General features: G+C 25.4%; 3 protein-coding genes across 4 annotated transcripts; 2 read left to right on the top strand and 1 right to left on the bottom strand.

The window, feature by feature from the left end:
* The first annotated feature begins 7,261 nt into the window (after positions 1-7,261).
* LOC145842639 (UDP-glucuronic acid decarboxylase 1-like) lies at positions 7,262-14,055 on the top strand. Its single transcript, XM_082950112.1, has 7 exons — positions 7,262-7,403; positions 7,803-7,941; positions 8,585-8,672; positions 10,396-10,565; positions 12,051-12,276; positions 12,662-12,851; positions 13,095-14,055. Exons 1-7 carry the CDS (start codon positions 7,281-7,283, stop codon positions 13,368-13,370), a joined length of 1,212 nt encoding a protein of 403 aa, XP_082806238.1. The 5' UTR covers positions 7,262-7,280; the 3' UTR covers positions 13,371-14,055.
* Positions 14,056-14,975: 920 nt separating this feature from the next.
* Positions 14,976-18,302, top strand: LOC145842641 (prefoldin subunit 2-like). The gene is made up of 3 exons (XM_082950113.1): positions 14,976-15,130; positions 15,362-15,546; positions 17,958-18,302. Exons 1-3 carry the CDS (start codon positions 14,999-15,001, stop codon positions 18,046-18,048), a joined length of 408 nt encoding a protein of 135 aa, XP_082806239.1. The 5' UTR covers positions 14,976-14,998; the 3' UTR covers positions 18,049-18,302.
* Positions 18,303-30,951: 12,649 nt separating this feature from the next.
* LOC145842105 (inositol monophosphatase 3-like) lies at positions 30,952-44,068 on the bottom strand. Of its 2 annotated transcripts, none has more exons than XM_082949489.1 (7): positions 43,960-44,068; positions 38,868-39,022; positions 37,234-37,383; positions 35,726-35,882; positions 34,472-34,567; positions 33,171-33,326; positions 30,952-31,561 (listed from the first exon to the last, which is right to left on the bottom strand). In XM_082949489.1, exons 1-7 carry the CDS (start codon positions 44,024-44,026, stop codon positions 31,311-31,313), a joined length of 1,032 nt encoding a protein of 343 aa, XP_082805615.1. In that variant the 5' UTR covers positions 44,027-44,068; the 3' UTR covers positions 30,952-31,310. The 2 variants fall into 2 exon arrangements, with proteins under 2 accessions (XP_082805615.1, XP_082805616.1); XM_082949490.1 differs by lacking the exon at positions 43,960-44,068 and adding an exon at positions 40,814-40,858.
* Between the last annotated feature and the right edge of the window lie 28,021 nt (positions 44,069-72,089).

The following is a 72,089-nucleotide window of genomic DNA, read 5'->3' on the forward strand; positions in this document are numbered from 1 at the left end:
ACTTAGACAAATTAAGTTTGATCCATGTTTTCAACTTTGTTAATTCATATAGTTTGTTTTATTAAAATGTGACCAGGCTTGCATTGATTTTAACTAGTGTATTAGTTAGATTCAAATAAGCTTATGTATCTTAATTTAGAAACAGTTTTTATCAATGATTATTAATACAGTTTTTTTATTAATTATGTAAACATGTCTGTCTTTTTTATTTATTAGTTTTTAATTACAATTTAAAAATGTAAACAGGTTTGCCTTTTTTTAGTTATTTTTTTCAATTTTTGATCGTATTTTTGATGAATTTATTAAGTGTCTTAAAAAAAAAGTTACTGTTTAAAGCAGTTTTTTATCAATTGCTTTAAAAGTTTCTTTACATTTTAAGTCAACTTTATATCTACAAAAAATTATTACTGATGTTTATTTTTCTCTTTATATTTACTAAACTATAGCTACTTAAATTTTGTTTATTTTAAAATTCATTGATTTTTAAATGCTCAACTTTGATTGATTTTAATAATTAAGTAAAACAAACCAATTTCCAACTAATTTATAGTTAAAAAAATGCTTTTAAAAGCTTAGTTTTTTTATTTATTATAAAGCCAGGTGGTAGTAAACTATTTGTAAAAGTAACTATTTTTAATAGTGTAAAAGTTAATAGAGTATATTTTTGCTAAATTTTTTTTTTCAAACAAACTAAAAAATTTATAATATTTTACCAGTTTTTTATTATATTTTTACTGTTTCTTATTTTGTTTATTTTCTATAAATTTTGATGAAAACATGTTCGTACTTTTGTTATATTTAAATACTTTTGTGCAAAAAATAAAGTTTTAATTTAATAAATATTTATTTATCTGTACTACAGTATTAATTATGAAATTTAAAAAAAATAATTTTTTAATGTTTGTTTTTTACAACAAATTGTGTGAAAATTATTGAACTAAGTAATATACTTTAAGATAAAATACATCTTTGATTATAGATCATAAATATTTTATTCTATAGAAATGGTAAATGAGCACATTAAAAATGTACAACTGGCTGGCTTTGAACCCAGGTACCCTAGATCATAAAAATTTTGGTCTGACACATTAACCCACCACGTTACGGCATGCTTTCCTGAATCGCGGGTTTTGCATTTATATATCTTACACCTTTTTAAACTTCACAATTTGAGCATTTTTGATCGAGTTACTATGTGTTTTACAAACGCATATAATTAAAAACTTTTACTTAATATATTTTTAATCCTAATATATAATAGTTTTGTACTTAAAATTATTAGATAATTAGACTAAAAAAAACTGTAATTTCAAAAATTTAAAAAAAAACCTGACATTTTGAACAAAATCAATAAAAAAATGAAAAACTGCAGTTTAAAACTTTTACATGTGAAGTACTAAAATTTAAATTTGACACAAAAATCTATTGTATAGATAAAAAAAATTCTTTCATCATAAAACAATAAAAATAATTAAACAAAAACATTTAAAGTAGATTCAACATATCTTTTCAGTTTAATAATACTATTTAACACAAATTTTTACCATAAACTTAAATTTAAACCAAAAATAGACCTTTGAACGTGTAGCTTTTTAAAACCTGGAAGATATTTTGCTACCGACATTGTCTTTTTAAAAAATAGTTTAAAACTGTTAAAAGCTAATTACGATAACAAAATGTAGTCCGGTATATAAGTTACTTTTACAAAAATCATTAACTGAAATTTTTTACAATTGTTACTACTAACTATACTAGAGCTTGTTAACATTATCCAAAAACTAGCTTTTAAAAAGAAAACTATTTATATATCCTTACCAATGTTAATAATTTAAATACAGTTGATCTAGATGTGAAACGTTATTAAAATAACTAGTTAATTCAAAAATCGCGGCTACAAAGAATTCTCTTTAGTTTGATTTATAATTTTATTAACTAATGTACAAAACTTAATAAACAGCTATCATATACCATTTACATATAAACTAATTTTGCCCTTGCAAAGTTGCGCAGTTGCGTTTGCAAACGAAAAATATGCTTTGGTTGAATATATAGTGGATAAAACCATTAAGTCTTAGCATTTCCATGGTTAATGATCTGTTATTGTTACCAAAATCTATTTTACAGCGAGTTAGTCATTGGCTAACCAAGTAGATGACGTATTTGAAATGTTTGCACTAAAAAGTTAGACAAGCTGGTTAATGACCGCAATTTGTTTTTTTTTTTATCAAAATTAAAAAAAAAAGAGAAAAACAATGGTTTCAAAATATTTTACGTTATTAAGAATATTCAAAGTTATACAGTTTTGTTTTCACTATTAAGAATTTAATTTTTGAAATAGAAATAAAATCTTAGTACTAATTATGAATAAAACAAACTTTTGAACAAAACTACTGAATTAATAGTTTAAATTAGTTACAATATCATTGGTAATCAAACAAGGTTGCAAATTTCAAGTTTATTAAAGTTCTAAAATAAAGGTTAAAATTTGTTTTATTAGATTAATTACAATAAATCAAGATTTATCAGATTCCTTTAATTCAATTATTTTTTTTACAGAAGTATTAATATAAGCAAGATAGTATTAATGTATATTATAGAGTTAGACAAGACGTTAAAAGGTATCCAAGTAGTGTGCACTGTGCAACTCGATAAGTAATATTTTGTGCGTATTTTTGTCGTTTAATTGATAATAAACAGTTTATAGGACTCAAAAATAAAGTTTGTTAGTGTACATCGCTAGTTAAACAACTTATTAACAAAATTGTTTTTTTATTTAGTTTTATTTGTTATTTTACTTTAAAATTAATGTTTAAAATTAAACAAAATATTTTACTCCGCTATAGTTTAAAAACACTTAATTATGTCCAAAAAATTTACTAAAATTTCAATAACTAACATCAATTTTGTGTTAGATTTTATTATTATTATGTGTTTTTTATTATATATTAGTTACTGTCACTAAAAAAAGTATTTTAAGACATATCCCTTTTTGTTTTGTATAAATTGTCTTAAGACTAATTGCTTCACTTCAACTTGTATAAACTATTAGTTAAATATTACCACAAAATTAGTTTTGCAATTTTGTCTTGTTCGATTTTTTACATAATAAAGTTTTAAAAATATAGTATTTGTTGTATAATAATTTATTACGTAAAATGTAGTTCTCTATTTTATTTTGTTTTACATGTGTACTGTTTATTTTTCGCTCTGGTTAAAATAAAATTTAATTAGTTTTTGTTACTGTGTACCTGAGGGAATTTTGCTAGTAGTGGAAATCTCAAGCGACCCCTTTTAAACGAAATAAATTGTTTTGATGAGTAGATAGGTTATACTTTTTCAAAATAGAACTATATAGCCTCAAAACATATTTTATTATCATAAATGTCATTTTTAAGTGCGATTTTTTCTTACATGTTTCTAAAAGTAATTGGTTAGAGAATTAGTAATTATAACTGAATTGTTTACATATTAAAAAAAATAAAAAATACTAAATTAATTTTTTAAGCTTAAAAACACATTCATAGATTTTATAAAAATGTTTGGGTTTGCCTTAATTAAAACCTGGAATCTTTAAAAAATCTTAGAAAAACTTGGAATTTGACCTACGAAATTAATTTAAGCTTTGTTAATACTTCAGTAATTCTTACTGGTTGTAAATCTTAAACAAGTTTAATGGTTTGAATAAAATTACTTTAATTTTAATATTACTTATTCTTATATATGTATATATACATATATGTCTATTATTGTAATTATGATTAATTTAATTAATTAATATATTGATGACTGTTAAATAAAACCAAAAGTTGAACATGGTTTGATAGAACTGCATTAAACTATACATTTGTTCTTTTTTATCTGTTTCAAGAACTTATTAGTTTGGTAAATTGAATTGTGACAATTTTTAGCTTTTTTCAAGTTGACATATTTTTTAAGTATTAAATATACTTCAAAACTTAGATTTGACCAAACTACACAAAAGTGCCTAAAACAACTATCAGGGTTGCCACACTTTCAGGGAAACTCAGCTTATATTGTTTTTAGGTTTATTTATGGTTTTTAGTGTAGTTTTACACTACACTAGAACCCTACATGGAGTCTTGGATAATGAATCACTAGTCTTTTAGGTAACAGTTAAATAAAACCAAGACCAAAAAGTTTACCCAAAAAAATTATTTCCACATTACCTTTAATTTTGAAGGCAGTATTTATAACATTTTTATCTCACATTCTTATATTTTTGTCATTTTTATTATATAGTGCATTTTATTTAACAGTAAATTTAGAGATATTGTTCAATAAAGCTTGTATTTAATTTTTAAGAAGCAATACTTTCATTTAAATATCTGCCCATTTAAAAGCCTTTGAGTTTTTACCCATATCCAGAAAGAATCGGGGTTTGAGAAAACTAGTAGGCAATAGGGATCATATCAAACAAAGTATTATAGGGGTTTAGATGTTAAGTTAAAGGGCATTAACAGAATTTTAGGTTTAATAAGTCACAAAAAGTTGGTGACAATGTTGGTAAACAGTATTTTTCACACTTTTATCTCACATTCTTATATTTTTGTCATTTTTATTTAATAGTGCATTTTATTAAACAGTAGATTTAGGGAAATTAGGCAACAAGGGTCATATTGAACAAAGTATTATAAGGAGTTTAGGTAATAAGTAATAAGGGTACTAACAGAATTTAAGTTTTAATAAGTCTCAGAAGATTATTGGCACAATTTAAGGTCCTACTAAGTCACAGAAAGTTGGGAACAATGTTTAAGTTGTTAAAGTAAAAATAAACCACAAAAGGTACAAAGACACAATTAAAATGCTTAAGTCCCAAAAAGTAGGTGACTAAGTTTAAGTCAGACAAGTCACAAAAGGTTTTGTCACAGTTTTAGTCCACAAAGTCACATTACATGTGATAAAATTTAGTCCAAAAAGTCAAAATAAAGCTGACAAAATTAAGTCCAAAAATCAAAATAGAACTTGAAAAATTTAGTCCAAAAATAAAAATAGAACTGAGAAAATTTTGTCCACAAAGTCAAAGTAGGTCTGACAAAATTTAGTTCAAAAAGTCAAAGTAGAACTGACAAAATTTAGTCCACTAAGTAAAGTAGAACAGACAAAATAAAGTCCACTAAGTCACAGTAAAACTGACAAAGTATTAGTATTAATAAGTCATAAAAAGTAGTGACCAATTTTAAGTCACAGTTAGTCATGATAACTTTTATGTAAGGCTCTTAATCGCATGATAGAAAAAGACAATATTTATTAATAACTACTCAGTAAAGACCAGTAAAATGCTGAAAATTTTTAGGAATTTGTATCATAGGAGTTTGTATAGGCATGACATTCAAGTGATTTTTTTTGTGTTTTTAAATGGTGCAATCTTTATTGTAGGTTGTAATGCTTAATATTATTTTTGAGGTTTAAGTGAATTGTTGAAGTTCTGAAAAACTAAATAGAAAATTTTTGATTATTAAAACACAAACTTTTTAAATTAAAACCATTTGATAAAATTTTGTAGTTTTATTTTAAATTTTCCTTATTACTTTTTTCTTAAATGAACAACAATAATAGTTTTGACACCAATTTAAATTTTAATATATGAAACTTTTTTTCTTGTTTATGAAAGGAAGGTAGTGTTTATCTTCCAACAAAAAGACAAAGTAGAAGTATAGTGAAGATCCTCTTTCAAAAGTGGAAGAAGAGGAAGTGTAACAGGATATCAAACTGCTTTGATAAGTGTTTAAATTTCAGATAGTTTTGAGTTAAACTTCTTGTTCATTTAAGGGTTTATGAGAAAGCTCACAAGGCTAAGTGTTATACCAATGCAAGTTTAGATAAGGAGAAAATAAAGAGCAGTTAGAGTTTACTGATGCAAGTTTACAGCATATATATTAACTCTCAACAGTTGGAGCATTCTAGCTAAAGCCTGCTGCAGTAAACACGATATTCCAGAATAGACATTTATGTTGTTTTCTTGTGTTATAAAAAGATGTTTTTTAATAATGTTACAATTTATAAACACTTTTTATTTACATTCTAAGTAGTTATATCTTATTTTGTTTTATACATTCTTAAAGTATATTTGTGTTAGATTAAATCTTATACAAAAATTTTGACCACATTTAAAATATTTTCTAAAGTATGACGCTCTTTATATATTTGTTAGTGTTTGCAATTGTTCTTTACAGGGTTACCACTTTACTTCGAATCCTGGAAAAACCTGGAATTTGACAATTTAGGCAAAAAAACCTGGATTTTGGGAAATTTTGAAAAAAAAAACTGAAAAAACATTTTAACAATTTTTACATGTTCAGTAGTAAAATTATAATTTGACTCAAAAATCTATCATACAATAAAAAAAATTGTCATCATCAAATTTTTTATTATTAAAATACAAATTTAAATAGCTTTACAGTATCTTTTCATTGTTTTTTATACTATTTAACTCATTTTCTTACCTTAAACTTAACTTTAAACTAAAAATAGACCCAAAAATGTGTACTGTTAAAAACTTAGAAGAAATTTGGAAAACCTGGAAATTTTTTTGAAAAAACAAGTGGCAACCATGTCTTTAATACAAAATGTTAATTTATGTCATGCCTAGTTTAACATAGATTTAAAGTATTAATACCTTAAGTATTATTTAATATCAGCATTTAATATAATTTAAGTTTAAATTTAATTATTGTTTTTATTGGGGTTGTAGACTACACTAGAACCCTACACCTTTATTGTTGTTTTCATCCTTATCACGAATTCTTCATATGGCTATTCAACTTTTTTTTTAGAAAACTTTGACGGATACAAAATACTCTAAAGTTTGATATACAATTAATTTTTAAGTCTTGACTTTGACATATTATTTTGGATTAATATTAATCTTTTTTGCAAAGCTATCAAAATATTATTATATGTTTCATAAACTTTCCAATTTACAACTACCAATGTAATAGAAAATTTTATACACACATTAAACATTACTAATTACTTCTTTTATGGTTGCATATCCAAAATTAGTTTTTGTAATTATTTGAAAAATAAAGTTATCTTATTACATTGGTGAATTAAATTAAAGTATTATTTCTATACATAAACAAGATTTAGATTGAAAAAAATATTTTTAATAGACTAATAAACTAGCAAAAAGCTATGCCAAAGAAACTTAAATAGTTTCTCAGTCAAAAATAAGCATTTTTTTTGTTACTTATATGAATAAAAAAAAAATTTCACATAAAGTTAATATTTTTAGCTTTACAATAAAAATATTTAGCATAATGAAAACAAGCTTCACTACTAAATTAAAGATTGGTTTTTCTGGCATTGTCCTGCTAGCAATTTTAACATTTGCTCATAATGAGTTTACTCACTCTAACACTACTGAAGGTGTTTTTTCACAGGTAATAACTTTTAAAATGAAATTCATAAAAGCTTTATGTAAAGTGTTAAAAAAAGAATATTATTCTGATTGTTACTTAAATTAATGTTAATTTTCAATTTAAAAGTATTCATAAACCTTTTTCTTTGGAGGTTTTCTGTTTAATTAGCAGTTGTCTTTTAAATAGTTTTTAGACTGACACTTTTTCTATAGTTGATTTTTACAAATTTATAGCTCTTTTTTTGACTATTTTAAATATAATAAATTGGTTGTTAAGTATTTTCTTGAATGTGTTCTATATAGTTTTTATACATTTAAAAAAAGTTTGTAATTCAAAAACTTGTTTTTTTTTTCTTAAAGTTAGATAGGTTTACAATCTGTGTCAAAAGAAAATAGATTTTATGATTAAAAACTTTCAAAGGTGATGAGTCACATCAGGCAGTTGCGAAGTGAAAATGAAGAACTCAGAGAGGAGCTGAAAATTGTAAAGAAAAACAAAGACTATCCTAAAGTAAAGTTTCTTGCCGAACATGAAAGAAAAAGAATACTTGTTACGGGAGGTAAATTAATGTTGTTGGATAGTTAAAAAATTGTAAAGTTTATGCCTAGATAAATATTCAACTTTTTATATATTCTTAAATTAATCAAAAACAAAATGAGGTACCTGTTTTGTTTATATATGCTTCAAAATATTTAAATATAAGTTTTATAAAAATTACGGAATGTCAAAGTTTAATTTAATTGTTACTAAATTGAAAAAACCAAATGTTGATTTAGATCGTGTTTTGTTGAAATTATTTAGCTTTGAATTATTTAAAAACTCTGCTTGCAGTTAAATTTTATTGTTTGGTTCCTGTTAATTTAACATTTCTTTTTGTAATCTAATTTAATAATATTATGTTTTAGTTATAACTAAGGCTTATTTTTAGTTAGTTTAGCTACAACATTAGTTTAAAAACAAAAGAGTAAACTTTTTTAAGAAATGGAATTTAAATTTTTTGTAAGCACTAGTTTTTATGTAAAATGTCGTTATATTTTCAGTTATGTTGATGTGATACAAATAAAAACTTATGTTTTTATTCTTGAAGATATTTTTTTAATCTTAGTGATTAAACCAAAAGCATACATTTATAGTTATAAAGTAAATTAGTGATAAATTTTAAATTAATATAATTATTTTAAGTTGTAAATTCATTAATTTAGGTGCTGGGTTTGTTGGAAGTCATCTTGTAGACAAACTAATGCAACAAGGTCACGAAGTTACTGTGGTAGACAACTTTTTCACTGGAAGGTTCTATTTATTTGTTTTTTATTTTTGTATTACTTGTAATTTGTGAGCTATAATAACTTTCAGAAAAAATTATTGAAACTTTTTTATGTAAATTTTAAGTTCTTATAAATAAAGTTAAAATTGAAGCAATTTATTTTTTATAATTTAAAGTATTCTTCATTTTTTAATAAATTTTTTCATATAAAATCAGGGCTGCCAAAATTTCTGGAGTCCTGAAAAGACCTAGAGTTTGACAATCTAGGCAAAAAAAAACTGGATGTTGGGAAAGTTTGAAGAAACCTCGAATTTTAGACTATTTTTACATGTAAAGTAACAAAATTTTGATTAGGTAGAAATGTCAATCCTAAAAAAAAATCTAATATAATTTTTTTTCAATTAAGAAAGCTTTTAAAGTAGCTTTATAGTGTATCTTTTAAATGTTGTTAAATTTTTAAAGACAGTTTTTTTTTTACCTTCAGCAAGGTTGCCCAAAAAACCTGGAATTTTAAACAATTTTTACATTTTAAGTAGTAAGATTTTAATTTGGAACGACAATCTACCACATAAATAAATAAAAAATTGTCATTATCAAAACATTTTTTATTAAAAAACACACTTAAAGAAGCTTTACAGTATTTAATGTTGTTATACTACTTAGCACAGTTTTAAACCTTAAACTTAGCTTTAAACTAAAAATAGACCCAAAAATGTGACCTTTTAAAAACCTGGAAGAAATTTAGAAAACGTGGAAAAATTTGCTCAAAAAGTTTGGCAACCCTGCCTTTGTTTTCTTTTATACTAAAAATAAATCGAAAAACTTGTTTTTTAGAATCCTGGATAAATTTTACAAAAAACTTTTGGCAACCCTGTAAAATGTACATTTGCATATAGTACAATAACTTTATAAGAAGTTCCTAATAGTAATTTATTGTAAAACTTTAAATAGTACAGAATAGACTGTTCATTAATTTGTTAAGTTTAAAGTTGAAAAGATACTTTTAAAACTGCTTAACTTTAATGATTACTTATGTTTTTTATTGCATAATAAATATTACATATACAGATTTTCGTAAATTAGGTAATTTCTTTGTATACCCATCCTATGTATCCATTAACTACATAAAACAGCACTATAAGTTTTGGAATTCAATTCAAATTAACTTTATTTGTAGCATATTGTTTAAAAATACTAATAGATGTTGAATAAGTCTTGTAATACCATTTATCGGCATACAAAAGGCTGGTTTTATTACTAAACTTGACTAGTTGATAAGTGGGTACGTTTTATAATCTAATAAGCATTTTTGATCAACATTATAATTTTAAACTAATATCTATCACTCAATAGGGTTTGCTAAAAAATGTTTTAAATAGTTTAAATAATTCAAATTAATTAAACTAGTTGATCATTTAAAAATTTGAATGTATGTAAAAGTTCATTAATCTTAGTAAGTGATAGTTGTAGTGTCAGCGGTGAGCAGCAAAACAAATAATTCCTAGATTACTTTAATTTTATTTTATTAAACTTATAATTACATAATAAGTTAGCTTCTTTAATTTAAGCAGTTTATAATATTTCAATTTAATTTGCTTTACAACTTACGTTACCAATTCATTTTTTACATAATATTAAAAAAGCTGATGTATTACTCTTAAATAAACTAATGGCTAAAATCACTCGTAAATGAAACTTATATAATTTTACGTGTTTATTTTACATAGTTACAAGTTATCATAACTACAGAAAACGCAACGTGGAGCATTGGATTGGTCACGAGAATTTCGAGCTTCTTAATCATGACGTCATACAGCCGCTTTACATTGAAGTGCATCAGATATACCATCTTGCCTGCCCTGCATCCCCGCCCCATTACATGTACAACCCTATAAAGACCATTAAAACTTCATCCATGGGTTAGTTGTTGAAGCGTATGTTTGTTAATTGATTTCGTAGTTGAAATACCTGAAAACTTAAAAGTTTCTTTTGTTTTTATTTGATGAAGTATTGTTATTATAAACATACTACTTTTTTTTTCATTTTTTTTAACTATGTTTGTGTTTTAACTTTCCAAATTTTTTAAAATACTTTGTTAAAAGTTGCTACAAAACCTTGAATCCTGGAAAACCCTGAGTTTGACAATTTAGGCTAAACTTAAATTTTGAACACAAATCACTAAAAAACTGGAAAAACCTAGAATTTTCAACAATTTTTACATGTTAAGTAGTAAAGTTTTTATATGACACAAAAAATCTATCATATAGATAAATTTTTTAGTCATCATTAAAGTGTTTTTATTAAAAAACGCATTTACAGTAGCTTTACAGTATATTTTCAATATTGTAATACAATTTTACACAGTTTTTTACCTTAAATTAATTTTAATAAAAATAGACCCAAAAACGTGCACTTTATAGAAGCTTGAGAAAGTTTGCCCAAAACAATTGGCAACCCTGTTTGTTTTGTAATATACATCCAAATCTGGTTAAAAATTAACACCTTAAGAGCCTTGTGGATTACCCCAGGACTGTTATTAACATTATTGCTAAGGTTTAACCATAGTGAAGGTTGCTTAAAAGGTAACTTGGCTATATCTAGGCTAGTAGAGGGTGGCTGATAATTAGGGTCCAGCATTTTGATCTACTTTTAAATGTAAAATATTGCAAACACCTAAATACAATCAAAACAGGCAAAACTGTTAAATATCAAATTTATTAAAAATGTTAGTTCGTTTAATGACTAACCAAAGAAGTATACCATAAAAAATTGTCACTGTGTATAATTCTGACATTTCCCCATTACAAATGTTTCAAAAAGTTTTTATCATAGCTAAGCCATTCTTTATACTTCTGTGTATCAAATATAAACTAGTTAATTATTTTTTTTGTACATTGTACTTTTTGAAAATGTTTCTTTTGGTTTTATTTTTTATATTTTGCATCAGGTAAACATGTTAAAAAAAAGAAACATTAAGACATTTTTACATTACTTACACTATATATACAAACAAACAGCATTTTAAGGGCAATGTGGTTGTGAAAAACTTTACAACTTGATCTTATTTCGTAGATTTTTAACAAAGCTACAAGTTGCTTTTCACAGATTTTTATTAATTAAACAGTTTTTTGACATATAGCTGGTTAAAGTCGGTCAGTAAAATAGGTTCCTTAAGGTAAAAAAAAATTAAGCACTGAATAAATAGAAATCACTAAAAGTCAGTCTCTTCTTTAAGAAAAATTACTCAAGTTTTTAGGAGGTGTTCATTGCAAAATCTGTAGTAACATTTAAAAAATAAAAGTTTTACAACCAAATGACAAAAAATTAAAAATAAAATCATAAAATTTTCTTACGACCCTAATCCCTTAACTATCTCTTAATTTAAACATCTGATTTGCTAACAGGAACGATCAACATGCTGGGGCTTGCGAAACGCACCTCCGCCACCATGCTGCTGGCGTCCACCTCCGAGGTGTACGGGGATCCGGAAGAGCACCCGCAGAAGGAAACTTACTGGGGTCACGTCAACCCGATTGGGCCCCGCGCTTGCTACGATGAGGGCAAGAGGGTTGCAGAGACGATGTGTTACGCATATAACAAGCAAGGCGGCGTCGACGTCAGAGTTGCCAGGTTAGAACTTGTTTTTAGTTACATGTTTTAACGAGTACATTTTAAAAAGAAGTTGAAGAATGATAAAACTAATTATAGGACCATAAACTAATTTAACCCTGGTATGTTTTAATCATCACTGTCATAGTTCAGTGATAAATAAATGTATAATTTTAATTTTACTTATAATGAATACACTATACAACTTACTAATGTCTGAAATTTATTTTTAAAGAGACACACAGTATTTTCTATGCTACTTATAAGTAGTTGTAAACATAACTAACATCTACTTATACTTAAAAAAGCATTATGTTCCATGATTTTCGAGTACTTATCTGTCAACTCAGAAGTCTCTGTTTTGGTGCTGCTCAGCCAACCAAGTAACAGCGCATATTTTTAACAGAATATTCAACACTTACGGGCCGCGCATGCACATGAAGGACGGTCGTGTGGTCAGCAATTTCATACTGCAAGCGCTGAAGGACGAGAACATTACCATATACGGGGACGGTACGAACACCAGAAGCTTGCAGTACGTCTCCGATCTGGTTAACGGACTCATTGCGCTCATGAATTCTGACGTCATCAGTCCGGTTAGTATTTAAAAACACTTTTTTTCGTAAAATGATCAGTATAAGTTTGAAATTTCAGCTGAAAAGTTTTTAGAGTCTTATAGTAGGTTGAACTTAAAGGACATGTATTTAAATATACTATCTAGCTAAATAGGTTTTTTAATAAAATGGATTCTTCTGTACAATCATAATATAGTACTAAAAAATGCACAAGTTCATTATGCAACTTTATTCAATGCAGATTATTTACACCTTCTCTCGCAGGTGAACCTCGGTAATCCCTCCGAGCTGACCATCAAGGAGTTCGCTGAAACCGTCAAGCGCACGCTGGACAGCAAGTCGCAGATCGTGCACAAGCCGCCGGTGACCGACGACCCGAAGAAGAGGAAGCCGGACATCACGAAGGCCAGGCAGGTGCTCAACTGGGAACCGCTGGTGCCGCTGGAGAAGGGACTGGCCAAGACGATCCAGTACTTCAAGGACGAGCTGGCGCAGGAGGAGGGAAACAAGAGAAACGTTTTCCTGCCCGAAGAGTTGTAATGCGGGCATGAGAGTGCACAAATGACATCAGATTTTTCGGACTTTTTACATTCTATTTGTTAATAAAACTTACTGGTAAAATTTATATGTTGTTGCGAGTGTGCGAATCATAGTAGTATTGTTCTGCAGGGTTAATTTAATTTTCTTTTTTATGTTATTGAACTAGATTATCTAAGTGCTTACTAATTAAAGTTAATAAATGAAACGGTGAAGAATTACAAGTTGATTTCTAATTTTTGATTCATTAGTTTAGTTATTACGAGTAAAAGAAACTTTACTTCACACCCTAAGATTTTAGCATGGTGTTTATTAAGGACTTCCAAAATTGTTTGTGTATAAACTTTTGAATACAAGCTGGTAAATTTGATAAAGTAAAGCAGTCAAACCAAAAAAAAACTTTTTGAGTACATACAGTTCTAAAGCCAAATTTTCGAAGTTCTATAAAGCAAAGGACAAAAACTGAAATTGATTATCTACTTATTTTTAAAGTTTTTTCTATACCTTTAAACTAGTAAGCATTTGATCACTAATATTTTCTTTTACCTATAGTTTTTCATTTGTATACACAAACTTAATTAATTAAGAGAGCTTATGTTACAGTATTTAATTTTCAATTTATGTTTCTCTTATTATAAAAAGTAAAATATATCGATATACCTCACTTTTGTTCTATCACTTTCATTTATCACTCTTTTTCTCTATTTTAATTTATAAAGTTGGTCAAGAAACCAATAGGGCTTTTAAATTTATGTTTATGATATTATTTCTAAGTACAAAAACTATTGTTAATAGCATTGAGTAAAGTTTATTTTCATTTGTACATATTTCTAATTTAATAAAACAAAATAGTATAGAGCTATACATGTAAACTCTTTATGCAATTTTATATTCGTTTCTGCTATGATGTTATATTTTAAAAACTAAATCTCTGAAGGGTATTTGTATTTACTATTATATTATACAGTTTCTTAAATTTAGATGACAAAACTGACTATTTAACTTTTTATGAAAGTTGTTCTTGTCTTTTTTTTTTTTGATTCTTTTAAAATCTAGTCTTTATATTTATGCAATATTTATTTGATATTATTTTTCGAGTGCACATTTTACCCCACTAACATTTCACTTTTTATAGCCATACACTTGAATATATTTATTTTTCATTTTTAACATTGAAAAAACTATTAAAAGAAGTGGCATAGTTCAGTAAGATTTAAACATACTAGAATGTTTTTATTTAACTTTCATGATTAACAAAATATAAAACGTATTAAATGTTTAAAGCAGAGCTTACTTAGGTTGAAATTTCAAAATTTAGTTTGTACGTGAATTTATACAATGTGCCATGTTACGTATTTTAATTGGGCAATTGAACTCTTTGCATGATTTTATCCGCAATAATTTATATTTTCTCACGTTGCAGTCTCCATATATATTTTAAAGCAGTCAAGTTAAAAAAAATAATGTTTTGATGAATGCTTCATGCACATAAAAATTATTTATTTTTGTACTTTTGTTCACAATCTTAAGTCACTTTGCAAATCCCATATGATAATTGTAAATGATAAATTTATTTATACACGGATGTTTAAATTTTTCTGCAGAATTAAACAAATTAACATACACGTAAAATGGCAAACACCCAGGAAATAGTGGAAGGGTTCCAGAACCTGAGCCAGGAACAGAAGATGATCGCGCAGCAATTGACCAAGGTTGACAGCGAGAAGTCGGAGCACGCAGTCACCATTGAGGCTTTGAAAGATGTTCGTTTTAAAACTCATTATGAATATTTTATGACTCTTTGTTTACTTAATTTTTATTTTTTTTGAACATCTGCTGTTTTAAACGTGCTGCTAAAATATTTAAAATTTGCAAGCAAGTCAAAAATTAAACTGTTTCGTCACGAAATATTCAAATACGTATAAAACTAAACAAAAGTGTTAGATTTAAACGTGACAAAACTTTCAACACAACTTACCAACTGTTTCAAACAGATAGACGCGGGAAGGCAGTGTTACAGGCTCGTGGGAGGAGTGCTGATGGAAAGAACGGTTGGGGAGGTGATGCCCGCGTTGAAGCTCAACCTGGACAGGTTGACGCAGGTGAGCGAAGAGCTGAAGAAGAAGGTCATCGAGAAGGGACATGAGATACAGGCCTACCAGGAGAAGCACAAGATCAGGTATTTTTATGATTAAATGTTAAGCTTGTGAGTAAAACCTTCTATTTGAAAGGAATGAAATATAGTTTATGGAGTTATGGTTTGTAATTTATTTTAAATAACAAGCAGAGGGTTGCTACTCGGTCAAGAAATCAGGAAAAATTTAAAAAATCACAAAAGTCAGGAAAAAATGGGGGGTTTTGAAAAAAAGTCAGGAAATTTGATAAAATTAAAAAAAAAGTCAGATATTGTCAGTTTAAATTTAAAAAATTCCAAAATTTTCCTAGAAATTTACAAAAATATTTAATTTTATTTCCAATACCTTCATCTGGTATAAATTAGTAAAATATCCTTTACAAAACTGCAAAAATATTCTTTTAACATATTGAACAAGTACCCTACTTGAACAAGCAGATTTTGTAAGCTTTTTAGTATTGATGATCTGTAGCAAGGACACTTCCATAGTGAAACTGTGAAATATACACAAAAGTTTATCTAGCATAATTTTAGAATCAAAATATTTTTTGTTTAAGTAAATAATTGAGTTCTTTATAACTAAGCAGTTAGTTTAGTATTTTATGTAACAAGTTAATGTGTATACTTTACCTCTTTATAATTTTTTCAAAGTTGTTTAAATGTATAAAATAAGTTATAAGAGAGGTATATGCCAAGATTAAGTTTACTTAATATTTGTATTTTTTGTAGAGTAACTTAAGTTTTTAAAGTAAATAAGAGTATATTTATTTGTTACAAATTTTATACTAAATGATAAGAGGAAATATTTTATAAATGAAAGTAAAAATAAATGAGTGCCAAAAGAAAAAAATTGAAGCCCACAAGTTGTGGCTTTATTTAGAGAAAAGATTCTCTTCAACAAGTGTAGGGGCAGCAGATGAGAGCGATTTAAATAAAATGAGGCAAATGATTTTAACTGCCAAGAAAATGAAGCGGAATGCAGTTCAGATGAAGGAAACCATATCTTCATTAGATGAAGAGGTTGAAGTGCTAATAAAAAAAAACGGAGAAAATAAATTTTAGTACATACATTTAAAAAAACAGTATTTGATTAAGTTTTTTATTGTTTTAATGTTTTAACTGTAAAAGTTGGTTATTGTTTTAAGGTTTGAGTTGTGAAAGTTCCTTATATGTCGTTTCGTTTATTTAGATACATTTATGCTAGGAAATTCTAAAAAATTGTGTTGTTTATTGTTTTAAGGTTCCAACTGAAAAAATTTGTTATTGTTTTAAGATTTTAGTTGTGAAAGTTCGTTATTAATTCAAGGTTTTAATTGTAAAAGTTCCTGATATGTTGTTTGTTTATCTAGATACATTTATGCTAGGAAATGCTAAATTTTTTTGTCTTTTTTCAGACAAGCTGTGTTTATAAGGTAATAATACAAGTATTTTGCTGATAGAGCTGTTTATTACAAACATCAATCATACACAGATGGTTTAAGTGATGTACTGGAAGTTTGATGATAGAAGTTCACATATGCAAATAAGTTGAAAATTTAACATTATCATGTCTTATCCTGATAATTATGATTTTATAATAGATTTAAAAGACTTCAAACTGAAAACTCAAGTATTTTGTTTAGATGTCTATTAAACTTGGTTTGGTTTGTAAAAAGTATTTTTAAGTTTAAATATTGGATTTTACATTTTTAATAAACAATTAAGTTCATAGATGTAATGCTTTATTTAAGTCGAGTTTGACTATTAAAATTAATTTACACCAACAATTTTTTTTTACCGTAAAAATAGGTTTATTTAAAAAACAAGTTTGACTGTATTATTACAAAATCTATTTATTTTAATTTGAGCATTTCGACCAAACCTTTTTAAAAACAAACTCTGTATCTGAAGATAAAACTTTTGATAGTAAGTTTTGTTACAAAAAAATATATAATGAAATGCAAACTTACTTTATTTTTGTAACAAAGATTTTTATTTCCGTTCCACATGTTGTTAAGTGACTTTTTAAATAAGTTAATTTATCTATACGTAAGTATGTAAAAGCTCAAGTTTAAAAATGTTTTAAGCTACAATATGTTGACGCTAAATGTAAATGACTATAAAAGACAAGTTTATCTTCAAAAACTACTTGTTTTCATTGGAGCATTTCAACCGTGCCTTTTTAACAATGCCTTCTGCTTTTGAAGAGATAAACTTATATTTTTGTTAGTTCAATTTTCTATTAAACTAAATTTATAATCAAATACAAACTTACTTGATTATTTTTACAAATTTTCTTGTGTGCTTTCCATATTTTCCTGAATGACTGAAACGAAACTTTTCAATTTTATTAATTTATCTATACAAGCGCAAGATGTCAAGCTGTAAAAGTGTTTATAAACTACATATATATTAACACGTTAAATAAAAACTACTATAAGCCTATTAATAAAAATTTATCGCAACAAACTCCATAGGATAACGAAAGGCGACAATGGATCGAATCAAGACGGGGCGAGTGGCGACAACAAACAGCAGAAAAGCTCGTCTGGAGTGCTTGTTAAGTAATAAGCAAGTTTTTATTAACAATTCGCAGTTTAAAGCCGTTAACTGACTTTGTCTACTTGTTTATTATGTAATTTAGTTAAATTTTTTGATAAGTTTTATGTAACAGTGAAAGTTAGACAAACTTTGAATTTTTTTTATGCAAGGTTTTTTGAGTTTAAAAGTTGCGAATGTAAGAAAAAAAAACTTCAATATTTTGAATTTGCTGTTTTATTTATTTTTGATCTCTTGACACACAATAAAAGCGTTATATAGTAGTGGCTCATTTGTTAGTTATAAAATTATTTTGTTGTTTTTTCTACTTTTGAATGAAATAATTACAATGTTTAATAAATAAAGTTTGATGTAAATTTTTTGTCAGTGATAAGACATGTTTCAAAAAGTGTTTAACTGTCAAATTTTTAGATTTATTGCTGTCATCAGTAGGTATAAGTTGATAAACTCAAAAATTTAATCAATTATCTTCGAGCTTCCAGATAAAAAACGTATAGATAAGCTCACGTTTTGATTATAAGTTTTATGTAGATATATTATGTAATATTATAGTAATATAAATTAATAGATTACCAACATTTCACAGCAGTAATTTATATACTACACTGTTACAGTAATTTTCCCAGCTTGTTACAATCAAAAAAAGTAATTAGTACTTTTAAATTAATTAAGTATTTTAACTAAGTTTACAAACTATTTACCACCCTTGTTTATATGCTTACTTAATAATATATTTTAGTAAAGAATTTTTTGGACAAGTGTACAGTGTTTATGTAAATAACATTTATGCAGTGAAAATATTTACAAAAAAAGAATTACAGTTAAAGTAGAAACAATTACAAAATTTTACTTTACAACCTTTTTTAAATGCAACAAGTTTTAACTAAAGTAATTTCTATACCATTATAAAAACAAAATGTAAAAATAAATAAGCTTTCTTTATTGTAAAGGTCTTTTTTAAACTAGAATTAATTTATCTAATCTTGTAAAAATATTTGTAGTTAAACCAAATCTGCGGTTGTTGAAAGGTTTTTAAATCATCTTTCTCAAATTTACAAAGCTGCTTAAAAATTTATAAGTGTTTTCTGAATGAAACTTTTCTTCTAAAATCGGAATTAGATAACTCAAAGTAGTCCGTTTATGTACATATAATAAAGTAAAATCCTCATGTACAAGATAGCTGTACTTACATTTTTAGTTCTGAGTTGCTGTTTAAAATCTAAATTAATGATAGAATAAACGAGTGCAAGAAATATAATACACAAAATATTCAATCATTGGTTACACCTTAGTTTAACTTAGTGGTTTTCAAATTGTAAACGAAATATATTTAGGTCTGCATAAGTTTTTCAGGTTGAGCTGTAAAGAAAAATTAAACTTTTATAAATTTTTTTACGATGAAATTTTGCATTAAAGCTAATTTAAGTCCTGTTAGCTTGGTTTTTTTTTTTGACCATTTTATTTAAAACCACTATTTTTGTAAATTTTAATACTTTCAATGTAAATATATCAATAATGTAAAATATATTTTCCTGAAAAAATTCCCAAAGAATCTTCTTAACGTAAATTTCATAGACTTACAAATGGAAAAGTTTAGTATACAACTTATTTTTTAGTTAATAAAATGTTTTAGTTTAAGCTTTGTGCTACAATTAAAATTACTAAGTATAATTATGATGAAATATATTAATCAGCAATTCAATAATACTTTAACATACAGAATCAACTTAATAAACAAATAGTTATACTTTTAATAAGTTTTGAACTAAAATACTATCAGATTTTTCCTATACTCCGTTTTTTCAGGTAACTCAATCTAGTCTTAAAATTTTCTAGTGCTGGCACTCTTCAGAGTTGCAAAAAAAACTAAAATACTAAAAAAATTAGAATTTGACTACTTAGGCTAAAACATCTGGAAAATCCTAAAATTTTGAATAAAAAATTGTTAAATATTAAGAATTTTTACATTTTTAGTAACAAAGTTTCGAATAGACACAGAAATATATCATAAAGATTTTTTTTTTTCAAATCACAAAAAACGCATGTATTGTAGCTTTACAGTATCTTTTCAATGTTTTTATACTATCTAAGTCTTTTAAAACTTAAATTTAAACTATGAATAGACTCAATAACTTGTACCTTGACAAACCAAATAAATTCAGAAAACCTGGAATAAGTTCCTGAATAACATTTGGCAAGCGTAGGACACTTAATTTACTCAGAATAACTTAAACTTTTAATAATATCTGTATGACTCTGGCCAGTGTGATTTTTTTTAAGCTCAGGGTAGTTTTGTTTTGAATTTTTTCATCTTAAATAAGATTTAGCTGTTAAAGTTTCAGTATTTAAAAACTAAATAATCAATATTTTGTAAAACTAGATTTTTTTAGGAACTTTTAAAAACCTAGGATTACAGGACCGTTTATAGTCTTTCAGGATAGTTTTTTCGACCAAAGAATAACAACTCAGATTTTTCAAAATCTCAGGTCAACTTAAGCTCAGGGTTGCCTCTCACTCAGGATACAACGGATATTTAGAAAATTTCAGGATGACTTAGTATAACTCAGGATTTTATAATATGTTTTATTAAATCAGGATAGTTTTGATTTTTTGTTAAATTCCAATTAGCTTTAAGGTTTCTAAAAATCTCATGGTTTTTTTTTCTAGATTTTGAAAAATATTTAGTTAATTGAGTTTCAATAATTTGTCATTTATAAATTCAAAACACAATCTCTTGCTGTACTTTTATAAATATTTTTGTTGAAAAACTTTATTTTCATTGATTTTAAAAGTTTTTAATTATTTGTTTAGATTAAAAAAAACCGCAATGACCTAGTACAGTTTAAGGTCACTCAAGATAGTTTCTTTTTTAATTAGGCTTGTAAGGATATCCTAATATTTTATTTTTCTTTTTTAGTTCTAATTCTGTTGTTTAAACTAAAATATTATAAAATAAACATTTTAAAAAATTTCATTTTTTTTTACTTGTTATGACACAACATGTTCAAAACTTCCACACCTACTCCAGAAATCAGAACGCCTGACAATTCAGTAGAATAGGAGTGACCTCTGCTGAGAATTTTCCTTCCATGACTTATGAAGTAGTATTAATGCAGGTCACTTACCTAAATATTAGGTAAAATTTTCTTTAGATAAATTAGAAATTTGTCAGTTGTTGTAGAACTTTAAAATTTGTAATTAAGGTGTTATTTATTATAAAATATACTTATGATTTACTGAAACTAAGGTATTTCAGGGTAACTTAGACTAGTATTTAACTTTTTTTAGTAAAAACTAGGCTTGCTTAGATATCTTTTAAAATCTCTAGCTATACTTTTTTAAATTTCAAAATCTCTTTATTTTATATGTTTTATTAAATCATTATGGTACTACTTACATATTTTTAGGTATTTGAGGTAACTTTTTTGCTAGTTAGCAAATATTAATTGTGTTTTCCAATTTTTACATAAAATAAAAGTCATTTCGAGACTACCTTGATTAACTCAAAATAATCTTTAGTCACCCAGGCTAGCTTTTTTTCTCAAAGAGTAGAAAACCCTAAAGTTTTATCAAATTTAAAGAAACAAATTTTAATTACAAGAAAATATTCTTATCTAATTATTTAAAAATACACATATTACACACACTACATAGATGTATTTTTCATATATAACTTAAATATTCTAATACTAGTAATAGCTATTGTTATAAGCTTAAATCTTTAATTAAGTGTAAAATTAGTGCTTATTGTTAATTGAAAATTTTATTTAAACCAACTCTTCCAAGTCTTTTTGTAACATAGTAACATTATTTAACTTAAAATAATTCTAAAATTAATTTAACTTTGGATTTTTTTTGATTTGAAATTAATGTTACGTGGAAATTAAGGGAAAGGTAAGCTTAAATATCTAATACAGTGTTACCACACCTAGGATAATTTTTAAAATGCTCAGATTGACTCAAGTTTATTTTAAAGTCATTTGCAAAACTTAAGGTTAAAGGTATGTCAGGCTAGTTTTTTTGACATTAATCAAACTTCAAAAAAAAAAAAATTTTTCAATGTTTAGTATTTTGCCGTTTACAATAATAGTTATAAGTAACTTGTTTAAACATACATTTTTCAGTTTTTAGCTTTTGATTTAAAAATAATAATTTAAATATGACTAAGGCTTCTATTTAGCCTCTGAGAAAGAACTTTTTGCTTTACAATGTGTTAAGTCGTAATACTGTTTATTACTAAAAAAAACTTTTTAGTTACTTAAAAATTTGCTTATTTCATTATATAAAATGTATATAATTGTTTAATAATAATATAACAGTTGTCAGTTAAATAATTTTAGAGAGTTTTGCATGAGTATTGAGCTATAGTTCTAATAACAAAGCGCATAAATTTCTGCTGTATCCTTATATAGAAAATTAAAGTTATTTACGTGTTCCTACGACTAGCGGCGCAATTTGGGATGCATGGAAATTATTTTTCGCAGTTTAGTGTGCATGGATTTTTATCAGCTTGAAGATCACTTGTTTAACTTAATGTTTTTGCTCTAATAAAAAATAAATTAACAAAACAAGTTATTAGAAAACTTGTATACTTAACATAATAAATTCCAAAAAGAGTATGCTGTCGAATCCTATCCCAATAACGTATCCAAACTTTTTTATGATAACGTCCAAGTTTTTAAATAATATTTAAAAAGGTTACCATTTAATCTACATGAGTATCAGTGAAAAAGGCACTATCAGGTTCAATATTTAACATTTCTACTAATTTGGATTTTTGTTTTAAGATACAGTCGTAACGAAGTATACGGTATGTTTTTGAAGTATAACTATATTTTTGTCTTGTATACTTTTACAAAATAAAACTTTTGTTTCATTACTACATACTCTGATTTAACTATTGTAGTTTATTGCTATTTAAAAGGCTTATTTGTTTTAATCCTTAACATTTTTAGTAATGGTTTTTAAGTAAAAACTTAAATACGAACCCTTTTATAATTACAATTACAAACTACAAATTGTTTAATATTAGCCAGATGTTTCACAAAAGATACAGAACTAGAAAAAAACTCTTCATAGTTAGCATAGCGTTTGAAATAAAATAGTTTCTATAAATTTTAAATCATTTAATACTTTTAATCGGTACAAGAACACGACGTGTTATTTTTTCAGTTAACATTAACAAAACTAAAACTGAAATTTATTATCTCTGATATAAACTTTTTTTTTAAAGTTTTTTGTAAAAAGTAAAGTTGTAAAAGATTAAACTGTTTTTTGTTATTGAAAAAATAAATCACCTTACATCAATTATATACAAAAACAGCGAATGATTATCTGTGAAATTAACCAAAAAAGTAAATACAAGACGAAGTTCATAAATTAATAAATTTCTGAAAAAACAACTACTGAATTTTCCTCATATAACTACTACTACTGTGAGATCTATGCTGGATAGCTTACAATAATTTCGAAGCAAATAGTTATTGAAATAAAAAGCTTTTAATAACAATACTTTTATTAAAGTCATTTTGAATAAACCTATTCACTGCTTTATATTTATTTTAACACAATTATACTAAACAAATTATTCAGTTTTACTACCCCTTTCTGTAGAAATGAAATGAAGTCTTGTTCTATTTTAGTTCTAACTAGGTAACAATTTTGTTTAAATAATTTTTCTTTAAACAATTTTTCATGAACCAAGGCAAAAAATAGATTTTAAGGAACGGGTCAAAATTGCACGAAGAAAAATTGCACGAGAGCACCAAATTGCACGAAGATAATTTTGCACCAATGGTCAATTTTGCACGAGTTACAATTTTACACACAGGGTCATTTTTGCAAAAGAGTAAAAATAAAAATAGAAAAAAATACATAAAAAAACCAGAAAAAATAAACTAAAAGATAAAAAAAAAAAGTTACTGACCGAGGGTAAGGGATAGGGGTAAGAGTAAAAATAAAAAGTAAAATTTAAATAATAAAAATTATTATTAAAAATACAAGATGAATAAATTAATAGAAATAAATTAATTAAAAAAAAAAGCTACCAATTAAAGGTAAGGGGTAACAGTGATCGTAAAAAAAACAAATGATAAACTAAAAAAAATCTTAATTGTTAAAATAAAAAATAATAATAACCAATAAATAAAAAAAAAAGAACTATTAACCGACCGAGGGTAAAGGTTAGGGGTAACAGTGATAGTACAGTTTAAAAAGAAAATTAAAGTTAATAAAAAAAATCAACCCGTGCAAAAATGTCTTCGTGCAAAATTGTCTGCTCGTGCAAAAGTGTCTTCGTGTAATTTTATCTTTGTGCAATTTTGTCCCCTCGAGCAAAAGTGTCTTAGTATCTTCGTGCAATTTTGTCCCTCGTAAAATTTTGTCCACTCGTGCAGTTTTATACGCTTGTGCAATTTTGACAGCTACCTATGTTTTTTTTACTAATTTGTTTTAATTTTTAACGTTTTCAGTGGTTTCATTTATTATTAATGTAAATTTATTGTTCTACCGTGAACCCAGGCATCAAAGCCTCGGCCACTTACACTTAATAATGCATAAGGTAGAGACAAAAAAGTATAACAAAAAAATGATACTTTTAAAATTAAAAACAGCAAATAAACAAATTAAAAACTTTTAGATTATCACAAAATAAAGTTGAAAACATAAAACTTATACGAAGCATCAAACAAGAAAAACTTAAATGCATTGACTAACCATAAAATTTAATGCCCCAACCCCAAGCACACTAATAAAAAACAAAACAGAGAAATGTTTATCGACTACATTGATAAAGGACTCGTTACTCATATAGAAAAGGCGCTGTGAACAAATTAAATCAAACTACAGATCTAACCAAATTTTACAAGTTAAGTAAACGGTTATTAAAGCAAAAAGCAACTTACTTATGAGAATTTTTAGACAAAAGTTTTTATTTAAAATATTTTTTTATCTGTAATTGATACTGTTCCACTTTATTTCGGGAAACTAGCTCGTTTGAAAGGCTGTTCCACAGGTCAACTGAAGGATAAAAAAAAAGAATCATGCCAACAATGTTTTATTTTGCAGGTATTTTTTTTAGTACCTCTCAGAATATAACTATTTTTATAAGATATATCAAAGTATAAAGTTCAAAAGTATATATCAAATTAATTGTAGTTTTACCATTAACTAGTTCAAAAAATTAATGAAGTCAAACTAATTTCTTCTATATTCTAAGGATTTAATATTAATTCTTGTTAGTCTATCACAGTAAGACGTATGAGAAATGTTCAAGCGGTAGAAGATTATTCTTCTAAGTTTTTTTAAACATATTCTTTATGGTCAGTATGGAGATTGGTGATTTATATTCCAACTTAGGACGAATGTATAAGATAAAAAACAAGAGTTTCTACTGTTTAAGTCAAAAAAACTACCCTGAGTGACTAAAAGCTGCCCTAAGTAACCTTAAACTACCATAAGATTTTTTTATGTCCCTAAAAAAAATATTTTGACATTCGCGCAAACTACTAATACCTAATGCTTATTTTCTTCTTAATAATTAAAAGTAAGTTTGCATGTGTATGCTTCTGCGTTAGATGTTTACTAAACTTATGAGAAATGTTTTTTTAAGTATTCACCATTTAAATTTGAAATCAATTGAGATTGAAAAACAAAAATTATAAATAATTTCATGTACTATATTAGTAATCCTTATATACAACAGAAAATTATTTGATTTTTTTTTTGATATTTTAGTTGACTAACACAAATCTTACCACACAATTTAATCACTTGCATGAACAAAGTCAAATCATAATAAGTATTATTTTAGATTTAGATATAAAACAAAAACTACAATTTGATTTCTAAGATTAATGAAAAACTATCAACATGGCTAAAATTTCTAAATAAGCGTTTCAAAATCAATAAAAAAAAAATCTTGAATTGGCTATATAAAATAACAATAACTCAACTAAATTTCATTCTAGATCTAAAAGAAAATATGTCCAGAGATTTAAATTTTTTTTATACCTATCCTGAGACTTTTATAAAAAATCAAAACTGTTCTGAGTCATCCTAAGTTAAAAAAAATACCCTGAATTTTCCTAATTTTTTCTATAATTTCAAAACATCTTGAGTTTTTTCAGAGTCTCCTAAGTACCCTGATTGTGGCACTAAAACTTGTAAAACTTAGGAAGGAAGTTTATATCCTTAATTTAAAACTCTTAAAAGCTTAAAAGTACATAGTTGATGCAATTTTGTAAAGGTAATTAATATGGTGGTTATATTTTAAACTTTCAGCCATAAAAATTCTAAGATTTTTAAACACTTTTATCAAATAGAAGTTTATATTATTTATTTTGAAGTCAAATGTTTAGGTATAAATTAAATTTTATAGTCATTAAAGGTTTACCAAATGAAAACTTTTAATACTACTTTTAATACTGTTTTAATACTATTAACTAATAATTTTAAAGCTTATGACCTCCAAATATCACTGCAAAATTTTATTAAGGTTTATTCTTTTAAATTTAAATAATGTTGTTTTTAGTTTTTTCTTATTTTTATTCTTTAAATAAAAATATATAGTATATTGTATAGAGTATATGATAGATGTAATAAAAAGTGTGAAATAAAAGTGCTAAACAAATAAAACATTTCGAACAATTAAACATAAAACAACAGAAGAAAATAGTTTTTACAAACTTCAACATTTATAACCGATTTTTTTTTAATTTCAAAAGTATGATTAGTTATATATTTTTTAATCATACTTGAGCAGAAAATTTTTGGAAGTTCTTCGACTGTAAATGCTCAATTTTTATTGATCATGAAATAATTTTGAAGTTTTGCAAAGTTTATTAAGTACTATCAACTTTTTTGGTTTCTGTATCTTATGTCCAAGGAACTATTTTCTAATAATTTTCTACTATGCATATTTTGTAGAAAAACTGGAACTTTTACATTTAAGTGTTATTTGTTACCAAGTTTTTGTTTAGTATTTTTTGCTGAAATCTTTCAAGTGTTTAGATTAGTCTGACTTTAGATAACAAATCTTTAAATATTAATAATTATTGCACCAGTTGGTGTATAACTTAAATTGATTATTAAGTACATCGTTATTGTAAGTTGCCACTAATATTTTTTTAGCCACAATGTCTTCAGCAAAGTAGTTAGTCTATATTTTAGTACACATATTCTTTTAAATGATTAATTTTTTAATATTGCGGATTACTTTAGATATTTAACCAGATGTCTTTAGTTTATATTTATAATACTCAACTTATGTTTTCTTAATTTAGCTTCTCTACCATGGTTATTTTAACCCAGTAGTATGCTACTGAAGAACTAAACAAATTCAGATCGAAAAAATATTGGATATAACTTGATAACTAGTTGTGTTTTTTACATTTAATGTCGTAAACTAAAAAAATTTTAGACTTAATTTATGCGAAACCTGATTTTAGTAATCCATGAAACACCAAAATAGTTGACTTATTTTAAATTTCAATAAATAAAGTTTTGAATTAAGTTGTTTTTAAATACAAATAATTTTTTTTTATGGTTATTTAAAATAACTTATAAAGTTTATCATGAATGAAAGCCACAACAGCATTAACATTTCAATAAAACTTAGTTTTAGAATAAATATAGTATAAATCTTTTATATAGCTACTGAAATTTTGGAGTACTTCTACCATAATAAAGCTTATATTTTTTGTTTAATGTTATACTTAAATTATATTATTATTATTTTCAAGTATTTAAAAACAGCAACTTTAGTTTATTCTAATTATGGACGCTAAATTTTTAGCATTATTTGTCATATACCTTCCCTAAATCAGGGGTCAGCAAACTGAGGCCCGCGAGCACGTTTTTATTTTGAACGGAATGAAGGCCTCGAAAGAAACATCTGCGGCCCGAGACCATGTAAATGTGGCCCGCGGAAGAAAACTTTTTCTAAGTCGATTTTTTTTTTCGGTAAAATAATGTATTTGATTATTTTTTTTCAAGTCACTGGAAAATGTTTATGACCCATTAAAAAATGTACTGCTTAGGCTTTAAAAAAACAGATTGGTTTTCTTGCAGTATTTTTTTTCAGTTTAGATTCTAACTTCCTTCTTTCAACAGCAACTGATGAACTAAAAATAAGTTTTAAAAGTACTTGGATTCTGTAAGTTATTTATAAAATAAATGTTAAACAATTTGACTAAATGCGAATGTTTTCTGTTTCGTACAACAGTAATGAACTACAATTTGATTTATTTAAAACTTAGGTGTTTTGTTTAGCATGTAGTTTATACATGAGTTTTTATAATAGATATTTCCACTATGTATTATAATTAAATGTACACAGAAACGTTAACAATATCATAATAAAAAGACAAGTAAAATTGTTTGTATCTTGAGTCGTTTTGATTTTTTTACATAAGTTTTCTGTGCAATTTAAATTAATTTTTATGCACACTAAGGTGCTTATAAATACGTTGACCTTTGAGTTTTCAGCTAATTTTTTTAGGGGTAACTACCACAAAAACACCCTGTAAAATTCGAGATGATTTGAAAAAAGTTTCATCTTGGCGGAATTCGATTTTCTAAAAACGACCCCAATGCAAACTATGTAGGACCCAACAATGCGACCATAGAGTTTTTAGTTGGTTTTTTTAATGTGGCAACTATAACTTGTGCCCAATTTAAGACATTTAAAAAAAAAGTTTTATAGTGGCACTTCTTGATTTAAAAAAGAATCAGTTGAATTCTTTTTTAATTCTAAAATCTCCGACTAGGTTTTGATCATCAGAATGACTTTCTTGCTTTGAAGATTGGCAAAGAAAACTTATGAAGTATGTCTTTTTCAAATTATAGTTTTAACTATATTTAAAAATTTAAGTCCTGAAGGTGCTAGATATTTAAATAATATTTATAATAATTGTATACATATAAGTTTAAAAAACGCACACCGGCTTTATAGGCAACTGCATTTAAGCCTGAAAACTTTTTTTTGAAGTATTTAATAAACCCAGGCTGATTCAAGCTTGGTTTTAGTCACAAAGACTAATTTTCCTTTGCCTTAAAAAATTGTAGGCCCTGATCCTTTTAAGCTTGAAAAGTAATTTAAGCATACTATTCTAAATTCAAACTTTATTTTAAAGAACAACGCTGTTCTTAACAATACCTTGCTTTTTAATAAAAGTATACGAAACTACTTTTACTAAGAATAAGAATACATAATAACACAGTATTAATGACCTGTTTTTGTGTTTACATTCTTCCTAATGGTTAAAAATAGCACAAAAAAAATGTTTATTTATTTTACATATACCATGGTTACCACACAGGAAAAACGAGCTTTCACAAAATAAATCAGTAAAAAAAAGATGATAAAATATAAAAATCAAGCTGTTTGTTATTTTTGGTTAAATTAAGATTAACACATTTTTTAACTTTTATTTTTCTTTATCGTTGTGTTAAAATTATTTTTGTTTAGTCTAACTGTTTAATAGATTTAAAATTTAATAAAAGTTTTTAAATTGCCTTACACTTATAAATTCTCAGACTTCTGTTAAATTTTGTAAACACCAGGCTAACTTATACCATTTTAAAGTTTTTTGTGAAAGATTCAGGCTGTTTTACTATTTTTACTTAGATGAAATGAACAAAATCAGTTTTTAACTGATTGGTTACTAGGAGTTTAAAACAAATCATGCTTTTGTCTTTCTTTAGTTAATAAAGCATTAATATTTGTCATAGAGTGGCCACGTAGTATTAAATTTATTAAGTTTTCAAAGTAGTAAATAGTTTATTACGACTAAAGTATATTAGTCAAAGTAAATTTTATTCAATAAATATGTATAATTTAAAAATGCCTTCTGTGTATAGCTAAAAATCGTTTTAATCAATAAAGTAAATAAAAATAATATCTTGAATAAAACTAAAACAATGTTTTATTAAGTGTGACTAAACCTAAAAACTATTAAAAAGTGACTAAAACTAAAACTTCGGCCCGCGATGATTTTGAAACTTGAAATTTAGCCCGTGAGCACCAATTGCCTGCCGACCCCTGCCCTAAAGTAAGCCAAATTTGGAATCTTTAAAAATTTACTAAAATAGTCAAACGAAAACTTTAATCTACAATTTTAAATTAAATATATTTCAATCTTTTATTGTACTTGTAACAGTAATTAATCTTAACAATTTAATCTTAATAATTAATCATTTACATTCAACACTCATTGACTGTTTTTTTTTTATGGCACTTCTACAATTGTAAATAAATAAATCAAGACCTTTTACCAGAACATAAGTTTTCAATAAGAAATAGATTTTTTTTGTAACAACCTAATTAGTTTGTAGTAAACTATTTCTATACATTTATTTAAATAAAGTGATAAATTGTTGGTGAAAAATATATAACAAAAGAAGATAAATATTATAACACAAAAAAATATGTTCTAAAAATAGGAGTATTGTGTATAAAATTATATAAAAACTGAAAAAAGCAATTAAAAAATAAATGGATTAAGAAAATTTACAAAAAAATAACTTCATTTACTAAAACAAATGAAAGGGTAGAAATACATAAGTTATGAATGTATACAAATTAAAAAGCAGAAAAATTTTATATACACTCTGTACTACATTGTCGTGGCATAAAATAATAAAAATAAAAATATTTATGTAAAAATTACAATTAAAATAAAAAATGTACAAAGTATTATATTTGCCTATAAATTAAAAAAAACAGTAAATTTTTTTATGGTTTTAACTAAACATTTTAATAAAAATAAGTACCATTAGATTTAGAATATTTATAACAATTAAGTTAATACAAGTATTTGTTGTTAGTAAAGAAACTTTTAGAAATAACTTTAATATGAATATTAAATTAGAAGAAAATCAATACAAGTACTATAACAGGTATGAATTATTTTAGATGACAAACGTCTAAAAACTTTTAAATATGAAAAATATCGAAAACTGCATTTCTTTGAGAAAACTTTTTATTTATGCTTCCATACGTTTTTATTAGATTTTTTTTTTGAATAGAAAGTTTTTATTCATTTTAAGAAAAATTTACATTTTTTTTGTTAAAAAAAGACTGAAACAAAAAAGCTTCAAAAAGTTTGATGATTTTCGATTTTTTTGCTACAACTTTTATATTAAAAACAAAAAATAAATAAATACTGTACATAACACTTTTGCATTAATTACAATCGTTATTATAAACAATTATTTAAACATTAAGTCATACTAACCATAATAAAAGCATACACACATACCCCAGCATCTTTTTACTTGGCTCCTTTTAGGGCAATCCCCATTTTCTCCAGGTACCTGCCGTGGTTGACCTTGGCCGCCAGCAGCCCGCCCTCGTTCTTCACGTTGCCAGGCGAGTAGTCGATGGTCTGCCCGTCCAGGGTGGTCATGGACCCGCCCGTAGCGTCCAAGATGGCGTTGCCCGAGCAGATGTCCCACTTCTTGATGAGGGTGGTGTGCACGTACACTGTGGCGCTTCCGTCGTACAACGCCAGTGTTTTGTATCCTGGTGAGTTTGAATTTCTTTGTCAGATTTAATTTAAGAAAAAAGTTGAGTATTTTTGAGTAACGGTGCAAGTTATTTTAATTCTAAAAAAATTGTATTTTGTCTTTTATAGAACGATAAAATATTTTCAAGGCTTTCAAATACAACGCAAGCGCTTTGTAGCCTGTTGGAGACAGATTTGTTTGGAAAAGAAAAAAATGGTAACTTTGATAAGAAAAATAATACTTGTTAAGCAGCAACACTATCTTTTGGTTAATAGTGCAAGTTTTGATTTTTAAAATTTTACTGAACTTTTATTAGAATAAATAAAATACTTATAAGGTTTGATCATTTAAAATACTCAAATAAAATAAAAATAAATACTAATTTTTAACTTAATTAAAGCAAAACGACTTTGGTTCGTTAAACTGCTTGAATAGATTTTTTTAAAGTAATGTCATAAATTTTACAGTGATACTTATAAATTAAGCCTTAAAAAATCGTTATTTGAAAGCTTCAAATATATCAGTGTATATACTAATAGTATTAATGTCTATAAATATAGATTTTAATACGTTGAATAGATAACTTTACGAAACAAAACTTAATTTGTCACGTACTTTTCTAGAGTTGTTTATACTAGTTATCCAAGCCATATAAGTTTTAGAAATAGTGACTAAAAGAAGTATTATGTTAAAAATAAAATTTCAATTGTTTAGTTTTTTTATTCGATAAGGATATTACTTACTCATTCAGTTTAACATTTAATTTTCAAAACAAACTTGTTAAGCATCATTGAAAAACAATATTACTATACAATTTAGTCTTATAACTACTTACAAGGCAACAATTTTTTACATAACAAATATTTGTAGTCGAAATTCTATAGGCTATTTATTATCGAAACATTTTCTATTCATCATTTACAACTTACACGTGTTTCGTTTAAATAAATTGCGATTTCGTATTTTAATACGTGTTGCTTTTATTCTTTTCAAAACTCACAAGACAAGTTTGCCAATTTCAAGCTCATAGTATTTTACATTGCTGTTTCGAGTTTCATTAAACATTTCTTTACAGATAAAATATTAGTAAGAAAGATAATACTTCTTTACTTTTAATTTATTTTTGTATTTTTACGTTTTTTAAACTTATTACAAAAATTGTATTGAGTTTTCCATTAAGCATAAGTAGATATCAGCAAACTATTTAAATATATGACTCTAAGTCCGTATTTAAATATTACTAAGAAAACAAATACTATAGTAAATAATTAATTGTTTTAATTTTTTAAAGTTTGCAGAAGTTAAACAGTTGGCTCAGTAAAACAGATGATTGATTTGATCAAGAAAATTTTTATAAAAAAGTTTTACAACTGGTTTGCATCAGAATATAATATTTCTTACACTTAAACTAACAGTAGGACTTGAAAATCTGAGGTAAGAAAATCTTCAAATTAAAAAGGAAAGATAATACTGCTTTGTATCTATATCAAACAGGTTTCTTCTCACCAATTATGGTTATATCAATTGTAATAAACTAAAAATATTTAGTGTAAGAAAAGTTTTATATACATCAGGAAAAACAAAACTGCGTTGTAATAATAATAATAAAATAAGTTTCATCTTACCAGCGCCACCAGCAGGTGTGACTTGTGCCTGTTCACCAAACGCGTCTTTGACCACTTTCTCCACTGAACCGGCGTGCGACCTGGAAACTATCACCTGTTCTCCACTGGGTGGCGTTTGGTACTCCACATTGGTACCGTGGCCTACCCAAGCCCAAGCTAGGGTTAAATAGTTATGTTAGATATTTAATGGAAGTTTTGTAAAATTTTATGGGTAAATAAAATAACAAATATTGTGTTGATGACATCTGTAAGTGTTCAAATAATTGTAATTTTTTTAACAAATCAAAATTAACAGGACATCATGTCAGGTGAAGATTTTTTTTTAGTGTAAAGTTAATCTTTTAAATTTTTAGAATCAAACTTTTAATAAAAATTTCCATACTGCTGACATTAAATTTAGTAAATAGATTTGAAGTTTTCTATAAATCTATCATTTTGTTAATAAAATTAAAATTTCAAAGCTCCACTAATTTACAAAGCAAGCATTTTTTTAACTTATCCAAAAAAAAATTAGGTCTTGGGAAAAACTACATCACTAATTTTAAATAAATACTGAGTATATTTTTGTTACTTCTTTGCTAGAAGAAAAATATAAAAATGGAATTATATTTCAAAAACCAACCAAATTCAAGATCTTGTTCTACAACTTACTTAAAACTTTATCAATAAAACAAAGTATACTTGTTTTTACTTTTTTTAGTACAACATTTTTTTTTAATATTTAGTTAACCCAAAAAGTAACGAAATAAAAATAAGATAGATGTCATAAGATTTTACCATTTATGAATACATTAAAGAGCTTTTGTTAAAAACTGCAGTAAAGGTTCAACAATACTGCTTTTGTTGCAACGTATACTTAACTTTCAAACACAAAATTTTGACGTTTTAAAAAAATTTTTTGCTTTCCTCAGTGTTTCTCATTCTATAACTATTAGTATTTATGAGATTTAGCTTTTTTAAATTGTAATTTCGAATTTAACCGAAAATAATACTTGTATCTAATAATACTAAATAGATAAGTATTCAAGATGACAACTCAAGTTAAGCACTTGAACGTTTTCTTATGTAAACTGATCAGGAGCCTTAGGCTGTACAAAACATTTAACGCGATTAACCAGTTTCATAAGTTTAATATCAACTATTGTCTACATGATATATTTGCTTGGATAAATTTACTTAAACTAAATCAAAATAAAATATACTTGACCAAAACAGTTGTTCACGTGTGTTCGCCTATACATTTTTTAAACACTGTAAATAAATGTTAACTGAAATTTAATTAAAAGAAAAGTCAAACCAACCAGTTTCACCGGTGAATGGTTTGTGAATGACACCGATGATCGGTTTTCCTTCCACTGCGATGCACACCATTGTTGTGACGTACTCACGTAAATTTTCTGCGTAAAAGTTACAATGCTACTTGCTATACAAACAAATTGTGTCTTTGAAAAATTTACAAAGCCTATACACCTACTAAGTCAACACGCTATTTCTAAGAATTGAGTTTTGATATTTACAGCTTCTTTAAAACAAACTGTTACTTTTTTAGTAAATACTTTGGTAAAAAATTTATATAAGTATAATTAATAATAAAAACATATAAGTCAATGTAAAATTATAAATATGTAGAAAACACTAGTTGATTTATTTTTTTTAGTTTAAAAATAAATCTAGCTAAAAAGTTTCTATTCATTTTGTAGATTTTCTCGAGTCTTCCTATTTTTATTCATATTATTTTTTAAGCGTACTCTCTAACAAAGTTTCTAACATTGGTGGATATATTTAGTCGAAATAGATCATAAACTTAACAATAGCTTAAAATAACTAAAGAAAAATTGAGTTTGTTTAATTTTGATTTAAACAGTTTTAAAATAAAATCCTAATTTAGTAGGATTATTCGAAAAACACAACTTAAACAAACTTTAAGACTTAAAACATTAAAAAATTTTGAAGAAAATTTAACCGTAGTTAAAAATACACAAAGTAAATAAAAATTTTATATCATAAAATATCAAAATAAACTCTAAATAAACGGCAAGTGTATGTATTATAATTCGTTAATGAAATAGATTTTACTTATACTAAAACTTATGGGTTAGAAATTAAGTATTTTTTTATTTATACTTGCATTATGTTTATTTATTTTTTCATAAAGTAATTTATCTTAGCTTTTACCATTCAATAATAATTATGTAACAAAGTTTAACTCTACAACTTTACTAAAGCTATATTTTAGATTAATAATAGATGAATTTGTATAAACAAGCTTAGTATTTTGTAAAATTTCTAATAGCCATAATTGTATAGAGTTTACTATATATGTTGTAAAATTTACTTAACTTGTATATTCTATTCAGAGTATAAAAACAATGTCTTTATCTTAATGTACCTTTTGGTATATTAACAAATACATTTTCAAAACACTGATTTACAAAAAAAATGCAAATCACTACATGATCTGGTATATTGTTATCATTGCATTTCTTTAAAAAACTAAACAAATTTCAACAATTTTTTAAAGAAACTTTAATGATTTCAGAGAAACTTCAGCTCACCCGAGTACTCCTGAGTGGCATCTAGCGGGTCGATCCACACTGTGACGTCATCGGCGTGAACGAGCTGGTCGCCCATGGCCAGGAGGTCTACCTCCGCGTTGGTCGTCTTCACCGGGATCACGTCTTCCACGTCCTCGTCCTTCTCCTCGGACACGATCTGGTCAGGTTTGGTGGTCAATTTAAAATATAAGCATCTCAATTGTTGATAACTTGCTGTTTATGTGTGCGAAAGTAATTAATATTTGTCAAACTTAATAAAATTCTAAAAAATAATTATTTCAAACAAATTTAGATAGTCTAAAGTAACTGTTCAAAATATAGTTTTAATTGTAACTTCACTGTTAACATATGTTGGTAGAATAAAGGAAGATAGTCTAAAGTAGCTACATAATGTCTAAAAATAGTATATATAGATTAATTTCTGAATAGTAAATAGATAAAATTGATTACTTTACTAAGAAGTCAACTATATAAAACTTTAAATAATTTAATTTGATAATAAATCTGATCTTACTAAAAACTTTATATAAACTTTTAGTTTTTAAATGCTTTAAATGCTTTAAGAAATATCAGTTTTAGGTTTTAAAATATAAATTAAAAAGCAGTAACAATAAAAAATATTTAAAAATAAAAGTATAGGTAATAAACAATGAACTTAACCGCACGACCAACAACAACAGCATCCGAGACAACCTACGACCGGTTTCATCCTTTTTAGGACTCACTACTTAGTCCTAAAAAGGATGAAACCGGTCGTAGGTTGTCTCAGATGCTGTTGTTGTTGGTCGTGCGATGAAGTTCATTGTTTATTATCGATGGCATAAAACATCTTAACTTTGTTGATGATGGCCGAAATAAATACTGGTTAAAAATAAAAGGATATGAAAACATTCTAGTTTATGTAATCTAAAAATACTTATGATGCGCTTTATTTAAAAATTGTAAATGTATCTTTAATGCACAATCAGTAAATTTCAAACTGGCTATCAGGTTTCCTATAGAATTAATTTAATTAAAATTTGATTTAATAAGCATATTAGTATTCTTTTCAAAAAAAAACCTTACAAATTACCATGTAATTAACTTATACTTTCAAAAAGTTAAAAAAATAATTTTTAACTTTGAAAAGTACCTGAACAGAAGTAGTTAGTTAGACAATGTAAAAAAAAATTAAAAATTTAATTCTTAAAATAAAAAAATAAAAGTAAATTATTAAAATGTTTTTATAATTTGGAAAAAGATATTTATATTGAAAGTTTTGTATAACACTGATAATTACAACAATTTTTTTAAGTTTTAAATATGCATTTTTTAAACTTAAAATTTGCCCTAATTCAAAAAAAATAAAACATATGCATGTATTCAACACCTAATCAAGACATTTTTGTTGAGCCTTATGAAAAAACTACTTAAAACGAATATAACTAACACAATTTTATATTACTACACCTCTAAAGTTTACAACATTGCAAAGCACTTAGACCAGCAAAGACATGTTATCAACTCACGAAAACATTGGGAAAGGCCTTTTTGAGGGGGTACTTCATGGCGCGGTTGCTGGCGAAATCGCCGTCGGTGACCAGCATTTTGGCGCCCTCCTGCGTGTCACCCTTGCTCTCCGCACCCAGCTCGTCGTTCTTCAGCCTTATTGCTCGCACCTTGACAGTATGTTAAATAGAATGAATTCAACAGTGTGTTAGTTTGTTTCAAATTTAAGTTTTATTTCAAAATTAACTTGCTTATGAACTTTTGTGTAAAAGTACACTGTCATTCACACACTTCCGGTGGAAAACTTAGTCATGTATCTAGTTGGAAAAAAAATAACAAAAAGTACGATTGTGTCATAAAGTTTATTGTAGATATATATTTATTGTGTTAAATAAAATAATTGTTTTAATTAGTAAAAGTTAACAATATATACAACTTTTTTTTCTCTAATTTATTTATAAGTTGTATGAATATAATTTTAGAAGCTCAATTTTACTTAAGATCTTTTTTTTTTAAGTTTAAATTTCAATTTGTAATTGTTTTACGTCGTTGACCTTTTTGTCAACGGTAATTATTTAAGGTAATTTATTAACTTAAAATTGTTAAACAACTTCATTTAATGCTCCATACTTTGTTAATTGTAGGCAAATTAAATAGAATATAGCAATAAAAAATTGTAAATAAGCATTGAAAACTAAAAAAGCACATAACTGAAAATAGAAGTAAATACTTTTAGTAACAAAACAAATGCATTTATAAAATAAAAATTTTTGTAACAATTCTAAATACGAGTAGTTTAAAATTGTTTTACCCATTTATTAGGAAACTTAAATATAAACTTTATTGTTATTTATGTTTGATAGGTTGTAAAAAACGCTTTAAACAAAGATCACTAATCAGTAATAATCCTAATTAAATTTTAAAGAAAACAAGACAATATCATAACCTATTAATGATTAAATGTATTTATTATCAACTTACAAATAGATAGTAAATATACTTTATTCTATAAATTTTGTCTTAAGTTTATAATTTTCTAGAGTATTTTTCAAATTTTAAACAGTTATTTATTTTTTTTAAAACTATAAATGTTTGTTAAGTAAAAGTTTATTTTTATAATAAATTAATATAGTGTTAAGTAGGAATTTACTAAAAATGCTAAACCATTATACTATTTTGTAAAATTAATACTAATCTTTTTGATAAAACTACACGAAAAGAATAAGAAGATAACATTGAAATGAAACTTTACATTAAAAAAATAGCTTGTGCTATAACATTAAAGATAAAAATTGAAACAACAACCCAAATTTGTTTAAAAATATTTTAGCTGACTACAATTACAGCAGCATTGTTTTTTAAATTACAACCATTTACAACAGTCCCTGCTTTCGAAATTATTGACTGTTACAAAAAAAAATTCTAGCTTTAAGCATATGAAAAACTATTACAAAAAAAACCTAAGCAGTTCAATGAGAAAATTAGACTATCGCTCAGATAAATTTAGGAGTAAGATAAACTTATTAGTGATATTGATAAAAAGTTTCAAACAGTTATGCTGGTAACTAAAAGATGCTTTTTAAAATTATAATGTTCAAAAAACATCTTATTAGAGTTGAACAAGTTTTCATTTAGTAATTAAAATATAACTCACTTGGTCGCCCCCTTTCTCAGCCACATCAATGCTGGCAATCAACAGGCTCCTCAAGCTGACTATGTCCGGATCGTTGTTGCTGGTCATGAAGTAAACACCAGACAGCACAAGCAACCCAATAACAAGTGCTATACCAAGGGGCGAGGGTTTTATTCCTGTAAAAATATGTAGGTTTAGTTAATTGAAATAAGCTAATTCAAAAAACTTACTTTTTTGAAAGACTTAAAATTTTGTAATGTGAAAAACTTTGAAATTGTATCTTGTACTTTTTTAATATAAACAGTGAGAAACTTTTTTTAAAAGATATAAAAAAACAGCACAAGGTTTTAAAACTAAATTTGATAATTCCTGTACAGTTTATTTAAGGTTTTTCTGCAAAATAATAACAAAAAATTATCACTAAAGCTGGTTTTCAAAAATTATTTGTTGATTATACTTTTTTATATTTATGACTGAACAAAACTAATCTCTGAGATAACATTCAAAAATTGTAAGTAAAGCTAAATGAAAGCAAATTTAAAAGGATTATCTAAATCTATACTCACTGTAAACATGCTTTTGGTCTTTATTTCATGTTAGATAAAATTAAAACATTATACTTCAATAAATCACATTTTAGTTTCAATTTATTGAAAATTAGTAAAACAGGATAAGTTAATTTATAGAATTGGTCTAACAATATTCTAATAACAAGAAGACAACAGGTTTTATAATCTATGTCTTTGTAATTCCTTTATCTTCGATAGCTTAATAAAATAAAGATCACCAAACAAATAAATTAACATAGTAACTTAAAAAAAAAATTTCAACAAAAAAATTCCAAGTCACTTCGAATTACTTAAGCATTTTTAAGGGCCAAGGGGGGGGGGGGGTCTAACATTTTTTTACAAAAATTAAATTTGGATTTTATATGAAAGCTTTAAGTACAAACTACAAGCCAGTTGTTATAGAATTCAAAAATGTCATTTAACTTTTGAGATATTTAATTTTTTGAAAAAAATTCTCTGATATAAACATATGGATCACAAATTTGTTGGGGTCAAATTTCTCGGAAATTTTGAAATTCACTAAAAATCCATCTCCTTTTTCATTTTTCAAGCAATCTTCTTCCAATTTTCAGGAAACGGTCCTTATAATAAAAGGAAAAAATGTTACTTTAAATTTTTAGTAATTGTAAAAAATAAAAATTTTATCACAAAAGTTAAAAAAAAAGTGTTTGTTTTCAAAATAAAAATTTTACAATAAATTTATTTATTTCCAAAGTAATGTTTTTTTTTAATGTATAAAGATTAGACTGTAAAAGTTTGAAGAAGATTGCTTGAAAAATGTAGGAGGAGATAGATTTTAAATGAAATAGTCTTTTTTTGCTGTTTTAGTTTTCCCTTCCCATTGGGAACCTATTATGCAGCCTGACTTTGACTGGTCATATCTCAAAAAAATATTCGAATTTTTTAAAACAATAAAAAGCATCTTGAAGCTTAGAAAAAACTCTATAAAATCAGACCAACTTGTAAAAAAACATGGTTTACCCCACCCCCTATGGCCTTAAACTATAATGTTTTAAACATAACACTTTAAAACTTTGTAGTAAGAAAATAAAAACATTAATTAAATACAAAAAACTCTAAAATTAATAAATGTTTGTTAAAATTCTGTGACATCCAAATGATATATTTTTCTACGCCAATCCTTATAGTAGCTTTTACTAAGTATTATAACTTTAGAAAAAAATATCTTCATCAATAACAAACAACTTTTATTCATAAAATCTACTTTAGAGTTAGCTAATTTCAGGTTCTAATAACTTTTAAATCCTAAATTAAAAAAAAGAAATTTATATGATGGAAAAATGTTTGATGAAAATTAGTTTTTTACAAGTTAAAAAACTTAGTTGTCATAATTACTTCGTTTATTTATATTTATAGAAATTTTATTATAACACAAACCTGATTGCATTGTTTTTGAAGTAAATTTAAACGATTATTCTAAGTCTAGAAAAAAAAACTAACTAAATTCATTTGAAAAACTACATAAAAAAATTATTAATCGTTTATATAAGTTTAAATATGATAATAATGTGTAAATGAATTTATTTACTAAAACTTTATAATTTATATTTGATTTACCTACAACTTTTTAAATAGTGAAAATCACTGTTTTGGGCATAAACAACCATTTAAAAAACAAACAATGGTTTATAATGGAAAAGAGCATAAAGAAGTATATTTTAATAAATAAAGTTCCTTTAAATAAATCCTTGTATGAAAAAGTTTTGTAAAAAATAAGGTATAGATAAACTCAAGGTAATTTATATTTGAAATTTGTAAAGGTAATTTAAAGCTCTTAAATCAGTTTATAAAACAAAACAATTAAATAAAACATTTTATAAAGATAGCAGTCGAAGTGTATGTTTTTTATTTCAAATGAAAAAAAAAACTCACTAAAAATCATAAAATATTTGAAAAACTTACAAATTTTTATTTTTTAATTTTAATAATGAAGGATATTTAATGATAAAGAAGAATGTAGGAATCTATATAACATTTTTTATATTCAAAAAAATTAATTCTTATGTGTTAGTAACTACAAATCATCTAGTAGCTAGAAAAATATCTACGATATCAGCTTTAATATAATATTTAAAACAATAATCAGAAATTGTTCTAATAAGATACACTACTATTTTATATCAAAACTCCTTAAATATTAACTAATTAAATTTTACAGGGTTACAAAGTAACATTATTATTAAAACTAGCTTGAATCAGCTAGAGTTTATTTATTATGTTTATAATTTTATTTAAGTTTTCTTATTTGAGCACAGGGTAAATACAGAATAGAAAATTAATTTGCATGTAATTTGAGTACTAAAAGTTTAAAACAAATTAGAGTTTCATAAAACAAATAAATTTTATATCATAATTCAAGTCTAGTTTTTATTTTAAATAGAAATATTCTAAGTCTTATTTAATAGTTCAAGCTAAACTGAATATAACAAAAATTAAACTAGATTATGTAATCCTGAGTTTATCAAAGTCTTCAAAAAGTTTGAAGTAGCTTGAGTTGAACTGAATGAACCAAAAATTAATATATACTAGAAAATATTGAATATATAGTTGTAGGACTAATTAATACCTACAAAAAAATTTCTTATTTTTTCAAAATTATAAATATTTTTTGAGATAATGATAAAAAATCATTTAAAAATAACTATATTTAGTTGATTTTAAATTGTCTTAAAACAAAAACTTTTTTACTATCATAATCTAATAATTAATACATACAACTGTTTTTTTTTCAAATATGTAACAATTTTTTGAGTGGTAGCCTTTTAAACACTATTTTATGAATTTGAGTTTAACCAAAAGGTTGCCAGCCCCTGCAGTAAATGAAATACTAGTATTGTTATTATTATTGATTTTAAAACATTTTTAGGAACAGAAAACTTTGTTAACTATAAGGCTTACATAAAATTTATCTAAATACAAACTAGATTTTGATGCTTAAAGTAGTGCTACAGGATGTATAAGTATTCACAAAGTTATTTTTACATAACATAAAAATTTAGGAACTCTCGAATTGCTATAAAAACTTTGTCTTCAAATTTTTCCACTTTATTGTCAAAATAATGTTTCACTTGATTGAAGTAGTTCAAAAAAGATTCTCAGTTGAATAATAAAACTTTATTCGAATAGAATCTTTAAAACTTTGTAACTAAATAATGTAATTAAATGCTATTGAGTCTTAAAAAAAATTATTATGACTTCCTCAAATAGTTTGTAAATATTACCACATTTCAAATTTTGTATTATCTTTTATTTAAGCCTTTTTTAATACTAAGAAAACTAGTTGCAGGTTTTTTTTACTGTTATTTCACAAGTTTCTTCTAGGTTTTCTAATTTTTATCAAAGCTTTTAAAATTGCAAGTTTTTCTCTAAATTTCAAGTATAAATATAGTTTTTGAAAGTACATAAATTAATTGAAAAGGTACTGTAATCCTACTTTAAGCCCCTGAAAAAAAAATTACATTAAAAAATTCAAAATTTTCACAGCATATAACAGATATTTTTTATCTAGTCTAAATTTTATCATCTTACATTAAAAATTGTTTAAAATCCTAGTTTTTTAATGTTTTTTTCCAGAAACTCTCATTTTCCTTCGAATAAATAAAATTAGTTTAAACTAAGACCTAACATTTAACTTAACTTTATGATTAATATTTCATTTAAATAGTATCCAGCTTAAACTCACATGCTCCAGCCTACAAAATATTGCAATATTTAGTCTACACTCTAATTTTTTTTTACAAAGGAAAAAGTTTGAGATTATTTTTTTGACCTTTAAACGAACAAAGATATAATAAAAACACTTACATACAACTATTTGGAGGACAGCTAGAGTGCAGTTAATTTTTTTTCAGATTTTTAAAAGTACACATTTTTGGGTCTCTTTTTAGATTAAGTTAAGTTTATAAAAAATTGAAAAGATACAGTAAAGCTACTTTAAATGCGCTTTTTAACAAAAAAAAAAAAATTTGATGATAACAAAAATTTGTTTATATGATAGATTTTTGTGTCAAATCAAAATTTTACGACTAAACATATAAAATTGTTTAAAATTCCATGTCTTTTTTTTCAAAATTTCTCAAATTCCAGGTTTTTTAGCCTAAATTATCAAACTCCAGATTTTTACAGGTTTTTTGGCAACCCTGAGCTCTGAATAAGAACTTTATTTTTTTATTAAGTTAATACACATATAATTATAAAAATTCTTATAGAAACTATTAACAACCTTTTTTATTTAAATTAGTTCCACTTATTAATTAAAATACCAAAGCAAATGATTTTTTTAATTGAACTACAAATAGGACTATATAATTTTGTTGGGTGTCATACCTACAGATTGAATAAACTTAAAATTAGGAAATGATTTTAAAAATACATTCAATAGTTAACTCTATGGGCAGCAACTTTGCCAAAACTATCTAAGGTTCTAATTAATATTAAGAACTGCACCTAAACAGTACTTGAAAAACATAAAAACTGAATAGCATAAAGACTATTCCCTTTAGTTTAGATAATAATAAAGTCACCATTCTTATCTTTTTTGTGGTATTTAGTTATGGTGTATGGTGTAGTTACATGCGAAGACAACTTCATCTTTGTCAAATAGACAAGTTGCAGTGGATGAGCAGGCTTCTGATGACTGTAACTTTCAAAATAAGCATATGTTGCTAATCAAGTTTAGCAACTTCAAACGTATACTAAGTTAGGGAATTAACCAGAATATCGATTCTCCTTAGTTCTAAAATTATAATTGATCTTACAACTTACATACCTTAACTTAAGCTCAGCTAGCTAAATTTAGCTGATGGCAATCCAAATTCCAAACCCTTAGAAAAACAAAGCAAAAACTTTAAATTACTATTAGATTCAAAGCATGTTTTAGTTGGTGCTAAGTAAACTATTTACGTGGTTAAGAAATCTGTAAATTTAATTTAAAGTCCAACTGTGTCAAAAAATTAGGAAGTTTAGATGCAAATATTTGGGTTTTTGTAAATCTAGCGGTCGTAAATGCTGTAGTTTTTTAGATTTACAACGTCAAGCATCTGGTCTTGACGGACTTAACTCAAAAAAAAATTAACAGCTAGGTTTAATGTAAAAATATTAAATAGTTTTTATCATATAAAGTATTCTAAGAATATAATTTTTTGAATATAAAAGTTTTTTTTTGACTCAAATAAAAGACTTAACATTAAACTGTACCTAAGTGGTGTACGACTCGATAGCCGAAAGATTTTTCGTACACCAGGTCCTAGGACAAGACCAACTATTTTAAGCGCTTTTTTTTCTTGTTGTTCGTTATACTACTTTACCACAGAATAAACATTCTTAACAAGAGTTTTTTTTTTTTCTTATCAATTTTTATATAAACATAATTATTGTAAAAAGTAAAGTTCGTATATTTATTTGAAAAAAAGTAAAGTTTTTCTTAAGATTTAAGAAATAGAAATAGTTCATATATGAAGCATAATTTGCTCGAAAACACTGATTTTATAATAACTTTGGAGGTGAAAAAACAGCACAGCCAATAGCAGATGGTAATAAGTCTGTTTGTAGGCTGTACTTAAAAGAAACAACGGCCGTTGTGTATGCGTTGAAATAAGATGGTTGTTTAAATACGAGGAGTGAATTCATATCGTCTTGTCGACATATGAAAATGCTCCTTTTAAAATACAATAAATTCTAAAGTATTTGAATGTCACTTACTTATAACTGTGTGAATTTTAATTGTTTGTTTAGATAGAAAATTAATTTTCGCACTGATAATTCGTACTCTACAATATTTAACAATTACGTCATAAAGTTTTTTGTTTTTTTTATATACCTTTTGTACCATTCTTTAGCAAAGTGCAATTTTTAAACCTAAACTAATGAGTAAAATCAATTTTATTTTTCTTATAAAACATATGTTCTGCTATTTTGAAACTCGAATTTTCTTGATAAGTTATATATATAAACATATATACATATATAATAAGGTTTGTTTTTTTATTACTTAACAATGTCAAATATTGATATGTAAAGTGCAGAGATAAATATTTACTGTACACAATACATTTTAAAATGGAAATTCAAAAAAAGATTTACATATAATAAAGGATTTAAGAGTTAGATAAATTTGCTAACTTTTTGGTTCAAGATTAAGTGAATTTTTAAATTACTTTGGTCTTATTATGTTTCTTACATGGTTATTTAAATTTATTTCTGTAAAACGTTCATGTAAAATATTATTTACGATTTTGTAAGTTACATAACTCTTTAAAAACACAGTGTTTTTTAAATACAGTGCTTTTTTAACATAAAAGTTTGAAAAACTTTTTTGTTGTTATAGTATGATGTTCGAAATTTCTTTAGACTAAAATTGTCTGCATAATGAACACAAGTGTTAAAAAAATTAAAAGAAAACTTAATTTAAATGAACAAAGCAGTGTAAATTTGCTTATGTTACTAAAACTTCTTAAACCAAGCGTAAATTATAATCAAACAAAATGTTTGTTTTTTTATTGTATTACAATGCAGTTTTGTGTACTTGATGAAAACAAAGAAAAAATTCAAAAGCTAGCAAGTTTTTATTTAAAACATTGTCAAGTGATGTTAGTAAATCATTTCTATATGTTTAATTTCATAAGTTACCTTGTAATGCTACTTGAATATTATTTATATATATATAGCTTAGAAATCAGTATTTGTTTTTAGGTGTGTAAAATGTTTTACTTCTTGTAAAAGGTGTGAATTTTTTTTTTAATAAAAGTTTTTATTTTCTTTCATCAACTTGGGCTAAAGGACAGGAATAAAATATTCTAGTACAACTGAATCATTCATTTCTCTAATGTAGATTAGACTTTTATAAAAACAAAAAGTTTTACTTACACTTTTGAAAACTTTAGTATCATTTATCATAAAAGAAACCATGTTTTTTCATATATAAATGATCAGTTAAAGTAAAAAGTGTATTCAAATGTTTGTTTAAATTAGTTTTTAGTGTAAAGTATTTGTTTTTAAAATAAGTTTCGCTTTTTTTTTTTCGAGTATAATAAAACTATTTTATAAAGTATAAACTTTTCACAAGTTTTTATGGTATTACATCATCATTGTCTCTTTAATCTTTTTTGGACTTGAAATTTACAAAAGTTTTTGATATAATCTATGAAAATTTGTCGTTAAATTATAATACGAATTTTAATAAAACATGTACAACAAAGTGTCCTAATCTAGATAGAAATTGAAGGAATAGTAGGTCCATTGACAAAGGGTACATTAAAATTTAAGAAAAGTTTATTATATTTTTTTTGTTCAAAAAACAACGTTCTTGATTTTTTATAAATCAAATGTTTAGTGTTGAAAACAAAATGATGATTATTTTTGAGAAATATATTTTTTATTGAAGTCATAGATTTTAACTAAAATGTTAAGATATGCCTTGTTATATATTAAACAGTTCGATATATTTATGTTTTAAAACATTTTCATTATAAATTGCAGTTTTAGTGTAACGTTAAAAAATAGGTAGGGCTACTATTGTTATTGTAATTTAAGTAGTATTTCAAAAACTGGTATCAATTTAAACATTTTTTTTAATCAAAAAAATCGTGTTTTTTAACTTAAAATTTTTTTTAGTACTCCTAAAGTTTAAAAATACTGTACTTTTTATTTCTAAAACATTAAATGTAAAAAAACTCTCTCTTTTCTAAGAACTGAATTATTAGTTTTAAAACATACAACTTTTTTATCCTTTTTTTGCCCCTTTATTTAAGTAATAGTCAGGTTCTTATAATCTTTTACAAAAATTAACTTATTACAGCAATACTAATGGTAAAAATAATTGAAAACAAGATTTACTTGGCTACTTTCTTAGCTTGCATTTTATCAAGTACTACTAAAGCCGTGAATTTTTACACTAGTAGCCAATGTAGTTCAGTTTGCGATGGTAGTGCAAACGAGATTTCTTCCGAAGATATAGCTGGTTTCCACCAAGTGTTTGTAGAACTATCAAGCTGCGTTGTTGAAGATATAAAACACGCCGGACACAACACATCTTCACTCATACGTAACAATGAGTTCGTGACGTACAATCGCGCGCACGGTTACCATCCCGAAGGAATAACAACGAGAAAGTGCACTATGGGTAGACTGATTCCCTCCTTTGCTCTTTACCCTTTGTAATGCACAATCAACAAACCGAAGTATTACTTTTCAAACATAAAGCTAACTTGGTTAGCATCTCAAAAGTACTGCCAGGACCATTACCAAGGTAATCTCGCCAATCACGGTTTAGAGACTGAAGCCGCAAGAAAAGCATTGGCAATTCGTTTCAACACTCAAGATGACTTTTCCGTAGGTTTCCGTAAAGTAAACAATGTTTGGCTAAGAGTTGATGGTTCCGTTATTGATCCCCAACTTGATAACCAGTGGGAACCTGGATACCCTCACAGCAACTCTGGACACGACTACATGAGATTGAGAGGAAATCAGAACCCTTACGAGAGGCTAGGAGGGCTGTGGAACTATGAGGAACATCATAGCCGATTTTTTGTTTGCGAAAACTAAGTTATTTTACTTTCTATCAAATGAAGCAGAAATTAGATTTCTAATTGAAAATAAAATACTAAATAATTATAATCTAGCTAAAATAAAAATGTTAACACATTCAGTAGAATTTTATGTACAAAAAATTATTGGTAATAAACTGTAAGCTAGTTTCTGAAAATTTCATAACCATAAAACATTAATACTACTTAACTAAAGTTATACTGGCTTACAGTTAAGTTTTTGAATATCTTATTTCAAAAGTCTAGCTTTTTAGTTTTAGTAAAAGTATATGCGTAAATTTGACTTAATTTTCCAAGAAAACTGTAAAGTGTTTTAACCCAAAAAATTTTGTTAAATGAAATTAAACGAACCAGTATAAATAAAATATCGTATATAGTTTATTTTTGAACGCAGTCGTTTCAAAAAGCTCAATGTGCTGAAATATCTAAACTTTTTCTTCAATATGTTTTTATTTTGATGTACTCTGTAGTGTGAACGTATAAAAAAGCTTTACAACGGTTTAAAATCTAAGAAGTTAGTATATCTTATTGGAAAAAGGTATTCAAAAATAACAATTAAACGTTTTCTACGGATAGTGCTGTTGAACAAAATTAAAAAAAGCTTAAGTAGTTTTATGTTACTGTCAAGACTTTTTAAGTTTTCTCGTTTTAATTAAAGACTATTTTTTTTTTACTACAAATTATTTTTGACTGTAAAAATAGTTAGGTGCTTTTTTTAGTAAATTTTGTCGAACAACTGTTGTAGTAAGTAAAAATTTGTCTTTTTAGTATTTTTTTATATTTCAAGCAATGTTATTTTAAACAGTTAGAAAAAGTACTAGTTTAAAAAATAAAGACAATTACTGAATAAAATACTAAATCTAAACAACCAAAGCTATCCGAATTACTACAACAATAAGCAATAAAAACTCTCTAGATAGGTATATTTCGATTTAATCAAACGCGAAAAAAAATTGGGAGATTAACTTATAAAGTATATTCTTTAACAGCTTTTTTTAATTATTTGTAATTAAAAAAGTATATTGGTTTTATTGATTTGTTAAGTATATTTACTTACATTATATAAGCTATAACACAATAAAATTTGGTTTTTAGCTTTTTTAAAACAAAAATAATTCATAAAATGTTTAAATGATAAATCTGTCATATTAAAAATAGCAATCTTTAATAATTAGTTATTGTTGAAACTTGTATACAGCTATTACTTACTGTTAGATTAGAGATTTTTCATTTCTAAAAAGGTATAGTTACTTAATTACTCATACCAAGCCTAAATTTATTGAAACCTAGTAAAGTATTGATATGAAAAACTGTTTTTAAAAATTACTTTAACAACGCTTGTTTAAACAAAAATAAAATAAGGTTTTTACATCACGTCGCTTAATAAATTAGTATAAAGTAGAGAACAAGTAGAATGAATAATAGTTTTTAGAATTTCATGGTAAAACTAGTCAAAAAAGCATTCAACTTCTGGTAGTATAAACCAGTAGGCTATAATTTTTAGAACGTTCAACTATAAACTAATTTTGAAAACTTTGCATAGTACACCATTCAATTTGAAAAATCCTGCGAACTAGATTGCTAAACTTATTTTTATTAAAAACTAATGTTTTTATGATGTGACAATGCAAACTTAATAATTTTTCTAATCTAAACATATGTACTTTACACACAGTAAAAACGCATTCTATGCATACTTTTGAAAACGTTGCATTATACTATTTAGCGTAATTAAAACTTAAAAAAAAACTCATTACTTACTTGTATTAGTTAGTAATAAATTATACTTTATCAGAGAGTTAAAACGAAATAAAGTTTAAAGTTTACAAAAAAAATAAAATATGATTTTAAAAACACTTCTTTTTATTAACAAACTATGATAAATAGTTTTCGTTTTATTTTCACTAAAAATGAGAAAACTATTTAAAAAAGTTTTTATAGAACTTTTGGGTTAGTACACCACAGGAACGTAGCTAGCTCAAAAAAGTTATGAATCTGCAAAAATTAAAACATCTGAAACAACTCGTGATAACGTCCTAGCGGGAACACAGCAATTTAAACTACCTCTAATGTTATTTAATTTATTCTGAAAATTTTTTTAAGTCTATGGGTTTACGAGTCACTGTTGAATCACCAATTTTGACGACTGACTACCTGGATGTGAAGCTCAACTTGTATGATCTCTCCTATATGCCTTATAAAAAGCAAAGCAAAACGCAAAAATTATTTATGTAAATAAATGTTCTAGCCACCCAAAAAATATTATAAACCAAATACCAAAAATAATTAATCAACGTTTAAATAAAAGATTAAGCAACGAAGAAAACTTTTTAAAGACAAAGCAAGATTACGAACTGTTAATAAAAAAAATGCGGTTACAATGATAAACTTAATTTCGAAACAACGGAGCAAAAAAAACAAAACAACCAATAAAAATAAAAGAAAGCGAAATATAATTTGGTATAATCCTCCATTCTGTACTTCAGTTAAAACAAACATCAGCAGAGAATTTATAAATCTAGTTAAAAAAACATTTCAATAAAAATAACCCGTTATCAAAGATATTTAAAAAACATAATATGCGAATCAGTTATTCATGTAATGCGAATTTGGAGAGATTAATTAAGTCACATAATCAAAGGAATTTAAACAAAAGTAATTTAATCAAAAATCAGTGTAATTGCGCTGGTGGCTGTAAATATATTTTGAAGGGGGGCAATTGCCGGTCAGAGAACATTATTTACAAGGCAACAGTTAACTCTGACCTTGAAAAGAAGTTCTACATCGGCTTATGCTCCACTCAATTCATATTTCGGTATGCTAAACATAAAAAATCCTTTAAAGGTGGTGTATACGAAAATGAAACTGAGCTTTCGAAGTATGTTTGCGGCCTTAAGCGCAAAAACATTGATTTTAAATTAACTTGGGAGGTGATAAAAAAAGCACAGCTAATAGCAGATGGTAACAACCCTGTTTGTAGGCTGTGTTTAAAAGAATCAACAGCCGTTATGTATGCGTTAAAAAAGGAAGGTTGTTTAAATAAGAGGAGTGAATTCATATCGTCTTGTCGACATATGAAAAAGCTGCTCTTAAAATACAACAAATTTTGAAGTATTTTATAGTCACTTAACTGTTGTTTTTCTTAAATTTAATTGTTTGATTAGTTAGATGGTAGATCGATTTCTGTACTGGATATTTGTAATGTACAATGTTCAATTATTACGTCATATTGTTTTTGTTTTTTTTGTAAACTTTTGAATCTTTGTTTACCAAAAGGCTTTTTATTTTAAATTTGAATTGGCTGAAGATAAAGACAATCTTTTTTGTCTTTATGAAACATATGTTCCAGTATTTTTAAAATCGTACATTTCAATAAACTATTTAAAAGCTCTTTAATAGGCTCAGTAGAAGGGGTTCAAGTTTAAATAATAACATTGTTATATATATATATATATATATGTGTGTGTGTCTATTAAAAATAAAAATAAATACTATTGATTATTGTAGATTAATGTTTAATGATAGATACAATTCATAGTGTTAAATCCGACAGTTTTAAAACTATATAACACTTGTAATTAAGTCTAATTTAGGTAAATTAAAGTAAAATACAAAACAAAATAACAAATCATAATATAAAACCAGTTACATGAAAATAAAGAAATCAGTAGTTGTTAATTTGAGCAATTTTATATTAAAGTATTTATTTTTATTCAAAGGAAGCAAAGTTAAAAATATATTTAAAGTGTTTTACTTTACTAAATCGTGTGTTACTATGTGTCCATAATAAGTTAAAACTTGCTTTTGTTTAATTAGTTACTTCTATTTTGAAGAATACTAAGATATTTTTAGTCTTTGATTGATTAGTTTTTGGATAATACTTTTCGGACACGCTCTATGTCATTGTAGCTACCAAGGGTGCGTTAATAAATGTTCTGTTTTTAATTGATGTAAGTCTTTGATAAAATGTTTTGTACACTAATTTTTTTACTAAGTTATTACATGTTATTAATTACATAATTACGAAAAGTGTGTTTTATTCACGTCTTTAAAAAAAATTGTAAATCGAATGTCTTTTTACAAATAAAAGAGTTTTATACAAACATTGTACTAATTATGATCACGATGACAGCAAAACATCAACATATGTTAAAAATTGAATATTGTTGACAAAAACTTAAGTTTGAGTCAAACAACAATTAGTTCACACTTTTCAAAACTAATACAGATCTAATTATTAATATTTTGAGTATTATATGTGGCACAAAGTATATAATTACGTTAATACTAATGTTTTATACTAGTATATATTGAAATAGTGTGTAACAACATGTGTGTTTGTTAATGGTCTCCTTAAAACAAAGTTCTATTAATTTTAAACTAATTCTAAGATTTTAGTTGTGTTACAATGTTGAAGTAAATTTTAAACTTGAAGGAAAAAGAAAAAGACTCAACAATTTAGAATAAAAATTGTTTTGTAGAAAAAAAAACGTGTCAGAATTAAATTAAATAACAGACTTACTAGAAATATAAAAAATAATTAAGTTATTAATAATTTTTTCTGTAGGTTTATACATTTTTAATATGTTGAATACTTCATGAACCATTTAGTTTTACAACTTTTACCATATTTAAAAAGAATATTATTGTTATTTTTTATATAAATTATGATTTTCAATAGTAGTAAACTAAAGCAGAGATTTTAGAACGTTAATACAAATAAGCTCTTGTTTATAATTTTTGATTCACGAAGTTGCAAGTCAATCTTCTTCATACGGTGATGACAAGTCTAAACTTGCTATTCGAAAAAAAAAATTTGTAACAATACCAAGAATACGAATAAGATACTTTCGTTAAACTTTTTAAATATAAAGAAGTTTTTTTTTTAAAAAGTTTTCAAGTTCATAATAAAGTTAAAACATATTTCTTTAAATTCTAACAACAAAAAATTAATATTTAAAATACTTTTAAACACCTACATAACTAATACTTTGCTATTTTTTAAAGATACAATACATAAAAGTACATATATTGATAGCTAAAAAAAGTTTAAAATTTAAATAATTTATGTGGCCTGATGGCGTATGGATCCCAATGATGGCTTTGATATCTCTTTGAATTAAATGTTGCAAGATCGAAACCCATGACCGACACATTTATAAAAAATTTATCATTAGTATATATTTAGTTAATACAAGTAGTAATAAACTAATTGTGTGCTTTTAAATTCAAATAAATTTTTATTTAAACGTTTTTTCAGGTGAAAAAAGCGAGCCAGGGGCTGATTGTTGATGTTTATTGAACGAAAAAAAAAGAACGCTCAAATATTTGGTCCAAGGACCTGGTGTACGAAAAAAACTTTTCGGTTATCGAGTCATACACCAGGATACAGTTTAAAGTCATGTCCAGGACAAGATTGTGACGTTATAGATAGAATAAAATAGCTCAATCGTGAAAACAAATTGCTGAGTCAGCAAGTTTCAACTTTCGAACATACTGTTGACTAAATTGTGACAATAATAAATGAAACTTGTTAGAAAATAATTTGTTTAAAGAAATCTATACTTTACATATAGTTATAAGTATTTTAAGATATGAAATAACAATATAAAAATTTCAACTAAACTTTTTTTCTATTAAAATAATTTTAATTTGATTAATAAGACACATTAATGAGATGATTTTTTTTTACATACACGTCTGTATGAATATTTAAAAGTATACTCATTTTTTTTGTTTTCTAGTGATATTTTTTTTTCTAATTTATCTAAGTACATATATATAAACTGTACTTTTAAAAGTTAAAAAATTTATTAATGAACGTTTGAAAATTGAAAAAACAACGCAAGTCTATAAACTTTGTTTTTTTTTTCTTTGCAATAAATTAACAAAATGTTTTTAAGTGTTTTTCGTGTCCAGGAAGTTGCAGTTTTATTTTGAGTTTATCGCCTGCTTAGTAAGTTTCTTATTATATTTTCCTCTTTTATTGTTGAAATTATGTCTATTCATATTCGAACTGTTTTTGCTACAAACGAACTCAGTTTATGTATGTATGATACCTACCAACTTCGAAAAACCAAAATTGGATGTTCTAAGGTTGATGAACATTGAACACAAACAGTTCGCATTACCCAGAAATTATTGTTACGCTGAGCAAATGGGTGCTTTCATTGAACCTGAGCAATTTTATTATTTGTCTTTTAAAATATTTTTTTTTTTAATAAAGTTTTTATTGGTGTGTACAATTTAAGTTCTATTCTTAAAAAGTATAAAGTAATTTTAAAAGCATTGTCATTAAAAATTGGCTAGTTTTGAATATTTTGATTTAATATAAAATTGAATTTAGTTTTTGATACAATCAGTTACTTCAGCACTTTAGTTATAATGTGCTAAAATATATTTCTATATACACAATTTGAACAAGATACAATAAAAAACTTCGTAATTGTAAAATTTATTACATAACCATACCTATGACAAAACAAAATAATAGTAAATTCAAAACAAAACTTTTTTGCTGCAAAACAAAAAATATTTATACTGAACAAAACACTTTATTTTATTGAAAACATGGAAGTTAACATAAACCTAATTATCAAGCATATCATTTGTCCTAGCTTTATAAACAAAGTAAAATTTATAGTGGTGGTTTGAAATAACTTCTAATAAAATTTTCATAACAACTTATAATTTCTTTGATTTGATATTCAGTATATGAAACTTTTTCTTTTACACGGTCTTTTCCGCTAAAACTTGGCAAGTTTCGAAGTTTTTCAAAGAATTTCTTCGACTTATCATAATAACTCGAGAGCAAGGCATTAAACTCATCTATAAATGTATTTTGATCAGTTTGATTCAGATCATACATTTTTTCTGCTAAATTTAACCACCTTAAAACTGTTTCAAGCATTTCAGCAAAGCTTTTCAAAAATTCCGCAAACTCATTGAAGAATTTTTTTTTTGAATCACTCATGTTTATATTTTTCTTTCTATCTATCGGCTCATCTAATGAAATAATGCATTCATGCCATAAATCTGCTCTCAGGTAAAATAAGCTTTTTGAAAGGAATATGAAATACGCATGAGTAAATTTTCTATTAATTTTATCATAAAGGTTGTCAAATGCCTGGAATGTTTTTTTAACTTTATTGAAAAGTTTGGTTTTGTTTCTGTTTGTAATATTGTTGTTAGTAAAAACGTCTCTGGCAGTTTTGAGTTGCTCGAATTCAACAGCAATATATTCCTTTAGAATTTCAAAATTTCTTTTATAAAATGATAAGCTATTTTTTACAATTTTAGTAGTTTCATCAGCATTAGCCGTTTTAGATGGACTTTCTACTGTTGCATCTTTGAAATTTACTATGTCAGTTAATTTAGCGTTACTTACACTATTTAACTCTACAGGTTTGCTTGAATCAACTTCTACAGATGTAACATTTTTGTTTACTACTTCCGTACTAAATTTTCTTTTTCCAACTACTGTATCAAAACCATCATTGTGGTCATCAGAGCACATTGATTTATTCGTGCCCCTTAAACTCGCTTCACACTTAAGCTGTTGCGACACTTCATTAGAAGCTTGGCAAATTTTGTTGTTTGTACTGTAAGTCGTATGTTCATCAGAAAAAGTTCTTCTATTAACAACTTCAGGCCTAAATGAGTATTTGTTCAAACTTTTAGTGGTATCTTCTTTTTTGACTGACTGATTAACTAATCTTGTTTTGTGAACATTTGTACTACTTTTGTTTAGAACGACACATTCACTCAGTTGTTTGTCTGAAGAAGAGAGATAATAAACAGCACTGGCCATAGCATACAAGCCAGCAATTCCAAGAAACATTTTGCTTGAACTAAAATCAAATTTTAGTGAGAGCTTGATCATTTTCAAAGCTTTTTTAAACACTAAAATAATTTTTAGGATGATAAGAAAGAATAGGAAAGTATAAAACTGCTACAAAACTATCCTGAATTAACTAGTGTATAATTTGAAGAACATTATTAAGATACGCTCGTAAAAATGTTATATTAATACTAGCTTGGTAGCATAAAATTTAATTAAACACAATTTAAAAAATTACAATAGTTGAATTTTTATATTTTATTAAATTTCAATTTTTAGTTAAAGTTTATTTAAAAGTGAACAGCTGTTTACAAAGCTTGTTTTTAATTTTATTGAACAGTCTGTGTATAAGTTGTTAGCCTAAATAATTAAATGTTAGTCTATTTTGCAATAACGAATAGACTTAAACTTAGTATGCGATATATTAACATTAAAAAATTTATTTTATTCTAAAATAACAACGAACTTTTAATTAAAACAGGCGTGTTTTGTATGTGTAGTGAATTAATTTTTTTTTTTAACTAAAAAGTACTATTTGCTGCAACAAGTTTAATTTTGTTTGAAATAATTAACAATCATTGAAAATATTTTTATATAACTTAAAGCTCAGTAATAGATAAACTTTAACTCAAAAACTACTTTAAGTGTAAAAAGGTTCTTATATACATCTTGTAAATTAAAAATGTATTCTAATTAATTACAAACAAATTAGAAATCGTTAAGATTTTTCCAAGAATTGTTTACAAACACCGAATCATGACTTTTCTTAATAGTTTTTAACTTATTTTTATACTTTTTTGTTTAAATCAATCAATCAATTACTTTAAAATTGTATTTTTTAAGTTTGTGCTTCTTTATTTTCATTTATAACCGCAATTTTAAACTAAAATATCTGCCAGACCAAGAAGGTAATCAACTACTTTAAATAACTTGTAGTAGCACTGCACATACTGCAAATTATAAATTAGTAAGTATGTGCAGAGAAATTTTAATTAGTTTTACATCTGTTACAGTAGGAACATCGGTAATACGTATTAAAAACAAACTTGCAAATCATGAAACTCAAAAATTTAATTTAAGTACAGCGATCAAGTTAAAAAAAGTTTAGAAAGCACACTCAAATTTAAAAACAGTTGTGACATAAAACATTGGTATAAAATAACACCTCATGAAAAATTCTACTGAATGCTGTGATCTTTCAGTTATTTGGTGTATAATTTTAATAATTTCTTGTTTTATGTGTTATCGATTTTTATTATACTTTTCAAAATAAAAAAAATATATTTTTATTGTTTCACATCAGCTGTGTTGTCTCTTTAAGGTCGAATTTTGCTTTCAACTGGTAATAAGCTGTAAGCTGACAAGAGTTACATATATAATTAACCAGTACAGGGGTGATATCAAACAATAAGTGGGCGACTATTGAGTTAAATTTGAGAAAACCTGTCTTAAATGAATGTTAATGTTGATATAAATTTACTCAAAACTGTATAAAGATATGATCAAAAAAAGATCATTGTACAATCTCAAACCAATTAAAAAAAGTGTTCCAAGTTATAAAAAACTTACTGTACATCTTTTGAATTTTTTTCATTGAATAAGTTTTCTCAAAGATTATAAACTGTTTAATTGCTACATTGAACAAAGCCAACCAATAGTTCAATAACCAAAACTATATATGTTTATTAAAATAACACGTTAACCTTAAAATTTTATCTTAACAAAATTAGATGTCACTATTAGATTATTTCTGAGTTATACTTATATGTAAAAACATTTCAAATGAAATAATATAACATAAGAGATCTTGATACTTACTTTTATGACTTGACAAAAATTAGTTTTCGATTTTTTTTTCTATAACAATTTAAAATGCTATCTACAATTTAGTAATATCTTATTAAACTCAGTTTAAAAAAATCGTACTATAATCAACACATTCGTATTTTAGCGATATTGCACTAAAAATTTATGTTGTTTGGTTTGATTAGGGCAGGGGTCGGCAAACTGCGGCCCGCGATCACATTTTTTTATTTTGAATGGAATACGGCCCGCGATAGAAAATTTTGCGGCCCGCGACCACGTAAATGTGGCCCGCTGAGCAAAAATATATTTTAAGTTAAATTTGTTTGATTAATTCAGTTTTAAGTTCCTGTATAACACTTTAAAACAATTAAAAGACTTTACTGATTTAGCTTAAAATGTTTAAAAGACAGGTTAGCATTGTACCAGGTTTTTTTCTCAATTTTATAATAAATTTCATCTTACAACAGCAAATTATTTTCTAAAAAAAAGAGTGTAAAAATTGCGTTGAATTAGTAAGATAGTTATATAATACCTATTTGTACAAACTAAATGATAATAATTTCCGTTTTGTATAAAATTAAGCACAGTAATTAACTAAAATGTTATTTCTTTACAGTTTAGTTTTTTAACAAGTTTTTTGTACCTAAGTTTCTATTACAGATGTTTTGTTACTAAATGTTATATTCTAGTGTGCAAAAAAACATTAAAAATAACATAATAACAATAACAAGAAATAAGGTTAATTATATTTTGGTTTTGACACCTTTGATTTTTTAATAGATTTCTTTGCATCTTAAATTAACTACTATGCACACCAATGAACAAAGATGCTTATATTTTAAACTTGATTTTATTTAATACTTAACGAGATAAAATTTAGTTTAAGCATAATTTTCTAACTTTATTGTTTCTACATGTAATACCTAAGTATGTACAGACACATTTAAAACAATAAATATGACATAAATTAAAAAAGTTTTTGTTAGGTATACTTTTTGATTTTTTAAACAATGTTTTTTGACAAAATAAGTTAATTTTTATGCGTTGCATACTAATATAAACAGCAACTGTTTTTTTTAACTACCTATTTAATACAAACTAGATTGAAAAATGGTAATTTATTAAGTTTTTACTTTTTAATCAATATATTTCAAACTCGATCAAATAAATAAATAAAAATTGTCACACACTCAGACTATGACTATTTGAAGACTTCAAATTTAAGTCAGTTTAGTCATTTTTCAGTTTTTGGCTTGAATTGCTTTTTGTATGCTAAAATATCAAGCTAGTTTTGGTCACTCGGACTGACTTTTTTTGCTTTAAAGAGTAGTAAATTAAATTCATGATGTATTATATGTTCAATGCACATTGTTGGTTTAAATTAAAATATGTTTTAAATTTTAAGTCTTGCAGCTGATATAATTTGAATTATTATTGATATTAATTGTATACATATAAGTCTGAACAATTAGTGTAGGCAAAAAATCCCGGAAAAGCTTGGAATTTGACAATTTATACTTAAAAAAATCTGTAGAAGCCTTGAATTTGTGAATTACCGAAAAAAAACCTGAAATTTTAAACAATTTTTACATGTAAAGTAATGAAATTTCGATTTGACACAAAAATCTACCATATAAATATTTTTTATTCTAAAACACATTTAAAGTAGCTTAACAGTATTTTTTAAATTTTTCTATTTTATTCAAGACAGTTTTTTTAACTTTAACTTAATTGTATACTAAAAATAGAAGCAAAATGTTGTACTTTTGAAAACTTTATATTGGTGCATTTCACTTTTGCTTTTAAAATGTCTTTACCTATTGTTGTGCTTTTTATTGGAACTAAACCTAGAAATTTTTCTAAAATGTCAAAATTAGTAAAACACCAGTAATAAAAATTTTTAAATTAACAATATCTGTTGTATCAGTTTTAACATCTTAACAGATTGATTTAAGTCCTTATTTGGTAAATGTGGCTTTATAATCTTCAGACATTTCCTAAACACGAATTCTTGTTGATATCGAAGAAAAAAACAAAACTATTTTACTAACCCCAACACAAACTATTTAAATAAGTTTTCAACTCTAAACATTATCTTTTTTTAGTAATTAATTTTGCTACATTATAACTTGTCTTAATAGTTTTTTCTGATCAGTCTGTAGTTACTGAAAATAATCATGTGCGTTGTTGAAACTGACATAAGCGATTTTTATTTTGTTTCTCGAAATAACTCGAAACTAACGTATTATAGTTCTTGTAGCTCGTCTTATAACTAACATTTGCTCTTTTTAAATACAAAATTTTAATACAGATAAAGAATTGCTATAATGCTCAATAAAAAATAGCTTATTCAAATTCTTTAATAGCTTAATAATTTTTTATACATTTGTTAAAAATGTTTTAAAACTTAACTATCCATTCAGGCTGAATTTAAAAAAATTTTATAGTTATATAATTAATTCACTGTTAATAAACTTCGGTATTTCTTTATTTTGTGAATTTGATTTTAAACAGGGTTGCAAAACATACAAGCTAGTTTAAAAAAATTATAAAATTCAGACTAGGTTTAAGCTGTTTAAGAAATTCTATAAAACCTAGGGGTATCTGAAACTTTTATTTCAAACACTTTGAATAAATCTTCGAATTATCAGAATAGTTTTTATGACTGTAGTGTAGTTTACTAATTATAACTTTTTGTCTATTTACATATTGTGCTTTTTTATAAAATTATATATTAGTTATGTATTTAAGCTTGATTAACAGAAAGTTTTTAGCTGTTTTATCTTTTAGTAAACTTTTAATATAATTCAGACATTTTTGCTTTTAAAGTGGCAACCGTGTAAAAGACTAATTAAATACTAATAAGGTATTTTATTTAAGTATTCCAAAATCAAGTTTTTAAAAAAATTGATTTAGCTTGTCTAAAGTACAAATAGGTATTAATTTTACATAACTAACTAATTACTAAATTTTCTAAAGAATGTAAACTATTTAAGACGTAAAAACTATTTTCAAAAGTTAACTTTTTTTTTCAAATATAAAAAAATGGTACATAATATAAAAAACGTATAAAAGTGACCCATAAATGTTTTTCAACTTTGGTTTTTATAGAGAGTTAGGTTGTAAGTAAAAAATAAAAACATTTTATCAAGTTTAACTTATTTAGTGTTTAAGAAAGTACATATTTTATTAAGACTTAAGTATATTAAACAAAGTTAATTCTAGTCAAATAGATATTTATATATCAAATACGCATTCTATGTGTAGCTAAAAGTCATTTTAAGTAATAAAGTGAATAAAAGTAAAACTATCTCTGGTATGACCAAAACTAAAGCCAAAAGATTAGTCAAATATACATGAAACTAAAACTGTGGCCCGCGAAGATTTTGAAAACTTGAAATTTGGCCCGCGACCACCAACTGTCTGCCGACCCCTGTTTAAAAGTTATGCTTTTTTCTAAATAAAGTTTTGATTTTCATATAGCTCATAGAACCTTAAGTATATGAGTAGTGTGTACAATAGACTTTTATATAACAAATGATAGTTTACTAATTAAACACGTAAATGTAAAACTACTTTATTACAAAAAATATGTCATTTTTAGTCGAGCTTGTTTTATTCTTAACTGGAAAACTAACCTAAAACCATGACTTTTGTTTATAAATTTTAAGATTAGAGTTTAAAAATAATACTAGTTAGTAGTAACATTGTTAACTATTTTTCGCAAAAAACTAATTAGAATCATTTTTATGTCTTTATCCATTTTTTTTACTGTAATAATATTGTTACCATACTATAAAAATTCGATATATCCTAAGCCTGAAACAAAACACGTACATGTTAATAATAAATACTGGTTCATTACCAAATATTCTTTTTCAGTAAAATCTAACAAGACAAAAACTAACTTTATAGAAAAGTTTAACTAAAACCGTATATAACTTTATTTTTGAAAACCGTATGTACGGATAATGTTTTAAGTTACTCATAGTTTACTAGCATCAAGATTGTTATGATATATTTTTATTATTTTTCTACGAATCTGTTTAAGTTATAAAGAAATATAAGTTTTTGTCTAGGAAAACTTTATGTTTCGAATATTTTTTTCATATATTTGTATTTATAAAACTAAAAAAACCATAATGATAATGTAAGACTATTTTGCAAGTAATCTTACGTAATAAAGTTATTATATCAAATGTTTGTACAAAATATTATATTTTATTTTTAAATTCATACTTAGATTAAGTTCTTAGTGTTTCTAAATAAAGTTTGATAACTGAATATTTTAATTAAAATGTAGATAGTTTTTAAAAGTATGTTTTATAAACTCAAACAAGATATTAAATTGCCCATATCATTAGATAATTATAAAACGGTAATACTTTTCAATGAAAGTTAAACGTACAAACTTATTCTATATACAATGAACTTATGTAGATATTTTAGAACAAATTAATTAATAGTTGATATTGCCCAAACAAATGTATTTATAGTCTTTGAAACTAAAATCTATGATGTTGTTTGTTTAATTAAAAAACTTAAGTACAGAACTTACCATTCGATACCTATAAAAATATATAAAACTGTTGGTAATAAAAAAAGTATATTTTTTAGATTAAAATAAAATGGTTACATAAAATACAACTTAGAAGATTATCTCATCTAAAATACAGACTATTGTTTTTACTTAAGTAAAAGTATAAGAAACCTCGAGTATCTTAGAAGATATGTATGGTTAAAAAATTGATTTAGTATGTAATTTTGTAACTAAATCAGTTTTAAAACCGCATACTTTGTATAAATAAAATTCTATTTAGTTACATAGTAATCCTAACTAATTATCTTAACATTCTATTAATGATATAGTTAGACTTCTTAAAGTAGGTATTTTTATTTCTTGTTCGCAAAAATGAAGCAAACTAAAATATGTTATAAAGCAACAACAACTTAATCAAATAAAACGTAAAAAATTCAAAAACTTATAATAAAGTTCATGTAAAAATTCAACTCAATATATAAAACTCCTAACTTTCTTCAAAGTTTGCAAAAAAATCTAGTTTAAGCACATTCATAATCAGAAGGTTTTCCGAAAATTTGTAAAAAGCAAGCGTTGAAGGCATCCTTTAGTTGCTTTTCTACAATTCTACCTGCAGTGACTACTTTAGTGAGTTTTTCTTGGAATTTGTTATACTCACAATTGTCTTTGAAACTTTCAAGTTTTTTATAAAGTACTATAGTTTTTTCTATTTTATCATTTAACATATTGTTATAGTCATCGAATTTTTTTGTTGTTCCAGTAAGTAAAAGGGGTCTAATAATTTTAACAAAAACGATAACAATATTAAACAGCATTTCTTCCTGTTCGTAAAATGAAATAATTCCATTTAAAACACCTTCTATTTTATCAAATTGAGTTTTTATAGTGTACATTCTCATTAAACAATCTATTTCATTCCATAGTTCAATTTTTAAACCGATTGAGTCCACAAAAAACTTTTTTAGCATTTTATCGTTCTTAAATTTTTCTATATCATCATTAAAACTTTCTTGCCTTTCACACATCACTTTTGCTTTGCTTATTTCTTTTTGCAACACTTTTCCTTTAAGCTTTCCACTGTACGCATTTTCTAGAAAAGTCAAAGTTTCTTTTAATTGTTTAATACTGATGTTAAAATGCTTAACTACAAGTTCACAATTAAACTTTTTTTCGGTCAGCAGTGTAATAAGCTCTACAGATTTTGATTCTTTTAAGTCAGAAGGCTGAGAATAAACTTTTTCAAAAGTTCTGCAAAAGTTACCATTATGGTCTACATCTGTGTTTTGATGTTGACAAACTTCTCTGTACTTTTCTGTTTCATTTTCAGCACTAGTTGATGGTGTATTTTCAACTGGTTTAGGATAAACTTTACCTTTTATAGGGTCAATATCCTCATTACTGTTAGACAATTTGAGATCAGCGGGAATTTTTTTGTCTACGATGTCTTTACTTAAACTTTCAACTTGAGCGTTATACTCTTCGTGTGAGTTAAAATTTTGTTCTTTTTTTGGTCGGTTCTTTTCGTTATTGCTTGTATATTTTAAACAATCTGACTTTAAAATCACTTTCTTAGGTACTACGTTGTTTTCCACATTAAAGTCTTTATTTTCAAATTCATCTGGTTGATTCTGGGAACCCTCTTTTTTTATTTTAAGATCAGATGAACCGTCACTTGTTGAACCTGAAATCGGTTTAAGTTTCTGTGCTGTTTTGTTAAACATTTTATTTTTACTCAAACTGTGTCTACCAAATAGATCAGATAGTTCCTGTGTCTTAGATTCTTTTGGTTTGTTTCCACAGTGAGACATGTTGTTGTTTAATGAAATATTTTTTACCTTTTAATCATTTTTCTTTTCTTCATCTGTTTCACGAGCTTCTTCTTTGGTGCATGTCTGTGATAAATGGGTGTCCTTAAACTTTGACATAGGCTTTATTTTACCCACAGAAGAAAAATAATAAATAACACCAGCCATAGCAGACAAGCCAAGAACTCCAAGAAACATTTTCCTTGAACTAACATCAAGTTTAGTTTAATCATTTTTATAACTTGAAAATAAGTCTATAAGTTTCATGCTTGTTTTAAATCGACTAAATACTCGTACTTACTTCGTAAATACTAAATACAAAATATTATCAAAAAAAAAATTTTAACTAAGATCAAGTTATAATGAAAATATAATTATGTTTTCTTCTTTTGGTAAACAATAATATAATAGTTTTTTTTTTATTAATAAAATACTTAAGTGTTTAAAAAGCATAAAAAAGTTAAATATATTTGTTTAACTGCAAAGTTTATTAACTTTAAATGATGTTATAGTTTAATAAAAGTTTTTTTAACTTTATTTTACTAGCGTAGTACAGTATGACTATCAACTTAAGCAGGCTTACCATTATTGAAAATAGCAGAAATTTTGTTTGTAGCTACCAATAAAATTGTAAATACAAAATTAATTACAAAAAGACAATTTTGAGGTAATTCATCTTAACTAAAACTTTAACTTAAAAGAAAAAATTTTAAGAACAACTTTTTAGTTTCATCATTATAATTTGTTATAACATTCTCTACACTTAACTTTGAAATACTAATACTGAAATTATAACTTATTTAATGTGCTTTCATATAAATGCTAGCAAAAGTTAAAACTAATTATTATGATTTCAAACAAAACGACTACTAGCAACTAGCAAGTATCAAATTAAACACTTTGAATTTTTAAAATTTCCCAATAGTGCGAATACAGCTCGCAAAACTCATCATAACTAAAACGTAAAAAAAAAAAATATTTAAAGTTGTTTTTTAAAGTCATCTTATGCTTTAGATTTTTTTAGTTGAGTTAAATATGTATGGAACACTAGTTATGTTTTTAAATCTTTTTAGTACTTTGAGTTTTTAAGTACATCTTAGTCTATTTGCTTTGAAAGTGTTACAAAAGCTACTAAACATAGATGACAATACAATTCAATTTTTCAGTAGGCTTCCGTGAAGTAAACAATATTTTTTTTAACGGTTCCGTAATTGGTACACTGTTTGATTACCAGTGGTGTCCTGCATACCCCGCAACAAGCCTAAGACACGACTACCTGTAAAAAAGCGACATGTTTTTTTTTTAATTAGATATTTAACAATTATAAACAAGTTAAAAAGAATTAACATCTGCTGAAATGCTTTGTTCATAGAAAATTGTTAATATTAAACAGTAGACTAGTTTCTAAAAATAATATAACTAAATACATTGTTACTAGTTTTAATAAAACATTATTTATTAACTATACTGATTTCCAAGCAGGTATGCTTTATTTCATTAGCCGCTTAGACTGACTTTTTTACCAAAAAAATTGAAATTCTATTACCCGTAAAGCTTTTTCTGGAACTTTCCAATAAGTTGAAAAACAAAAAACGAACTAGTGTCAATATATTATCATAAAAAGTTGTAATAGAAAGCAAACGTTTCAAAAAATCTCAACATGCTAACAAAATTAAATACTTTCTTCAAAAAATTTAAGTTCGTGTACTCTGTAGTTTGTACTTTGTACGTATAAGCAAGTTTTTAAAAGGGTATGCAATCTAAGAAGATGATATATGTAATCACAAAAAGGATTGTAAATATAAATTTTGAACATTTTACGATAATCAGTGCTGAAAAAAATAGTTAAAAAAAATTGGTAATTTTTTCTAATTTCATATCACGGTCAAGTCTTTCAAAGTTTTATCTACTTATAGTCAAAGACTGATTCGTTTTTTTTTACTACAAATCATTTATGACTGTAAAAATCTTTTAGGTGTATTTTCTAATTTTCTATTTTATTGAATAACTTTTTGAGTAAATATTCTTTTATCCAGCTTATTGTTTCAAAATACTAGAAAAACTTATAAATCAAAAAAGAATAAAAATAATTTATGTTTTAAGTTTTAGTAAACTGAAGTTATTTGAGTTACTACAATGTTAAACAAAAAAACCTTTCTAAAAAATATACTTCGATTTAATTGGGCGACGAAAAATTTTCAAAAATTATAAATCTGTGTATATGTATGTATATCGTTATTTATTTTATAATAGTTTATTTAATTTGTTTAAAAGTTAAAAAAATATGTATGTTTTATTCATTTTTAACGAAGTTTGCTTAAATTTACATTATATAAGTTATAACAAAATTAGGTTTGGATTTTAGCTTTGTATACCAAAATATACATAATTTCTTTAAATGATAAAACTGTTATATTAAAACAATAAACGTTAATAAAGTTATTAAAGAAACTTATATACAGCTATTACTTATTGTTAGATTAAAGGTTCTGTGATTTTTGATAAAATGTAGTTATGTAATTACTTATAGCAAGCCTAAAGTTATTTGAACCAAGTAAAGCATTTACTTTAAAAACTGCTTTTGTAAAATTACTTAAACAAAGTTTGTTTGAAAAAATGATTTAGGTTTTCTACATAAATTCGCATATTAAAATAGTATAAAGTAAAGAACTAGTAGAATGAGTAGTATTTTTTAGAATTTCATAGTAAAACTAGTCAAAAACGTATTCCCCTTTAGATAGTATAAACCAGTAGGCTATAATTTTTAGAATGTTACACAATAAACTTTTTATTTTATTTTTACATACTACACTATTTGATTAAAAAAATCCTGAGAACTAGACTATTTAACATGTTTTTATTAAAAAGAATACTTTTTTATGATTTAGCAAGACATACTTTCTTTCTTTTTTTTAATTAAAAAATATTTTACACACATTAAAAAAGCATTCTATGCATACTTTGAAAAACGCTGCATTAAACTATTATGCGTAGTTAATATTTTATTTAAAACACTATTTACACGTTTGTGTTAAATAGAAATAAATAAATATAATTTTAAAGAGTTCAAACAAAATAATGTTTAAAGTTTATAAAAATTAACTATGTACGATCTTAAAAATACTTCTCTTTATTAAGTATCTATAATAACAAAAATTCTCTTCACAAAAACTTAAGGAGCAAGAATATATTTCAAATGAAACACAAGAATTTTTTTGAAACAAATGTTCATACAGTCTATAAAACAGACAAACGACACGCCATAAATGAAGCTACTTACAAATACCCCTTAGTTTGCAATAAAACACTTATGACAAAAAATAAAACAGGAAACGAGACATAATTATTTTCACCTCCCTTTCTACTTAAACCTTTCAACAGAAATAGGCAAGCAGTCATTCAACCTGGTAAAAACCGTTTCTGATTATAAAATGTTTGATATTGTCATTTATTTCAAGATTTTTGATCAAAAAAATTTTTTTTAATATCTATAGAGGCCGATGAAGTAAATGGTGAAAAACGCATTAAAAATATTTCAGGATTTTAGTTGATGTAGGAATAAAATACAATAAAAAGAAAATTACATTAAAGCAGTTACTGCACAGTTTTTACATTCATAATTAATTTTGTTATTTGTTTATTTTTATGGTTTTATTTATTGTTTTTATTTAATTTTCTGGACGGTTGATCTCATTTCCTGTTTATAAAAAGGCGGTTCAAGTTTTATTTAAATTAAAAAATATTAAGTATAAAAGAAAACAAAGTTTAGAATGATTAAATGAACTGTTAAAATTAAACAGTTTATTTTTTTTATGTTTAATTAGATTTTAACACCAAGTTTATTATTTTCAAAATAAAAATTCTTTATAGTACTTTTATGTTAGTACATATACCATCATATTTTTTAACCCTTTTTTAACTTTGAATTTACCGAAATGTTTGAGATCTACAAAACTACCTTTTAAATTTCAAAGGCCAGCTTATTTTGAAAATACATGTTTAGCCAAAACTTTATACAAAGTTAGATTGAAGGATAATAAGTCTATTGACAAGGGCACATTATCGTTAAGAATAAATTAACCATACTGACTATTTTCAAAAACAGTTAACATTTCTGACTTTATTTTTAATACTAATTTTACTATTTTAAAACGTAATAAATAATGAAGTTTACCAAACGACCATCAACAAAGGCAACCGAAACTACCTACGATCGGTTTCGTCCTTATTAAGTTATTCGAAACTGGTCGTAGGTTGTTTTGGTTGCTGTTGTTAATAGTCGTGTTATGAAGTTCTTTATTATTATTAATGACGCGAAACACCTAAAGTTTGTTGATTTAGGCCGATATAAATACTAGTTAAGACATAATAAAATTATTAAACTTTGTTATAAATTAATTACATAGATATATCCATATTATAGAAAATTTATCAGAAGCTGTAGTTTTAAATACAACCTTTAAATTAGGCGAGACCTAAAAACTATTTATGTTGTAATTTATCTACAAGTTTAAAAACTCCACTTGATTAACATAAAATTTTTATACTTTAAATAAATTAAAACTTTCAATTTGCACATTTTTTTATTCGTAATAAATTTTAAAACACGGTAGCTTTTGACTCTAAAATGCTTAAAAGACCTTTTAATAATTTAAACAATCCTCTGTATTCTAAGAACCAAAAAAGTGGGTTAAAACGAAAAGCTAATTTGTTACAATTTATTTTGTAGGCTTAAATTTTAGTAATACTCAGCTAATAATAAGTTTTTACCAAAACTAACTTCTCATAGTCATAATTATGATAAAAATAACCAACAACAAGATCTACTTGGCTACCTTGTTAGCTTTTGTTCTATCAAGCTCTACTAAAGCCGCACACTTTTATTCTGATGGCCAATGCCGACTTAAAACGACTACAGATTTGGTTTGCGATGGAAAAGTAACCGAAGTATCTCCTGAAGAATATTCAGATTTCAAAAAGATGATTCGACAACTTTCAAGCTGCGTTGTTGAAGACATAAAAAACGCCGGACACAATACATCTTCACTCATACGTAACAATGAATTCGTGACGTACAATTGCGCGCATGGTTACCATCCCGAAGGAATTACAACGAGAAAGTGCACTATGGGTAGACTAATCCCATCTTTTGCTCTTTACCCTTTTTCATGCACAATAAACAAACCGAAATATTACTTTCCAAAGGTAAAGCTTTCCTGGTTGGCATCCCAGAAGTACTGCCAGGACCATTATAACGGTAATCTCGCCAACCACGGTTTGGAGACTCAAGCCGCCAGAAGAGCATTGGCAATTCGTTTCAACACTCAAGATAATTTTTCCGTGGGTTTCCGTAGAGTCCACGGAACATGGCTTAGAGTCGACGGTTCCGTCATCATCCCGCCTCTTGACAACACTTGGTATCCTGGTTACCCCATAAAGTCTGCCGGTCATGAATACATGAGATTGAGAGGAAACCAGCATCCCTTTGAGAGGCTTGGAATGCTGTATAACCATCAGGAACATCACAAAAGATTGTTCATATGCGAAAAGTTTCAATAAAGCAACTTTTTTTTCTATTTGAAATTAAATTGTGATCAGTTAAATCAAGATCAAATAAAATTATAACATTTACCGTGTGGTTGAATTTATTAAAATTGTTAACAAAACGTAAGCTGGGGGCAAAGGGCTACAAATAAGATAGCTCAAGCGTAGTAGTGCTGTAAAGTTTTAAAGTAAGTTTTTGTATTTCTTATCTCAATACTAGATTATTTTTATACTTGTACTTTTTTTTATTTTTCTAAAAGTATGTTCCTAAAGTAGTTTATGTTTTCTAGGAAACTGCAAGGTTTAAAACTCTAAATTCGTTGAGACTTACCGTAAGAGTACTAGTACTAGTAAAGATTATAAAAGGTTATTCTAGATCTAGAACGTATACGTTTCATTAAATCATTATATTGTAGATGTATCAGTTATAATATTCAAAATATTTTAAAGTTGTCATTTATCTGAGCGAATAAACCGTATATTCAAAAATTATTAAAAGTAAGAAGATGATATGCCTAAACGGTAACCAGTATTTAATTAAAAACTAATGTTTTATAAATAGTGTTGGTACAAATAAAAAATTCATTATTTTAAACGTTTTTTTATAAAGTTTTGAAAGTATAGTATGCTTTTTCATTATCGTTCAATACTAAAAGTTTGGTTTTTTAAACTTTTTTTGGAAAGAAGATGAAACAATTATTTTTTACCTTGCTTTTTACAGTTTTTTACATCACGTTGCTTATGCAATAATTAGTAAAAAAATTGGTAAAATAAAAAGCATTTTAAAAGTTTTTTAAATATTGCAAAGTAATAAACAATTATACAGACAAGTATGCCCTAAAGTTAAAAATAAGTTAAAAAACTAAATCTGTTACAAAAAAAAACTTTAAGAAGTCCTAGAAGAAAATTCTGTACACACATGCTTTATAAAATTTTAATGTTGTAATATAAAATAATATTTATACAATGCACGTATATCTAACAACGAGATAACTTTTACCTGACCAGTGTCTTGGACAGGGGCCAACAGGCTTTGACAAGTGATGGGCCATATTTGCTAAAAAAAAAGGTTTGTAGGCTACACTTAAAAATCAAAGTAAATGTAAGATCTTTTTTTAGATTTAACTCAAATTTTTTCTTAATTTTTCTTCAAATTAAGCATACTTTACTTATCAAAAGAAATAGTTTAATGTTATTAACAGTAGTTTTTGTTAAATTAAATTAATTTTATGTGTTTTTAAAACCTAACTCGGTGATATCCCAAGCAAAGATTTTTTAACTAGTTTAGTTTACAGTTTTCTACATTACAATCTCTACTGATTTGTATCATCCAAAAATAACTGATACTTTTAATTAGTTTGTTCTAATATTGAAAGTTCTGTTAGGTTGATCTAGTTTGTCACTCTTTTTACTTAAGTATAACCATTTATAAGTTTACTGTTATTTTTAGTATTGTTTCTCAGAAACTTTAAAATCTTTGTTAAAATAATGAAGGGTTGATATAAAAAATAGATTTTGCTATCTTCAACTTATTATGTTACTAAGAATCATTATGAAGCTTAAGCTAAAAGAGTTTTTTTTTCTGTATTATTGTTATTTAATTCTTAATGTTTTTAAAAATGCTAGAAAGTTTATAGAATATCTATTCAAAATTAAAAGTTCTTTCACAATTTAAATATTTTTTTTTACTTCGTATACTTATTAGCTTGAAGTAGTTAAATTTATCAAAGATATTAAATTAACTTAATACTAGTCAACACAACTTTGTGAAGACTTAATTTCACAAATACGGTTATTTTCGTTTACTACTTTAGTGATTGTTTTAGGACATGCTGGTTTGTACTATTCAAAAGTTTTTTTTAATTAGTATTTTCAAACGATTTATTAGTGATTTAGGTTAATAGCAAAACTCAATTTCACAAAGGTAACACTACCAGTGATCTGATCATCAGTTACAAGAAGCTTGTAAAATCATTATACCTGCTAAATATATACGCTAAAAGTAATGACAACTATAAAGCATTTAAAAGATCACGTTTAATGCAATAACTAAATAAAGTTTAAACGAAACAGTTACGTTCTTGTATAACTTTTATAATCATTTACTGACCAACTCGTGAGTAACATAAAGCAAAGTGTTAAAAATCTTGCGGTTTCCTTGATAACATAAACTATTTTAAATACATACTTTTATAAAATCAAAAAAGCTAAGTAAGTTTTGAAATAATATTTATAAAATATTTCTAGTATTATACTTTTAAATACCCCTTTAATTCGTTTTATTTTCAAATATTTCTTTTCTAAGGTTATGTTGTTTGTAGTCCTTATTTATTTTGTAAAAAAAACACGACCATAAGTTTTATAATTTTATCAAATCTTGACTAACAATATTGGTATTAATTTTGTTTAACATAGAAAAAACGTTGATTTTTTAAAGCTTTTCGCAAATGAACAATCTCTTGTGATGTTCCTGATGGTTCCACAGCATTCCAAGCCTCTCGTTATGGGGCTGCTGGTATCCTCTCAATCTCATGTAGTCATACCCAGGTGTACTGAGAGGATAACCGAATTCAGG

This window comes from Thalia democratica, chromosome 8 (assembly GCF_965202585.1).
Source record: "Thalia democratica chromosome 8, ktThaDemo2.hap1.1, whole genome shotgun sequence".
In the NCBI taxonomy this organism is placed as follows: Eukaryota; Metazoa; Chordata; class Thaliacea; order Salpida; family Salpidae; genus Thalia; species Thalia democratica.

Excerpts from the sequence above, each read along its gene's own strand:
- LOC145842105 (XM_082949489.1), bottom strand. The coding sequence starts at position 44,026 with ATGAAGTTGTCTTCGCATGTAACTACACCATACACCATAACTAAATAC. Across the intron at positions 37,384-38,867 it reads CTGAGAAAGGGGGCGACCAA|GTGCGAGCAATAAGGCTGAA; the intron begins GTGAGTTATATT and ends CATACTGTCAAG. Across the intron at positions 35,883-37,233 it reads AGGCCTTTCCCAATGTTTTC|ATCGTGTCCGAGGAGAAGGA; the intron begins GTGAGTTGATAA and ends AAACCTGACCAG.
- LOC145842639 (XM_082950112.1), top strand. The coding sequence starts at position 7,281 with ATGAAAACAAGCTTCACTACTAAATTAAAGATTGGTTTTTCTGGCATT. Across the intron at positions 7,404-7,802 it reads CTGAAGGTGTTTTTTCACAG|GTGATGAGTCACATCAGGCA; the intron begins GTAATAACTTTT and ends AAACTTTCAAAG. Across the intron at positions 8,673-10,395 it reads GACAACTTTTTCACTGGAAG|AAAACGCAACGTGGAGCATT; the intron begins GTTCTATTTATT and ends TCATAACTACAG.
- LOC145842641 (XM_082950113.1), top strand. The coding sequence starts at position 14,999 with ATGGCAAACACCCAGGAAATAGTGGAAGGGTTCCAGAACCTGAGCCAG. Across the intron at positions 15,131-15,361 it reads CCATTGAGGCTTTGAAAGAT|ATAGACGCGGGAAGGCAGTG; the intron begins GTTCGTTTTAAA and ends TGTTTCAAACAG. Across the intron at positions 15,547-17,957 it reads CAGGAGAAGCACAAGATCAG|GATAACGAAAGGCGACAATG; the intron begins GTATTTTTATGA and ends CAAACTCCATAG.